Consider the following 72,089-nt stretch of genomic DNA (forward strand, 5'->3'; position numbering starts at 1 on the left):
GACAAGTTGGCAGGCAAGGCCAGGCTATGGCAGCGCAGAGATCCACTCATCCCCGCAGGCCAGACCGAGGGACCCCACTGGTGTATGAATCTGTGCACCTGGCCTCTAGTTTGCTATAAGCCTCCAAGTGCTAAGATCTTATTTGAATCCCATCTCCAACTCAATACTGGTTGCAATTTTCAGGTCTTCTATTCATTTTTCAGACTTTGATTTATTTAAATAAAATTCAAAATGGAGACCAGACTTGAGAATTTCTTGAGCAGACAAACCATTTAAGCCATGTAAGAAAAACTAAATATAGCTTACTTCATGAACATAAGCTAAACTTAACTTAGGCTATTTCTTGTAAATGTATATAAAAATCATAAAATAAATCTAATTTATCTTCTTAAAATGATATAAGGGAATCACTTTTAACCAATCTCCTGCCATCTAGACACTCTCTTAAAAAACTCCCTCATTTTCACTTTATAAGCCATCCTGTAAGGTCATGCTCTGGATCTTCATATCAGTTTTAAATACGAAAGCCCAGTTCACAAACTGTTCTTATATGCACAATACTCTCTTACTAAATCATTTTATTGATTTGGTGTTTTAATTTGCTATTTCTGAATTTTTGACACCTTTAATTAGAACATTATTTTCTACAGACTTTTTTCCAGGTTTTTGCTTCTTTCTTTGCAGATAAAACTCAAATATAATGGAATTATATATAAGGGTCTTATGTGTAGGTCCCTTATCTCTCTCTATAAAACCCTAATATGCAAATAGACCAAATGGCAGAAAACTGAACAACCGGTCTCTATGATGTGCCCTGACCACCAGGGGGCTTGCGTGGAACATGGCGGGAGTAGGCAGCAGGTGGCAGAGCGCGGAACATGGTGGGAGTCAGCAACGGTGGGATGGTGGAGCAGGTGAGAGGGGGCTCCAGACCAAGTCAGGGCACCAGTCACCATCATTGGGGCAAGCCTCTGGTGGTTACTGAAATTCTTTGTTCCTGTGTACCGCAGTCCCACCTGGCATTCCCACCTGTTGCTGGTGCCGGCCCTGCTCACACCCGTTGCTGACACCGGAGCCACCACTTGCACCTGCTGCTGGCACCCAGTGCCGGCCCTGATCACTTGGTGCTGTCAGTGGGTGGGAGTGGTAGCAGCTGGCCCTGATTGACCCTCAGGGCTTCTCCACCTCCCCCTGCTTCTGAGGGATGATTGGGGCCTGCAGCTGGCTCTTGCATCCACTGCCAATGACAGCCCCACTCACACCCACTGTCAGCACTGGCCCTAATTACTCCGTTCCATCAGAGGGTGTGAGCAGGACCAGCGCCATAAGCATGTAGGAGCAGCGGCAGGAGTGGGGCTGCCGGCAGTCAGGGGACCAGGGGCCGCAGTGGGAAGGGCCAGGTGGGGGTGCAGGGGATAGGCCAAGACCTGCCCCTGTGCCCACTGCAGCCTCGCAGCCCACAGTTCCTTTCAAGGTGCACAAATTTGTGCACTAGGCCCCTAGTATCTATATATAAGGAAAATTTATATAAGGGATCTATCTACAAGAAACTCATGTTGACCCCTCCAATAACAAAGAATTTGTCATATTTTCCCATTGCCTTTCCCCTCTTTATTTCAATGCACCAGCTCAATTCTTATCTTGCAGTCCTAAAAGGAGTCTGCTTGGTTTTTAATATGGTGAGGCCACTGAAAGGGCACCAAGTTAAATGTCAAATAAATTTGAATTGAGTTCAAGCTCTGCCATGAACTAGCTTGTGGACTTACCCAAATCATATAATTTTTGTAAAATAGTTTATCCTTATAATGAAACTATATAAATATATACCATGATATGATATATTGTGTCACATTATATTTTTGTTATGTTATATATTTAAGTTACTAAAAAATATTTAAAAAGTAAACACACTTATTTATCTAATGCTCCCTTAACAAGTGTGGACATTGGAAATACTATTTAATACAGTAATAAGTAATATAAAAATCAAAATCTGTGTTCTGCTACCATAGAAAAATAATGTAAGAATGTCTAGTCATTCCTTGTTCCAGAAGAATGTATGATGTATGTTACAATGCACAATCCAATCCAGAATGTATAGTCTATAAATTTCAAGCTAAAAGCATGTGTAAACTATATTGCAACAAAGGATTTATTAGTAAAATGGTCTTATTTTGTATGAGTTCTTGAGGGAGAGACTACACTTGCTACAATATCAGACTCTGATTATGATTGATAGAGCCCTCGCTGTGCTAAGTAATAAGGTTATAGAAAGGAACCTGCTATGCTATCCACTAGATTCTAAAGTGCTTTCTTTACTTTCCACCTCATCCTCCCACTTCCATAATTCAATGAAATCTGCTTCTATGATCATATATTCAGCTTCCTTTGTTTTAATATATATTCATAATATAGAAAATGAATACTATTCATAATATATAGAATTAATTAAAGTTTAATTGGAAATCTTTCAAAATTCTACATTATTATTAATATAATTATTGATAACTGTTTATGATCCTGATTTCTACTAGATATTATATGTTACTATTGCTGTGCTATTATTTGTTTTTAATTCATAGTTACAGGTTTTAACTAATCTGCATTTAACTAAACTTCATTTCAGAAAATGATGAAAATAGTGATATTCTATACCCTGACACTAAGATATATTTGACAAGATGATTCTGTTTTTAAAACATAGTTCAACATCATTAAAATAATTTCCTATAATATAACACCACTAGAGGCCTGGTGCACAAAATTCGTGCATGGGTAGGGCCCCTAGGCCTGGCCGGCAATCAGGGCCGATTGGGGCCTTCCGGCTGCTGGCCAGGGCCTCCCTTCTCAGGCTGCCAGCTGCCCGCTGGGGCCTTTCTTCATTCCATGCCACACCCTGGTGGTCAGCACATGTCATAGTGAGTGATCAAACTCCCGTCCTCCTAGTTGAACTCCTGAGGGGACACTTTGCATATTAACCTTTTAGATAGATAGATAGATAGATAGATAGATAGATAGATGATAGATAGATACACCACCAAGATCAAATCAATCATGTCAAATAAAGCTAGAACTTTAAAATACATAGCTGAATTCTGTATGTTTACTATTTTTATTTTGACAATATGGCAAAGACTTAATTTTTAAAATTGAAGAAACTTCCTTTCTAAATTAGTGTAATCCCTGAATTGCAGATTTTTTATAAAAATACAGTTTTACTTAATATTATCATTTTGATCCTGTATATTTGGGAAAGAGTCCTTACTTAGTACAGTCCCTGTGGAGAATTGTTTTACTACTTAGATAAGAACTAATATTTCAATTATTTGACAGCAAATGGAAGCTTCAAAAGTTCCTTAAGAGCTCTAAAGCACTGATTATCTTAAGCAGTTTGAAATAGTCTTTCATTTTATGTATACTGTTAATTTGGTTAACAAAACCTTTCCTTAAGAGATCATAGAGCTAACCATCAGACTACAACAGGCTGAAAGTGCTGCAAATTATGAATTAGAACAACGAAAATTTTTAAATTAAATTTACTAGAGGCCTAGTGCATGAAATTCGTGCACTGGTGTGGGGGGGGAGGGTGTCCCTCAGCCACAATCTGGGACCCCTCCGGGGAGTCAGACATCCCTCTCACAATCCGAGACTGCTGGCTCCAAACCTCTTGCCTGCCTCCCTGTCTGCCTGATTGACCTAACTGCTTCTGCCTGCCAACCTGATCAACCCTTAACCACTCCCCTGATAGCCTGATTGATGCCTAACTGTTCCCCTGCAGGCTCAATCGCCCCCAACTGCCCTCCCTTGCCAGCCTGATCACCCACAACTGCCCTCCCCTGCAGGCCTGGTCCCCCCCAACTGCCCTTCCCTGCCTGCCCAATTGCCCCCAACTGCCCTCCCCTGCCGGACATCTTGTGGTGGCCATCTTGTGACCACATCGGGCGGCCACCTTTGTGCAAGGTCATGATGGTCATTTTGCATATCACCGCTTTATTATATAAGATTGGGATGACATTGGTTAATAGGATCATATAGGTTTCAGGTGTGGATTTCTATGTTACAAGATCTGTATGTTGTACTGTGTGCCAACCACCAAAAATCAAATCATCTTCTGTCACCTCTCCTGGGTATATACTGCAAAAACTTGAAAACATGTATTCTCAAAGATATATGCACCCTTATGTTCAGTGCAGCATTATTCACCATGGTGCTAGCCAAGACACAGAGACAACCAAGGTGCCCTTTGGTAGAGGATTGGATAAAGAAGGTGTGGTACACATACACAGGAATACTACTCAGCCATAAAAAAAGACCAATGCAACTTAAGCAGACCTTACTGTCATTCTTTACTAAACCCATATGGGAATGTTCAAACTCTTATCACATTGTGTTATTCTGAGAGTGGTATGGGGTAAATGCAAGCTTATTTTACGTATATGCAGTGTATTTCTTCAGTGTTTCTTTAATATTTGTATAATAAAATAAGGGATTTATATATATATAATTGAGTAATATTACTGCAGATCTAAGTAAGGAAGATAAAAAGAAAATAGTTATTTAGCAGAAAATTGACACCATAGAAAATCTAATGTTTTCACTTTGAAATACAAGAAAAGGCAAAATCCATATATTTCAAGTGAAACTACATAATTTTATGTTTATGTACCAGATTTCAAAATTATAAATCACATTTTCAACATAACACAGTGGGATAGTGGTATCATAGAAAAACATTAACATCCCTCTAGAAACAAGTCATGCTTATGGAGTCATATTTGTTGACTGGCACACCCAATTTCCATGATAATAAAATTAAGGATATGACTCTCCCCCAAAAGAATCTTGGATTGGTCTGATTTCAGCAGATTCATGCAGCATGTCAGAAGAGTGAGACTTTCTTATCCCAGGGTTTCCCCAAGCAGCCCTATTAACCAATTTGTAGAACAGGTAAGGCAATGAGGATACAGATCTAAAATATTTACTAACTACCCAGAACTTAGAGAGTCAGCAGGAGAAGTAACTTATTAGCAGAAGTAACAAGTCTTTAGATGTCTAGGTGATCTTGAACTAGAGTGCTTAGCTAGCCATATATATATATATATATTCTTTTGTTTCCCCTTTTGACTCATCCAGGTTTCTATTCTGTTCTAAAGTCTGGGTGAAATGTGTACCATCCAGCATTGTTTTACTGTGCTGGTTATTTTAATGTCCAATTTATACCTAAATATTCACTTCCTTGTATTACTGAGGTACTTCCTTAGTAATAAAACCTAACTACTTATTTCTTAAATAGTATTTAGACCAGAACATGATAATATATTTTCCTAATTTTATTTCTCATTTTATACACCATCGGTTTTGGTATGCTTATTGAATTTTGAGAGGTATCACTGGACTCTCATTTCATCTGAATCTGTACACTAATGTTCTGTGTTATTAACAGATGACTCAGTAATCTTTCTCACGCAGAAGAGGCTGCTGTTGTGATTAACCTAGACACTGGCACTGTTCCATAGGCTCTGACTTTCTTCATGTGAAATTGCTGAGGTCTTTAAACTCTGAATGGTAAAAACTGAGTGAATTACCTCTGACTTAACATTAGGTATGTGACAGTTGATTTCAGCTTCTTCCTTCAGGAGAAGAGATCTCTCATAAGTGATGCCATGTGGCTTTTACATTTAAGTAGATATGTTATGGATTAAGTGTGATTACACAGTTTTTAAAAATCATAAATTTTCCTATTAAATGAAAAAAGATTTTTTAAAAATTTAGATGCTCTTAAGTTGCATATAGTACTAGTAGTTGTACCACTGATTAGTGTTACTATTTTCCTAAATAGTTTTACAAGTCTAGGGCAATGAGATTTTAAGAAAGAAAAAATAGGACTTTATTAAATCAAACTTTGGTAAAATTCTTTTAAATTGAAACCTTCAATGATAATGGTTCAAATGGAAGAAACAAACCAACAACAAAGTTAACTTATAGGCAGCAATTTTTTTTTTAATTTTTTCTATCTCATTAGAGGATAGTGGTGGAGACACAGAAGAAATGCTGGTGTCATGAGCAGTATTCTGACTGCCTGAGGTGAGGTTCCACCACGTCATGGGAAGCAGTCGGTTAAGACTTAGCTAGAGTCTTCTATCTCCAAACTAGGTGCCCCTGTAAGTTCAGCTACACAAGACAAGATTCAAGGAGATGAAAGCTGCTGCTTGAGATTATACAGCTATTGGGAAAACCAATCCTCATGTTATTTCCATTAATCATTTTCCTTCCCAGCTTCAATGCTCTTAGCTATGATTTTGTCCTACAGTGCCACAAATATATATCCCAGTTTAATAAAGAAAATTCAGTAAACTCTATATTGCATGTCATCTTTGATCCACAGAACGGTCACAGTGCCCCATGGCTTTAGAGATTATAGTAAGGATTCCTTCGAGCATGCACAGAGAGGTTGGACTACAAAAGAGAGAAGCAGAAAGTTGACTTGTATAAGAGAATTTTTGAGTTAAGAAGGTAGTTAATTATCAGAGTTGGCCTGGAATTTTAGCTTTCTAAATCTTTTGTGCTATCTACAAAAACTATTTTAACTTTGTTCATAAAACACATCTAATTTAACTAAGAGTCAGAGATACTTCCAGGGAAAATGTGCACCTTCTCCAAATAATCTTTTGAACCAGAAGTCTCCCTCCTATGAAACTGCAGACACATCTTCCAGCTGTCTTTTTAGTAATTTAGAACCCTAAAAGAGCTGCTCTTCTCCGTCACCACTCCAACACTACCATGTCCCATTGTCCAATTTCCCATACTTATGATTTGGTTTTAAGAGAAATTGAAGTGATAGCAATTTTACTCCATATTAGCATATCTGATTTTTATGCTATTTGTTGGTAGATCATATCATTGTTATTTTTTGAGGTATTTACATATGTTAAAACACAAATCTTAAGCATAGAATTCTAAAATTTTTGTTGAACATACACCAACAATATCCAAACCTCAGTCAAGATATAAAATATTTTCCTTATCCTAGAAAATTTTTTTCTGCTTCCATTTTTAGACAGATGCTGTCACCCCAGAAGTAAACACTGTTCTGGTTTCTAGCACCATAAATTTGTTTATTTGTATAGTATCACCAACATCAGATAAAAATCAGTATTCTTAAATTTAACAATTTTAATGTTTATGAAATATAATCTTATTATCTTAGTTTTCAACTTCCTCATGACTATTAGTAATAAACCCTAATGTAGACAACATATTATCCTAGATGTGCTCCCAGATGCTTTGTAGCTTTAGTTTTTATGTTTAAGTTTATAATCTTAGCTTAAGATAATTTTTGGGTAGGGTAAGATAGAGGTCAGTGTTAATATTTCTTTATGTGATTACTAGAGGCCCAATGCATGAAAATTCGTGCAAGAGTAGGCCTTCTTTCCCCTAGCTGCCGGGACTGACTTCCCTCTGACACCTGGGACCCGGGCTTCCCTCACAGCTCTGGCTTCGATCGGAAGGTTGTCTGGAAGGATGTTTGGTGTAATTAGCATATTGCGCTTTTATAATTATGGATACAATTGTCTCAGTATCCTAATAGAGAAAGTTTTTATTTCCCATAAAATGCTTTGGGGAAATTGTGGAACTTCATCTGACTGAGTACGTGGATATATTTCTAGACTCTATCCTTGTCAGTTGATCTATAATCATTAGCCAGTATAATAAGGCAAGAAAAAGGAAATAAGAGTCATGCAGATTAGAAATAAATAAATAAAACTATCCCTATTTGCAGATGTCCTGATTGTATTCATAAAAAAAATAACAAGTTAATATTCAATGAAAAAAATCTAAGAACTAATAAGTGAGAATTTTGGGTTTTCAGAATAAAAAATCACAAAAATCAAACATACTTCTATATATTGGTAGCAAATATGTGGAAACTGAAATTAAAAATATAATGCCATTAGCAATTGCTCTGAAAAAAATGAAATACTCAGGTATGAATATAAAATGTACATGTAAATGAAGCTTTTTCAGGAAACTATAAGACAGGTCAAATTATGACAATGCTGCAGAAGTAGAAATTTATGAAGAACTTCAAATATAATCTGCTCCCTCCAGTGGCTTCACAGTTGTTGCTTATCACAGCTACACCATGGTTACAAGTCTGCTGCCTTTCATTTTAATTTTTTTTATTCTTTATTATTGAAAGTATTACATATGTCTCCTTTCCCCCCCATTGACCTCTCCCAGCCTGCCTTTGCCCCACAAACCTACCAAAAAGCTGAGAATACAGATCAAGTTAAAGCACCACAATTTCTGTTATTCTTATTGAGGTTCAATTACCATTTTCTGGAATAAATGAGTCTCAGAATGCTGTAATACTTTGGTTAATTTCCAAAGTTTTATAAAAGTTAGCTTTTCTACTTTTGCTGGCAACTTTTTGCCAATCCTTTGCCCCCATCCCCACCTCACTTCTATTATGTAGAAGTGGATTTACAAAATCCTTGCTCACAATTCTAGAAACCCTGTATCTATTTGTTTGTTTGTTTGCTTTGCAGCTTCTGTTGTGCCTATAATTATTTTAAAATAAAAAGATAAGCCCTCGCCAGTTTGGCTCAGTGGATAGAGCATCAGCCTGTAGACCAAAGGGTCCTGGGTTTGATTCTGGTCAACAGCACATCCCTCGGTTACAGGCACCTCCCCAGCCCAGGCCCTGGTCAGGGCATGTGCAGGAGGTAACCAATCAATGTGTTTCTCCCACATCAGTGTTTCTCTTTGTCTTTCCATCTCTCTTCCACTCTCTCTGAAAATCAATGGAAAATTATCCTCTGGTGAGGATTAACAACAACAACAACAAAAAAAAAAGGTAAAAAAAATACCAGATGATTCAAAACAAAATCATTTTGGAATCATGGAAGAATTGGTGAGATATAACACATAATATAAATATAAGTGAAGGTAGAAATTCAGAGATAAGTGGAAGATTGTTTTTGCTTGAAAATATTTTCCAAACTATTGGAAATAAGCTCTAATTTCAATGATTTAATAAAATCTCTCTCTCTATCCTATCTAATAAAAGAGAAACATGGTAATTAGCCGTACATCCGCTACCCTTCCCATTGGCTAATCACTGAGATATGCAAATTAACTGCCAACCAAGATGGCGGCTGGCAGCCATGCACTGAAGCGAACAGCCATGCACTTGCTTGCTCCAGTGACTGCGGACTCCAACGTTCCCCGCCTGACTTGCCGGCCTCTCAGCTGCAACTCTAAGCAACTATGTTGTAAATATAGAAGCTAAACAAAACACCAGAAACCGGCTTTCAGTTAGCCTGGGCTTCAGCCAGCCAGACCGCAACATTGTATCAATGTTTTCAGCAGCAAGGCCTCAGAGCTAAAGCTGGCCCAGAATAAAAAAACAAAAGAAAAAGAAAAAAAGGAGCAGTTGGGAGCTTCAGTCACCCGCCAGCCTGAAAACGGCCCTCAGCCCCTCAGCCAGACTGGCCAGGCACCCCAGTGGGGATCCCCACCCTGATCCAGGACACCCTTCAGGGCAAACCAGCCAGCCCCCACCCATGCACCTGGCTCTATTCTATATAGTAAAAGGGTAATATGCCTCCTGGCACCAGGATCAGTGTGACAGGGGCAGCGCCCAAACCCCTGATCTCCCTGCAGCTCTGTGTGTGACAGGGGGCGGGGCCACAACCCCCTAATGAGCCCTGCACTGTGCCTGATAGGGGGGAGCTCCCCAATCCCCTGATCGCCCTGCAGCTCTGTGTGTGACAGGGTATGGCGCCCCCAAACCCCCCGCCCCCCAACGGACCCTGCTCTGTGTGTGACCGGGTAGAGCCATAACCTCTCCATCAGCCCTGCCCTGAGTGTAACAGTGGCGGCGCCCCAACCCCCTGATCGGCCCTGCTCTGTGGGTGATAGAGTGTGGCGCCCCAACCCCCCTCCACGGGCCTTGCTCTGTGTGTGACGGGGGAGAGCCATAACCTCCCCATTGGCCCTGCCCTGAGTGTGACAGGGTGCAGCGCCCCAAACTCCTGATCCACCCTGCTCTGTGTGTGACAGGGGGCGGTGCCCCAACTCCCCTATTGGCCCTACTCTGTGAGTGACAGGGGGGAGCTCCTCAACCCCCTGATCGGCACTGCTCTGTGCATGACAGGGGCGAGCTCCTCAACCCCCTGATGGGCCCTGCTCTGTACATGACAGGGGGAGGGCTCCCCAACCCCCTGATAGACCTGCTCTGTGTGTGACAGGGTACGGAGCCCCAACCCCCCTGATGGGCCCTGCTCTGTGAGTGACAGGGGGCAGCACCCTAACTCCCTGATTGGCCCTGCTCTGTGCATGACAGGGGGTGGCGCCGCAACCTCCCCATTGACCCTGCCTTGAGTGTGACAGGGGGCGGTGCCCCAACCCCCCAATCGACCCTACCCTGAGTGTGACTGAGGTTGGCATTGCAACCTCCCAATCTGCCCTGCTATGTGCATGACAGGGGGCGGCGCCCCAACTCCCCAATCGGCCCTGCTCTTAGCCTGACCAGGGGCTGCACCTAGGGATTGGGCGTGCCCTCTGCCACCCGGGAGCAGGCCTAAGCTAGCAGGTTGTTATCTCCCGAGGGGTCCCAGACTGCGAGAGTGCATAGGCCGGGCTGGGGGACCTCTCCTCCCTCCCCCCCCCCCCCCAGTGCACAAATTTTTGTGCACCTGGCCTCTAGTATATATATAAAAGGCTAATATGCTAAGAGTTCCTCCCACCGTCTGACCAATCACTATGACCCACACTGATCACCAGGGGGCAGACACTCAATGCAGGAGCTGCTGTGACATGCACTTGCCATTTGCAGAGAAAACAGCAGCTCGAACCTGGTGGCGACAAACAAACACTCCACTTCCCGCATGTGACACACAGGCCCCGCCACCAACCCTAAGCAACAGCCCACCAAATCACAGCCAATGCTGCCAAGACCCCATGGTGCAAAATGTGACCCACAGCCCAGTCCAGCCCAGAAACAGTTGCTGTGGGCTCCAGGTAATGATATCACATATCAATGCCCCGCTTCCCATCCCTAGCGACGACTAGCCTCCTTGAAGCTTCTTTAGCCCAGGAACATGACTTGCTTTATAGCCAGGTGGAAACATTTTACACTGTAACCAAATGTCTGTGAAGCGTTTTCCCATGCCTCATCTCATTTGGTCCTCAAAGAGTTCTGGAGTAGGTAGATAGGAGACTCAGTGGAATCCTATTTTCTTTCCATTAGTCAGAAAACGGATATTTAGAAAGCTTAAAAACTTGAGCCAACTGAAAATAAATAAGAAATGGTGGACCTTGAAAGTGACTTCAGGTTTTCTCACTGCACAGAATATAGTTGAACACTGCTGGAGTTAAATATTTTACCCTTTGTTCTCCCTTCATGATCTACAATAATAATCTGCTTCATGTTGATATTTACTGCTGTGCTGCTGACAATTACCTGAAAGAGAAGTTGGGGTGCTTCACTAGCCTGGAAAAATTTAGCTAAATCAGAAAGCAGGTATAATTAAGTAAGTTTATTCTATATGTACTAGAGTGCACAAATTTGTGCACTGGGGGGAGGGACCATGGGAGGTTGGCTGCTCAGCCCCCCTGAGAAAGGGACCTTATACACCACCACCCCCAGTTCCCCATCCCAGCCCAGACCCGTGTGCAGGCGGGAGGGCAGCCCCCAGGGAAGGAAGAGGACTGGAGTGAGACAAACTCTTGTGTTGAGGGCTGACATTCAATAGATTGCAGCAAGGGAGCTGCTCTGCTATGTATGAAACCCTGTCATTAGGTTGTAATGGTCATTTAGGCTTTTAAATATATAGATTAGAGGCCCAATGCACAAAATTTGTGCAAGGGGCTCAGCCCCCACCGCCGCAGTGGCCACCTCTGCCTTGGCCCCCACCCGCCTTGGCCCCCACCACTGCAGCTTCGTACAGGTCATCCGGAAGGAGGTCCAATCTAATTAGCATATTATGCTTTTATTATCCTATATAATAAAAGGCTAAAATGCAAATCGACCAATGGCGGAACAACCGGTTGCTATGATGTGCACTGACCACTAGGGGGCAGACACTCAACACAGGAACTGCCCCCTGGTGGTCAGTGCACTCCCACAGGGGAAGTGCCACTCAGCCAGAAGCCAGACTTATGGCTGGCAAGAGCAGTGGTGGTGGTGGGAGCTTCTCCTGCCTTTGCGGCAGTGTTAAGGATATCCGACTGCCAGCTTAGGCCTGCTCCCCATGGGGTGTGGGCTTAAGTCATCAGTCGGACATCCCCTGAGGGCTCCTGGACTGTGAGAGGGTGCAGGCCAGGCTGAGGGACCCCCCCTTGAGTGCACGAATTTTGTGCACCAGTCCTCTAGTTATAGCTAAAAGGCTAAGTTGACTCACGCATGCACAATACATATAAAGCTCTCGCTGGTGCCAATCACACATGTGTGTTTCCATCTGTCATTGTCGATCGTGAATTTGGTTGACAATTCTATTATAGAGAAAGGGCGAATAGTGATATTAAAATATTTTTTCTAGTTAATTCCCTTTCAATGTGCATGAATTAGTGCACCAGGCCACTAGTGTAAGTATAATAAAGCAAATCCAAGGAGCAGACAAGAGAGGGAGCCTAATAATTGATCCCAAAGGACCACATTTACAGTCTAATGGTAAATAAGAATTATGTCCACCTCATATTCTATTTTTAAATGACTACAAGAAAACCTTCTTTTGTACAGAGCGCAGCAAGAAGAACAACTATGGCTGAGAGGTAAAATGACTAGCCAACCCTCAACTAAACTCACAACCTATTTTAAATATGCCCATAATTTATTTGATACTCTTGCTTTTAAATGAGAGAGCTTAATTTCTTTCCCATTGACAATGGGCTGAACTTAGTGACTTCTAATAAATAGAATAAAGTGTAAGTAATAGTGTGTGACTTCAAAGTCTAGGTAATAAAAGGTTCTTCTTTCCTCTCTCTTTTCTAGATTGCTCACTCTGAGGAGAAGTTAAATTCTATGTGAAGATCTGCCCCGAGGAGAAGTACCTGTGGCAGAGAAGCTCATTCTCCAGACAAAAGCAAAGTGAGGGAGCTTCTCATAAGCAGTTTCTCCACCACCAGTCAAGCTCTGGGAACACTGTGGTCCCAGACAACATCTTTTGTTTTCAAAAATGTATATCTTTATTGTTGAAAGTATTACAGAGGTACTATTTGTTTGTTTGTTTGTTTGTCCTTTTCCCATTGTCCCCCTCTACCCCACACCCACCCCTCCCAGGCCTTCACCACTCTATTGTCTGTGTCCATGGGCTATGCATAAATGCATATAAGTTCCCTGGTTAATCATTATCCACCCTCCCACCCCCACCCCACCTTCCCTTTGAGATTCTTCAGTCTGATCCATGCTTCTGTGTCTCTGGATCTTTTTTTTTAACTTTTTTTTTATTGTCTAAAGTTTTACATATGTCTCCTTTTTCCCCAATTGCCCCACCCCCAGCCACCCTGGGCAAGCCCCCACCACCCCAGTGTCTGTGTCCATTGGTTATGCTAATATGCATGCATACCAGTCCTTGGTTACTCTCTAACCACGACCACCACCGCCCCACCATCCCCATCCCCGCCCACCTATCCTGTCATTTGTCTCTGGATCTATTTTGTTCATTAGATTCCACATATGAGTGAGATCATGTGATACTTATCTTTCTCTGACTGGCTTATTTCCCTTAGCATAATGCTCTCCAGGACCATCCATGCTGTTGCAATGGTAGAATTCGTTGTTTTTTACAGCTATAACGTATTCCATTGTATAAATGTACTACAACTCTTTGATCTATTCATCTGCTGATTGGCACTTTGGCTGTTTCCAAACCTTAGCTATTGTAAATTGTGCTACAATGAACATAGGGGTCCATATATTCTTTCTGATTGGTGTTTCTGGTTTCATAAGATATATTCTGGGTGAAATGGGAGTTCCAGTTTACATTTTTTGAGGAAACTCCATACTATTTGCCACAGTGGCATTTCTACTGGAAGTGGACTAGGGTCCCCTTTTCTCCACATCCTCACCAATGCTTGTCATTTATTGATTTGTTGATGGTAGCCATTCTTATAGGTGTGAGGTGATACCTCATTGTCATCTTAATTTGCATCTATTGGATGATTAGTAACTTTGAGCATTTTTTTTAAATGCCTCTTGGTCTGTTTAGGTACTTTGCCCATTTTTTAATTGAATTGCTTGTCTTCCTTTTGTTAAGTTGTATGAGTTCCTTATATATTTTGGAAATTTACCTTTATTGGATGTATCATTGGCAAATATATTCTCCCATGCATTGGGCTCTCTTTTCATTTTGTTGATGGTTTCTTTGGCTGTGCAAAAGCTTTTTATTTTGATGTGTCTCTGCCCAATAGGCCTCTAGTTTTTTAATAAAAATGAGAAAAATTCACACACTTTCATTCTCATAGAATTCTTAAAGAATTCTCACAAAAATTATTTTAAAAGAAATGAAGAATTAAAATAAAATATTTCTATGCCACAAAGAAATAAGACACCTAAAATTAAAATGCATTTAAGATTGCAGTAACAGACCTATAGTGATTATTTTTACTGGGATTAACAGAACCACAGTATGGGAGGAGAGACAATTCTTGCTATATTCTAAAAACTTAAAAAGCAACTTGAAAAAGCTGAGGAAAACTTTAAGTAATGACAAAGCAAGTTTGGAAAACACACACACAGATATTACAAAAATAAATATATGTACTAATAGAAAAAAATCCAAAGAGTAGATTAAAAGTAGACTAGACATAACCAGAGAGATACAGTTGGATTCAAATGTAGATCAGAAGTTTTTTACAACTCAGTATAGAGAAAAGAAAGAAAAATTGTATATTATGTTAGAGAGAGACTAAGAGATAACAGTACATAGATTGAATTGAATATATTCAAGGTTGAATATATATTGTTGCATACAATATGTATTTAAGGTATCTAAAGGTTGAATGCGTATTTCTTGGGGAAATAAAATTAAAACTAATTTGCAAACCCAGAAAACTTTTCTATAAAAGAAAAAAATAATTTTTGTTGTTGTTTTATTGAGCAAGCATTAAAAAAAGTTATGTACTTAATAGACAATTTGCTGAAGATTACAAGATAGAAAGGAATCTTATGTTTTCATGTAGCCAATCAGAAGCAGTCCATTATATACATGCTCTCCAAATAAACCACAAACTATCCTCAAGTTCAGAGACAGACACACATGAAGGGAAGATAATGTAATGACATTCAGAGAGAAAATGGTTGTCTACAAGCAAATAGTTCTGGAATGGATCCTTCCCTCAGAGCCCTCAGAAAAAAACAATCCTGCAGACACTTTGATTTCAAACTTCTAGCTTCCAAATCTTTGTAAGAAATTTCTGTTCTTCGAGCCATCTAGTTAGTGGTATGTTGTTATAAGAGCCCTGAAAAAACTAATATAAAGGGTAAAATAAAGATATTTTCAGAAAAATCTGTGAAATTTCCCACATGCAACTCTTATTGAAAGAAAATCTGAATAATAGGTAAGGAAAGTGATCTAAGAAAGAAGATCTAAGATACAAAAAGGAATAAATTGCAAATAAGAATGCAGCTAAATGCATTCCAATATTCGCTTTCTGAACCAAAAGTAGCATATTATTGACTTAAAAGGCAATTAAATTAAATAGCATCCTATATAATAAAAGGCTAATATGCAAATTGTCCCCTCTGGCCATTATTCGACTGGGCATTCGACTGCTCACTAAGACATGTGCTGACCACCAGGAGGCAGTGCAGAGCATGGTGGGTGTCAGCGAAGTGGTGCTGACAGCGGGTGGCAGTGGAGGTGCTGCGGGACACAATGGGCCTTGATGAGAATGGGATCGCAGTGGGATGGTGGAGCAGGTGAGCAGGCAATGCCAGTCCAAGGCAGGTGAGAGTGGGGGCCGATTGCCTTGCCGATCGCCCCACAGACAGCCACCAGCATCAGTAGTGGGGGACGGGGTCGCCACCCAACTCCCAGGTGCTAAGGGAGCCAGGTTGGGGGCTCAGCCTGAATCGATTGCCCCACAGGTGGGATGGTGGAGCAGGTGAGGGGGTGGGGTCAAGCCAAGGCAGGGTGCCAGGCAGAGCTGCGGGGCTGCAAGGCTGGGGGCTTGAGTCCGGGCTGTGAGGCTGGGGGCGCGAGCTGAGGCCCGATCTCCACAGGCTACCCCGAGGGACCCACCCATGCAGGAATTCATGCACTGGGCCTCTAGTATGATACAATGTGGGCTAAATGTAGTTACTGCTTAAAATTTCTTGTATAGGTGAAGGAAAATTATAATGATAAACTTTAAAAATTCAAGCCCGGCTTGTGTAGCTCAGGTGGTTGAGTGTTGTCCCAGGCACCAAGAGGTCACTGGTTTGATTCCCAGTAGGGCACATGCCAGGGTTGTGGGCTTGATCCCTAGTAGGGGACATGCAGAAAGCAGCTGATGGATGTTTCTCTCATAGATGTTTCTATATCTCTCTCCCTTTCCCTTCCTCTGCCTCTAAAATCAATAAAAACATATTTTAAAAACTAATTATAAAAATAAAAAATCTAGCATGTAAATTATGTTCTCTAGAGTAACCATGAAAAAAATATGAAAACTACTTGGTATACCTAATAGGAGTGCTGAGTACAACAAACTAGTTAAGGAAAAGGTGGAATGATAAAATTAATTAACAAATACTAAATAACACAAGAAAAGAGAGAAAAAAAATCAGTGACATCAGAACAAATAAAATGCACAATTAATGGTGATAGCTATACATTCAAATGTATCAGTGTTTATAATAAATATAAATGGATAAAATAATCCAAAGGCAATGGTATTAACGTTTGCTTTTTTAAAAAACCCAACTATGTATTTCACATAAGGAATAACTAAAACATAAAGAAATGTTGAAAATAAATTGGAAAGTATGCATTTTTGACAAAGATGATTGCTGAAAACAAGCATATATAGTTATGGTAATGTATGCCAGATTTTTCTATAAGCCCAGGCATTCTCAGACTAGAAGAGAGTTTTTGGGTAGTGTTTTCAGTTTCCCAAAAGGAAGTATTTAAATGTGTAGGCAATTGATAATAAAATTCTCAAAATATATAAAGACAAATTTACATACAGAAGTTGTAATTATTGTTAACAAAGACTGTAATTGATGCAAATTATTTTCCCTGCTCTTATTATGCAATTGAAGCATTCTCTATAATTGCATTTTATAATTACTGCTTGGGGACTCTTTCAGTGCTCACTCTGAGACCTAAATCTCTTATTGATAATTAAATATATTAGTGTTGGACACCATTTTGGCCAGCCCCTCATTTTTATAATGAAGGAAGTGAGATCCAAGGACATAAGAAAAGTCTGTATATAATGTAATGAAAGAGCCAGAGATAAGTCTTCACACTTTGCATCCAAAGGTCTTGGCACTATTTCACAATGTCTGCAGTTAAAATCATTTCTGCAATTAAAAAAAACGAGGCAACATAACCTTTCATTCTCTTAAAATTATCATTTCAATGCAATTATTTATATTTGGCTCCAAGGTCTAAATGAACTTTCATGCACTGGAAACTGGCTCTCATGAAATAGCTTACATTGCCTTCTCCATACAGGCCTTGCATATGTGATTGTGTGCATGTGTGTGGCACAGTAAATAGGATGGGAAAGACTAATAATGTGGTAACTGTACAGGAAATATAACAAAGAAATGGCATTTTGGCCAACAAATTATCCCTGCTAGAAACATATTTGTAATGGGAACCTTACTAATGGATCTGAGATTATATTAAAGGAGTTAAAATATTTAAAATCAATTTCTTTTCCTCCTCAGGAGGAAAGAAAAATGCTTGTTTTGAAAATGAAATTATAAGATAGAAATTTAATTAGAGAAATCTATTGTATGTACTTCATTTTTTAAAACATATAATACCTCAGATTAAACTTTATTTATGTTTTTGTGGGAATCTGTGCAAGTTAGCTTATTTGGCAAATAAAGGATATAATTGAACTAACATTTGGGTGGCTATGAGGAACAAACAACTGTACTAATAAATGTAAAGTGTTTAAACAGTATTTTCATCTACTTGTGCCTATGTTTTAGGCATATTTATTATTTAACAAAATAGCTAAATAGCATGTTTCAGAATAATTAATAGAGAGAAATTAGATATTGGTTCCCAGCAAAGGACAAAAATAGAAAACATACTATGCATTACTGGATAGGAGATTTCCACCAAGAATCTCCCTGAAACCAATGTGTAATGATTGGATCTCGGTTCGCTGTCTCACAAAATCAAAGAATGAGTTCATGGACAAAGAATGGTAAGCCAAAGCAAAGTTCACTGAGAGATAGACAGACTTCCTGCACAGGAGGGAGGGGGCCCAAAGCGGGTTGCAGCAGAAGCTTCTCTCAGTGGTTCTCAACCTTCCTAATACCGCGACCCTTTAACACAGTTCCTCATGTTGTGGTGACCCCCACCATAAAATTATTTTCATTACTACTTCATAATTGTAATTTTGCTACTGTTATGAATCATAACGTAAATATCTGATATGCAGGATGTATTTTCATTGTTTGCGACCCACAGGTTGAGAACCGCTGGCTCTAGGGAGATATTTATGTCTAGCTCCTGATGGGTCCTTTCAAAGAATTCTACCTTAGAAACATCCATACATTTTAAGCCTTAGGTCTCCAGTCAGTCCAGTCCTCCCTGCCCAGTCAGGTTACCTTAGCAACTCCCACCTAGCTGGGTTCAGCTCTAGGTCACTGTTTTTCTCTTCACCATTATTTCACAAGATTCTGTTACTCTTGGACTTCCCTGTGCTACTCCCCCTCTTGTGGTTCCTCCCTGACTACCTAACCAACTTTTATCTCCGCATCCCCTTGTCCTCCATATAGTCCAATCACTCTGATATATTTTCAGTACTTTGGAGATATATAATTTCCAGTGTCATCGTTTTGGCCATGCTTCTCTCTCTACCTAAAAAGTCCTATTACTAGGTAATGCCTGCTTATTACTCACTTATCAACATCAGGGCCATGTCTTCAGAAATGTTTTTCCTAATAAGCAGCAATCTATTTTAGTTGTCTTTACCAGTCAGGCTTAGTTACAGGAATAAAAACAAAACAAAACAAAAAACCACCACCACAACAGTTGAATATTTTAATCAGAAATAGATTTATTAGAGAAACTTTAGAAGGTGTAAAGGAGTAGACACTCAGATAGATACTCCCAGAATGAGAGCAGCTAGCTGCCCCACCGGAACAGTCACTGACTCTGAAAGGAGTTTTAGGGATGAAGTTGGCAGGTTTAGGAAGTTTCAGGAATGAAGATGCCAGGGTGTTTATCTTACTTATACGGAGGATAGAGAAATGCCACAGGCAGATAGGAATACTTCTGGCCTGAGCAATTAAAACAGCCATAAACTGAGGACAGACGGGGGTAACTCTGGCCTGAGCAATTAAAGTGACCGTAAGTTAGACCAAAAGCAGCCCTGACCTGAGCAGCTGGGAGGGATATAAGATAAGGCTTTCTCTGCCAGCACAACTGGGAGAAAACCATAAGATAAATCAAAAGTGACTCCAACCTAAACAGATAAGTTGACCAAATGAGGAAAAGTGTGGATGTGGGGGTCCTGGGAGTTGATTACAGGGCTAAGGTCCACAGTAGAAAAGGTGGGTCTCCAGCCTATTTAATGCCTCACGACAAGTAAAGCAGCGCTCACCTTTCTTAGGTGCCCCTCTCTCTGTCCAGGAGGGACAGAGCCTTAGGATTAGCAACTTATAGGGTACCTTTCTTAGGTGGCCCCTCTGAGCCAAGAGGGACAGAGTTTTAGGCTTAGAATTTAGAATTAGGGTTTTAGAGGTAATGTTTGCTTGCAGTAAGGTTTCTGTACTTTTCACCTGTCACCTTTTGTCCGTGGCTTCATTCTTCAAATCCATCTGGACAAAGAAATCGCCCTGCTCAATAAAACAACCCAAATAAACTCTGCCACAATTAAGAAGATAGGGGATTACAAGACCATTACTAGAACTATTGACTTCAAGAATATACTGCTGTAATCATGACATCAATGAGCAAAATGTACTTCCAATCAGCTACCATAATCCCTCACTTCCTACGAAAAATGTGACTAGGTTTTGGAATTATAATGCAAAACAAAAACAAAATCAACCTCTCTACAGTTAAGTTTTACAGCAGCAATAGCCCAAGAAGTTTCACTTTGTCTGCAACATCTTACTTTGGAGCTTCTAACTTGTGGAATCTAGTTTGCATCCAAACCCTGTCTACAAGTTTTCTATCCCCCATAAAACAAAAGAAATACAAAAATATGTTTCAAAAATACATGCTGAGAGCCAGTCAGTATATCCACAATGGGCTCCATTTGTATTATTATAGCATGATCTTCTTACCATGATTTTACTTGCTACTATATACAATAGACTTCATTTGCTGGTTTGTTTTCTATTGTATTATCTGTCTGCCCCATTAATGTTTAAGCTTCATATAAACATTTACCAGTTTTGGTTACTCTTACTCATCTCCTGACCTACAGAAAACTTTTGCTGAGGGAATTAATTAAAAGCATCAGGCCTCATTTCTAAGTGGTTTCAAAACTAAACTCATTCTGACTGACATTTTTCTTAGCATAATATTTTCAAGGTCCATCCATGTTGTCATAAATGGCAGTATTTCATTCTTATGGCTGAGTAGTATTCCATTATATATCTATTAGAGGCCCAGTGCACAAAATTCGTACACTCGGGGAAGGGTGGCGGTCCCTCAGCTTGGCCTGCACCCTCTCGCAGTCTGGGAGTCCTCGGGGGATATCTGACTGATATTTTAGACCTGCTCCCTGGTGGAAGCAGGCCTAAGCCGGCAGTAGGACATTCTTAGCACTGCAGCAGAGGTGGGAGAAGCTCCTACCACTGCTGTTGCCCTTGCCAGCCATGAGCCTGGCTTCTGGCTGAGTGGTGCTTCCCCTGTGGGATCAGGCCAAAACCAGCTCTCTGACATCCCCCAAGGGGACCCGGATTGCAGGAGGACACAGGCCAGGCCAAGGGATCCCACTGGTGCACAATCGGGGCTGGGGAGAGATGTGGGAGGTTGGCCAGCCAGGGAGGGACCATGGGAGGGCTCCAGGGCATGTCCAGTCCATCTTGCTCAGCCGGCCCATCTGGCTCATCCGACTCGACCCCAGCAGCAAGCTAACCTACTGGTCAGAGTGTCTGCCCCCTGGTGGTTGTGCACGTCATAGCGACAGGTCAACGAGTTGACTGTCTGCCCCCTGGTGGTCAGTGCATGTCATAGCAAGTGGTTTGGCGGCCTTAACATATCATTAGCATATTATGCTTCGATTGGTTGAAAGGCCGGCTGGTCGACCAGACACTTAGCGTATTAGGCTTTTATTATATAGGATATATTACATCTTCTTTATTTAACCCTCTGCCAAAGGACACTCAGTTATTTCCTCTTGGACACTGTCAATAATGCTGGAATAAACATAGGGGTGCATATAATTTGTGAATAAATGTTTTCAAGGTTTTTGAATACTCAGAAGAGAAATTGCTGGGTCATATGTAACTCTATTTTTAATTGTTTGAGGAACTGCCATACTGTTTTCCATAGTAGCTGTATGAGTCTACATACCCACCAGCAGTGAATAAGGGCTCCCTTTTCTCCACAACCTCTCCAAAAGTTGCAATTACCTGTCTTGTTGATAATAGCCATTCTAACAGGCATGAGGTGGTATCTCATAGTTTTGATTTACATTTTCTTAATTGCTGTGAAGTTAAACTCTTTTCCTATATCTGAAGGCCATTTTGTATGCTTTTTTGGGAGAGGTGTCTGTTGAGGTCCTCTGCCCATTTAAAAAAAAAAATAATCCCTGGGTATGTTTTTAATTGATCCTAGAGAGAGAGAGGAAGGGAGAGGGGGAGTGATGTGAGGGAGAAACATGGATTGTCAGCCTCATTCAGGCAGGCACCCTGACCAGGGATGGAACCCATAACCCAGGCATGTGCCCTGATGGGGAATTGAGTCCTCAACCCTTCAGTGCATGGGACAATACTGTAACTACTGCAACAATAGCCAGGGCTCCTCTGCCCACTTTTTAACTGTTTTTTTTGTGTTTGGTGTTGAGTTGTATGAGTTCTTCAAATATTTTGTATATTAACCCCTTGTCTGAGCTGTTGTTTGAAATAACATCTCCCATTTGGTTGGTTGCCTTTTTGTTTTGTTGTTGGTTTCTTTTGCTGTTCAGAAGCTTCTGAGAGACACAGACAGACAAACACTATGGTGTTTACCAGAAGGAATGTGGATGGGGGCTTAGTAAAGTGTAAAGGAAGTCAAATATATGGTGATGGAAGATGATTTGACTTTGGGTGGTGGACACACAATGCAATATACAGATCATGTATCATAATAATGTACACTTGAAACCTATATGACTCTATCAACCAATGTCACCCCAGTAAATTTAATAAAATATATATAAAAACTAAACTCATTCACTAATTTGTTAGACAAATGTAGAAACTTCTCAAACCATGTGGGGTTCACTGACTTACCCACAAATCAATCTAATTACAACTCGTGAAAAACACTAATCCCCTTCTGTTCTATGTCAACCAGCATATGTTATGTACAAGGCCTAAACTTTATGTCATGGGGCAAACAAAATCTTGCTCATTGTAGTGGGCAAACAGCTAGCCTCTGGGAGGTTTGATATGACATATATCAAATATATGTCAACATATATCCATTGTCACTCTCAGGTTCTTACTGCTCAGGCACTCCTTATCCTGAGACACCACAGGGAGCACAGGACTCCCAACTTCATTTCAGGCAGAACTGTATCCTGAGATTCATATACCATAGCCCTAGGGATGCATGTGATGGAAGAAATTCATTGATTTCTCTTGCCATTCCTGGACCAAGGACAAGTTCATACTCATGCAGTAGAATTCATCCCACCATAACCTATTGTACAAGCTCTCCTTCTGCTAAAGACCCATCCCTAGCAGTCTTTTCTTCAAGTCCTCAAAGGAATTGCCATAGTGGAGTGTTTATGTGGGGTGTTGGTGTGTGGTTTGTTAGGAGTGAGAGGTTGGGGAGCAGGTAGCGAAGGGCAATAGCAGCTAGATGCATCCTATTTTGTCTATCCAGATGGGAAACTAACTCAGCATCAGTTACATATTGGGCCAAAGATTTTCAGGCTCAGCTCATGCTGCTATCTTAGAACTTAGGACAGATTTCTACCATTTAGACTCCTGTCTTCCTGACATACATTTCCAGATTTTTGGTGATTTCAAAATTGTCTGTGAGAAACCAAGCTGTGCTTCAGAAAATAATTAGAGGCACTACCAAAACGGAGAACGTTGGGGGCAAGAGAAAGATAGAGCATTTTCTATCCTCAAAAAACACTGTGGTTTGGAATGAGGATGGAAGTTACTATCATTTATGTGATCACATCTCTATTAGAGCCTTATAGGAGAACCTTTATTAATGTTTATCTTCTGAAGTTAATGGCTCACTAAAAAACAAATCCCTATGCTATAAAACCTTGATCATGTATTCATGCCTCCCTTTCCAGCATCATTAATCTTAATATCCCTCTAGTTCAGCTTCACTGCTGTCTTATATATTGATGCCCATGTAGTGCTTTAAACATTGTTTTTATCATGTCACTCTCTTTTCAAAACCCTTCAAAGACTATTTCTTTCAACAGCTTCCATTTTCTAAGGCCTTCTGTATTTTAACTCCCTCCTATTAATTCACCTGTATTTTATCATTTCTCCCAAATATAGTCTCCACTTTATTAAAGCCAGTGTTTACAGCAATGCAAACTGGCTGTATTCACTCTAGTTGGCAAATGATAGGCATTCAATACATAGTTGAAAAATAGAGGCACGCAAGTTCATTCCTGCTGCCAGAAATTTAGGTTACTTCTCACATTTGAGCTGGCATTGTCTCATTCCTTAGGTTAGCACAATATTAGCTCTTTTTGTGCCTAATTTTAAATGTATTTCCTTTATGAAACCTTTTTTTAATATTCAAGTCTTAATCTATACCCTTCTATTTTAATATTTTAGTGAACATTGGATATAGCAAACTATTTTTTACCAGTCAGTCTTCAGTTGTAGGTAAAAAGTAAATACATAAAAATAAAAATAAAAAAATAAAAAATTACAAACTGACATCTTCAAGCAGAGAAAGAGAAATAGACTGAATAATGGAAAATATGTGCTTACTAAATTGTTAGGAGATAGGAAGAAAAGACTTTCCACTGTTTGGAATCCAGGTATGCTGTGTCAGGAGATAAAACTAAACTAGAAGGCTAGAGAAGCTAACTGTGCCATAATTAAAGGGAACCAATGTACATGCTGACCACTAGAATACCTTAGGCATGAGGAAGATCCTACCACAATTATTGGCTCTAGATTTGGACTCTGTATGATCCAAACAAAATTGAAGTCAGCATCTTAATACACAGGGATGGATACAAAGAGAATGGCTAATGCTTCCAGAGAAAAACCCAAGGCTTCCATGATGCAGCTTGCAAAATTACATCATTTGACTTATTTTCAACTTCCAAAACATGCAGGAGTTCATGCAATTGGCTGAGCTTTAAAAACATATGTGGGGAAAAGATTAAAAATGGTGGCAGAGTAAGAGGATGCTGCACAGACATGCTCCCAGGAACAAGCTGAAATTACAACTGAAATACAGAAAGGCTTCCTGAATAATCAACAGAAAACTCACAGAGAGAACCCTGATACCCAAGGGCCAAAGTAGAGACCACATAGAGACTGGTAGGAGGGGCGGAGGCACGAAAGGGCTGGCTGGGCACCCACAGACGGCAACTGAAGTCCCGGAGAGATATCTCAGCTGTTGGGGGATACCACTGAGAACTTGGGGATCTAACCCTGAAGCAGAGAGCACCAAACTGAGAAGGGTACCCACATAACATCTAGCTGTGAAAAGCAGTGGGTGCTGTCTGCTAGGGAGTGGCAGCTAAAAGTTCGGGCAGCCTCTTAAAGGACCAATGCACAAAAATTCCCTGTGGAGCCTGAAAGGGCGAGGACTATGCCCTCCATCTTGCCCCGAATCCTCCATTTTGGGCAGCAGCCATGTGCTCGGCAAGGCTTCTTCCCGGAAGCCCAAGCCTCTGCTAGCCACACCCAGGACTTCTTTAAACTAACCAATGACAATCAAGGGAAGTGCGCACCATAGATATGACCACATCCTGTGTAACAAGACACTGACTTGTGCCTGGCCAATCGGCAGGGCCCACAGTCCTTTCTCCTCCCCTTACTCCAACCCCCTATAAAACCCCTCTTCCCACAGGGCTAGCTCTCTCTCTGCCACTTGCTGCTGTGTCAGTAAGGAGGGTAGGGGAGCCAAGCCCGGGCTTGAATAAAGACTCTTATGCTTTTGCATCAGACACGGCTGGCTCCCTGGTGTGGTTTCTTGGGGATCCTGAAATCTGGGCATAACAGAGCCACCCACCTTGTGCTCTGGCAGAGGGAGGATGAAGTGGGCTGAAGCTGTGAGAGCAGAATCCAAAACTGGAGTCTCAAGGGATAGAGCTCAGAATGAAGACACCCCAAGTTTCCTGGGCTGAGTCATTCCCTCACACAGCAAAGGACATCTTTCCCACACAGACATTTGCCTTGCCTGGGGGGAAGATAGTCGATACACCCTATTGAAAAATACCTTGCCTTGAGACCACTTAAGAGGTTAAAAGTAACAATTAGCCTCCAGGCAGAAGCAACTGTCCCACCCTGTTGAAGAAAACCTCTCGCCACACCTGAGGACAATTGCCTGGGGGCCATTGCCAGCAGCAGATGTGAGCAGCGGCTGCCAGCCCCGATCTCCCCTCCAGAGCAGGGGGAGGTGGAGAAGCCCTGAGGGACAATTGGGGCTGGCAGGCGTGGCTCACACCCTCTGGCAGCACCGAGCGATCGGGGCCAGCGCTGGGCACCAGCAGTGGGGGTGAGCAGCAGCTCTGGCACTGGCAGCAGGTGTGAGCGAGGCCAGGGCCAGCAGCAGGTGCAAGAACCAGGCGGGACCGTGGCACACGGGAGCAAAGAATTTTCAGTAACAACCAGAGGCTCGCCCCGATGACAATGACTGGCGCCGTGCTTTGGGCTGGCACCCCCGCTCACCTGCTCCACCATCCCACCGCAGCTGATGCCCGTCATGTCCATGCAGGCCCCCTGGTGGTCAGCACACATCATAGAAACTGGTTGTTTGGTTGTTCTGGTTGTTCCGCCGTTCGGTCTATTTGCATATTAGCCTTTTATTATATAGGATCATTTTTCCTGAATAATTGGTGTTTATTGCATGTAACATTATCATATTTAAAACCATTTTTCTTGAGATTTTGATTATTGCATGTAACATTATTATATTTAAGATTGCTTTTCTTGAAATATTAAGATTTATTGCATGTAACATTAAAAAAAACAGATGTAATGTTAATTGCAAAAAATTCTGAAGAATTTTTTAATCTTCAGTCTAACCAGTATTGCAAGAGGAGAAATGAATATTGGGTATTAATTCACTATATATTAAACAAGTGGATTTTACTTCCATACTTTGTTATTATTTGATTCATGCTAACTATATATTCCCAAATGTATATTTACTTAATAAATGGATAATTGGAGTGGCATCATAGGAGAACAATATGCTAAATTAAAAAAATATATTTGTTTCTAGTTATATGTTTGTTTATCTTTGGCCTGCCATTTTTATTTGTTTAATCATGCAAGTAGTCACTGAACTTTTTTAGGTCATATTTAATTTTAATAGATTTTACAAAGGATATTTTGAGTACCTTCCTAATTTACTAGTCTATGATTCCATAATTGACTAGATTATAATCTATTCAAGTAGACAGACCATCTGTTTGATGGGAGAAAAATGTGTTTGAGTATTAATCGCGGGCTGTGTGTTTTACCTTAAACTATACCAGAGGAGAAATTTGAGAGTCACACAACATTGACATTTTTCTTTTTCTCTGAAGAGGGAAAGGGAGAGGGAGAGAGAGATGGGAAATCAATGATAAGAGAATCATTGATTGACTGCATCCTGCACAACCCTCACTGGGGGTGGAGCCCACAACCGAGACGTGTCTTGACCAGGAATTGAACTGTGACCTCCTGGTTCATACGTCAATGCTCAACCACTGAGCCACATTGGCTTTGCCTTTCTTTTTAATGATACGTAGAGACTTAAAGTGCCTTGTCTTACTGCTGTTTAAAAGACTTTAACAAGTTCCATGGAGCACTCAATAAAAACTGTCTCCCTAAATCCAATTCTAAATGACTTAGAGAAGGTCAATACTGTTCTGATTTTTCCTCAATACAAAATAACACACTCTTGTTTTTTTTACAGTATGCTCTCAGCCATTGATCCCCCACTTAGAATGATGGATTTTCCCTATCTTTTGTTATCACTGGCAGCCAGTCCTTAAACAGATGGGACTCCCACCCCTCCCTTTAGATGGTCTCCCTAGATAACTACCTGTGGCTGAGTGTAACTAGATTTGCCTATATTATTGGTTAAGAAGATAGTTTAACTTGAGCTCTACAGTAATTCTAAGCACAAACTTGACAATACAAAGTGCCACATTTAAAACCTCAGTTTCTATTATGCAGAATTTCTGTTTCATCTGGAATGGTGTAATTGGGAATTTTTCTTATATCAAATTTGATTAACTCCACTCTAAAAAAATAAGCAGGGATTCTCTACTGCAGATAATTCTCTCCTTAAACCATAGAACTGTAAATACATGATACTTAAAATAAAATCTTCCCACCCAATCTTACAAAAATACAAATTTGAATGTAGATTCTTGTCAACATTCTCATTTATACACAAAACCTTTCTCTTTTGAAACCATGAATGAATAAATGTAATTAGTAAGTTTCTCATTGATCACAAACTCAGTCAGATATCTTGGCTCATCAAATTATATTGCAGAGAATAAAAAAATTGAAAATATGATAAAGAATCATAAGGATATAATGTCAGGGAGAATATTACTAAACTAGAGGCCCGGTGCACAAAAATTTGTGCACTCGGGGGGGGGGGGATCCCCCAGCCCGGCCTGTGCCCTCTCACAGTCTGGGACCCCTCGGGAGATGACCTGCTGGCTTAGGCCTGCTCCCGGGTGGCAGAGGGCAGGCCCAATCCCTAAGTGCAGCCCCTGGTCAGGCTCAGAGCAGGGCCGATTGGGGAGTTGGGGTGCCACCCCGTCATGCACAGAGCAGGGAGGATCGGGAGGTTGCAATGCCACCCTCAGTCACGCTCAGGGTAGACTGATTGGGGGGTTGGGGCACCGCCCCCTGTTACACTCAAGGCAGGGTCAATGGGGAGGTTGTGGCGCCACCCCCTGTCACACACAGAGCAGGGCGGATCAGGGGGTTGGGGTGCTGCCCTTGTCACTCACAGAGCAGGGCCGATCAGGGGGTTAGGGCGCTGATCCCTGTCACTCACAGAGCAGGGCCCATCAGGGGGTTGAGGAGCTCCCCGCTGTCACTCACAGAGTAGGGCCGATAGGGGAGCTGGGCACCGCCCCCTGTCACACACGGAGCAGGGCGGATCAGGGGGTTAGGGTGCTGCCCCCTGTCACTCACAGAGCAGGGCCCATCAGGGGGTTGAGGAGCTCCCCGCTGTCACTCACAGAGTAGGGCCGATAGGGGAGCTGGGCACCGCCCCCTGTCACACACAGAGCAGGGCGGATCAGGGGGTTGGGGTGCTGCCCCCTGTCACTCACAGAGCAGGGCTGATCAGGGGGTTAGGGCGCTTCCCCCTGTCACTCACAGAGCAGGGCCCATCAGGGGGTTGAGGAGCTCCCCGCTGTCACTCACAGAGTAGGGCCGATAGGGGAGCTGGGCACCGCCCCCTGTCACACACAGAGCAGGGCGGATCAGGGGGTTGGGGCGCTGCCCCCTGTCACTCACAGAGCAGGGCCCATCAGTGGGTTGAGGAGCTCCCTGCTGTCACTCACAGAGTAGGGCCGATAGGGGAGCTGGGGCACTGCCTCCTGTCACACACAGAGCAGGGCGGATCAAGGGGTTGGTGCACTGCACCCTGTCACACACAGAGCCCCAGGGCAATCGGGGGATTGGGGAGCTCCCCCCTATCAAGCACAGAGCAGGGCTGATCAGGAGGTTTGGGCGCTGCCCCCTGTCACGCTGATCCCGGTGCCGGGAGCCTCGCTGCTTCTCTGATCCCGGTGCCGGGAGGCATATTACCCTTTTACTATATAGAATAGAGACCTGGTGCATGGGTGGGGGCTGGCTGGTTTGCCCTGAAGGGTGTCCTGGATCAGGGTGGGGGTCCCCACTGGGATGCCTGGCCAGTCTGGCTGAGGGGCTGAGGGCTGTTTTCCCACTGGCAGTTGACTAAAAGCTCCCAACCGCTCCTTGTTTTCTTTTTTTTTTTTTTAATTCTGGGCCAGCTTTAGCTCTGAGGCCTCGCTGCTGAAAACATGGATACAGTGTTGCGGTCCGGGGCTGACTGAAAGCCAGTTTTGTTCAGCTTCTTATTTGCAACATAGTAATAGTTGCTTAGAGTTGCAGTTGAGAGTCCGGCAAGTGAGGCGGGGAACGTTGGAGTCTGCAGTTCCTGGAGGAAGCAAGCCTCCCTGCTCGCTTCAGTGCATGGCTGCCGGCCGCCATCTTGGCTGACAGTTAATTTGCATAAGGATACGCTGATTAGCCAATGGGAAGGTTAGCGGTCGCACGCCAATTACCATGTTTCTCTTTTATTAGTGTAGATATTTAATGTTCAAACAAGAATATTAAATCTATAATCCAGTTGATAAAATAATCTTTTTTTCTCTTTTTAAAAAATTTTTTTTTGATTGGTTGATTCTTTTTAAAAAATATATATATATTTCTTTATTGATTTAAGAGAGGAAGGGAGAGGGAGGAAGAGATAGAAACATCAATGATGAGAGAGTCATTGATTGGCTGCCTTCTGCAAGGCCCCCACTGGGGACCAAGCCTGCAGCCAGGGCATGTGCCCTTGGCCGGAATCAAACCCGGGACCTTTCAGTCCGCAGGCCGACGCTCTATCCACTGCATCAAACTGGCTAGGGCGATAAGATAATCTAATAATAATTCCATTGCAAGGTTTTAAGACAAGGTATTAAAAATTTGTGAATTTCTTATGAAAATCAGTGTTCAAAAATGACTCATTAAAATACAATCATGGAATCATTTTTTTTTTTTTTGGACAAAGCTTGTTTATTCTGGGCTTGAGAGATTGAGCTGATGAAAATCACCTTTTAGAGGTTGTGCATCAAACCACGTTCTATTTACAGAATAAGAAGAGGATTCCACAAGTTGTGTTATCAATTATATTTAGCTTTATTCCCACGACAAGCACCACCCGGAAAAATTCATTCCCTTTTTCAGCAAATTCTTTAATATAGATGATATTTGCTTTTACAGGAAGATAACTTTGTTTCTTATTTAGACTGTTTAGGAAGTATCTTACTGTTTAACACTTAAGACTAACATCTCATTTTTTGTAGTATCTCAAGATTGGTTTTTCAGATAATTGAATTCTAAAGACATATTTAATACGGTTTTCTAGTAAATGGCTATTTGTCAGTTGAATTAAGTTTAGTGGCAAGGAACAGTGTATCAAAGTAAAAATGAGTTAAGGGGTAAGAGCATACAATTGTCTCTCAGAAGAAGTCTTTTAGTAAAGCTCTTTTATGTTTCTGCTTCCACATCCTTAGTTGTCATTTCCAGACATCACATATACACAACACCATATCCAACCAAAGATGCCTGTCATTCCCCTTAGCATCTCTTTTCTTAGAAAATAACCTTCTCAGAGCTTGTTATTTTAATTTCATTTTTCAAGTATCATTGATCAAAAAATGGGTCAATACTAATACCCTAGCTCAAAGAGTTCATGGAATGCTAAGTGCTTTGTATTTTTAGTTTCTAAAGTAAGAGTCAGAGATCACCAGAAATTAAAAAAAAAAAAAAAAAAAAAAAAAAAAAAAACACCACAAAAGTGGAAATGGAATGACTGAGGGACAATTGCATCCATTTCAAGTGGCTGGTATAACAAATCACCAACAATTTAGAGATTTAAAACAACACATATGTGTTATTTAGAGTTCTGGAGTTCAGAAATTGGAAATGGATCTCACTGGGCTAAAATCAAGATGTCCACCTGGTTACACGTCTCTCTGGAGGTTCTAGATGAGAATCTGCTTTCTTGCCTTTCCAGCTTCCAGAGACTGCCCACACCCCTTGGGCTGTGAACCCCTTGTATGGAAGTTGGCAATGGCCAATCAAGTCTTCATTATATTACATCACTCTGACACTGAATCTTCTTCTTCCCTGTTCCACTTTAAGGACATTTGTGATTACATTGTGCCCACCAGATAATCTAGGATAATATCCCTTTTTAAGATTAGTTAATTCTATTTATAAATTCAGTTCTCCGTTGTCTAACATATCATATTCACAGGTTCTGAGGAATATGATGAAGACATATTTGGGAAGCCATTATTCTGCCTAACAGTAAACCACCAATATATATAGTATTAGAGTTTTATCATATTATGAAGGTCATAACAGTGGTAAATTGATCTACATTTATTGAGCACCTACTATATGCCACTTTATGAATGCTGGTTGTTTCACTATTTCACTATTTTTTTATTAATTTATGTTATTATATTTGCATATGTATGCACTTAATTTGTACTCCAGCCATCCATTGGGAGATGCCTATGCAATCTTTATTTCTTCACTGCTACAATCTGCAAAATTAATTTGAGTCTTTAATACCCCATAGATTCCCTAATATTCTATTCCTCTTTGTAACTCCTTTTTACCCAGACTACAGTTGTGGATGCTTCTTGAGTCAAGCTCTGTCCAACCTGATACTGAAAAATCCCCTGATATCAGGATTTTGTGATTTCGTGTACTTCTGCACGATTGAATATCCTGGTTCTTTCAATGAGTGAAAAATGGTAGATTTTTCTAAACTTTTGAACTCAGAGCCTTGCAGTGATCATCTAACTGTTGAGTCTAACTTCTTCTTCTTTTAATGCATGGAATATCTATGTTTCTAAGTCACTTGTATTCCAAGTTTTGTGTTGCTGAGATTCTCTATCTGGAAAATAATGATTTTCTGACCTTCAGGTTTATAACAAAAATGGTAGGGACATAGATATTCTCTCTCTCTCTCTCTCTCTCTCTCTCTCTCTCTCTCTCTCTCTCACACACACACACACACACTCAAACACAGCCTTGGGAGAGGGACAAGTAGCTAGTTATCCTTGTACCTCAAAAAATAACCTCAAAAGCTCTTATAATATTCATAAGGTGAAATTGATATTAATGGTAATTAGAATTGACCATGACATTATTGTTTCTATTATAAATTATGTTAAAATTAGTATTATGAGAATACATATTTATATGAATTATATCTACTATAAAAATAATTTAACATGAGATTATGATTACCATAAAAAAATTTAATAAGAACTAAATGTTGAGTTTTCTATGTTCCTCGAAAGCCTCTCACAAAATACTTCTTCTAAGTAGTAATATGACTTTTGAAGCAAAACATTATTTTTCCATAATTTAAAAATATTACCACAGGTGAAAATATACATAAATTAATACTTCAGGTGAATAATGTGAAAAGAGGTCACCAAAATATCCTATACTTTTGACAAATATTTTAACAAGAGGAGAAGTAATACAAATTAAATTTATTCTCACTTTGAAGATATAAATTTATACTGAAATCTTGACGCCTTTTTCAGCAATGCCTAAGACTATTAATTTTAGTGTTGACTCTTTTTTCCTCTCAAATTAAATTTTTAAATTTAAAATAGAAAAATAGTCAAGAAAAAATTTTGTATTCCATGTTAAAATTATATTTGTTGAATCATTGTTTTGCTTTACTATAAAGATTATATTGCCCTATTACATATATACATATATATGTGTGAATATGTGTATATATATGTGTGTATATATATAAATTTTAAATATAATTTATGAAAATAAAACTGCATTGATTGAAATTCTGGGGGCAAATTCGAACTGAATTTAGTGAGAATCTGTGTGCCTCATCAGGAATTTTTATGTAATGCTGTCAATGGCAGAATTATAGTGACTCCTAAGGATACTAAAGTTAGCATTGAACAATTCTGATAAGCACTTGCGAATTTCATCTAAGCACTGACATTCTCTACAAAGAGTTCATATATAAATAGTATAAGAGTGAGATACCTAGTTTATTTTTACATAGATGAAAGATCATTGCTTGTCTCTTGCAGCCTTAATTCCTCCATTCTTGTCACATGTGATGGTAAATTAAAAAAGCTTTTCTTAGGAACCCTAGTACACTGCTGGTGGGAATGCAGACTGGTGCAGCCATTATGGAAAACAGTATGGAATTTTCTCAAAATATTAAACATGGGACTGCCATTTGACCCACTGAAACCTGAAACACCAATCAGAAAGAATATATGTACCCCTATGTTCTTAGAAACTCAGTTTACAATAGCTAAAATCAGAAGAGAAACAGCCCAAGTGCCTATCAGTAGATGAATGGATATAATAGCTGTGGTACCTTTACACCATGGAATACTATGCAGCAGTAAAAAAGAAGGATCTCTTCCTCTTTGAGGTAGTATGGAGAGACTTTTCTAGATGAAGTAAGCCAGACAAAGGAAGACAAATATCACGTTATCTCTCTTATATGTGGAATCTAATGAACAAAATAAACTAATGAACAAAATGGATACAGAGACATAAAAACAGAATAGACTGATGAATCTCAGAGAGAAAGCAGGGGTGGGTGGGAAAAGATTCACCAAAGAACATATAGGCATATATGTGCAACCAATGGACACAGATAATAGTGTGGTGAAGGCCTGGGGCTGAGGATGGGGGCAGGTTAGAAGGAGTCAATGGGGATAAAAAGGGAACATCTGTAATACTTTCAACAATAAAGTTAAATTTAAGAAAAGCCTTTATTTCTTTTCACATAACTAAGAAACAGAAAATAACAGAATAAAAATAAACATGTTATAATGAAAGTTTATTTAGAAAATATACATAATTTCAAAACAAGCTAGTAAAATTTGGCTTCAAATGATATTTAAAAAGGCAAAAAATTCTTAAGGATTTGAAAGAATTCTAACTGAAACTTAATAAAAATGCTTTTCAATATGCAGACTTTTTTTAAAATAATGAGAACAATTACTGTAGCAAACACTATTTCTTCTATTCTTGGCTTATATGCATAGTTATGGAGACTTATTCAGACTGGTCCTCTTCATTAAAACAGTGGAAAAAATCTACATAACTCACCATTTGCCTTCTTTACATAATTTCATCCTAAGTTACATAATTTCATCCTTTATGTTCTTACAGAATTTTTAAAATTTAATTTATTTAAACTTAATATAGTCTTCACATTCCTTTTAACCTAAAAATATACATGATTATTGAGCCAGGCAATTGCAAAATAAACACAAAATGTATCACATCTTTCTGGATTTCTGGTGTCCTGGGAATAATTTCCAGTTCAAAATATCTGTGAATATTATTGGAATATTTCACACAAGGTTTTAGTTCACACTGTATATATACATAACCCATTGACAAAAATTAGTGTGGGGAAGGCCTGGGGAGGGGGTAGGAGTGGGGTTGGATTAATGGGGGAAAAATGGGAGCATTTGTAATACTTGGAACAATAAAGTTTAAAGAAAAGCATTGTCCAAAGGAAGTATAATCTGAGCAACATATATTCTTTTAAAATTACTTTGAGTACATTATATTACGTACATTATTTTGAAGGTTTAAAATAACTAAAGTAATAATTTCTTAATCATTTCTCCATCTAAAAACATGTATATATTTTTTAAATATATTTTTATTGATTTTTTACAAAGAGAAAGGGAGAGGGATAGAGAGTCAGAAACATCGATGTGAGAGAAACATTGATCAGCTGCCTCCTGCACACCCCCTACTGGGGATGTGCCCACAACCAAGGTATATGCTCTTGACCAGAATTGAACCTGGGACCTTTCAGTCCACATGCCGACACTCTATCCACTGAGCAACCGGTTAGGGCGAACCCAATGTATTAAAAATATTTCTACCTCAGGTAAAGGGGGGGAAATGGGAGACATCTATAATACTATCAACAATTATCCTATATAGTAAAGAGGCAATATGCAAATTGACCATCACTCCAACACACAAGATGGCCACCCCCATGTGAACACAAGATGGCAGGCTGGGAAGTGCAGTTGGGGGGCCCAGGCCTGCAGGGGAGGGCAGTTGGGGGCAATTGGGCCAGAAGGGGAGCAGTTAGGCATTGATCAGGCTGGCAGGGGAGTGGTTAGGGGGTGATCAGGCTGGCAGGCAGAAGCAGTTAGGGGCAATCAGGCAGGCAGCCAGACAAACAGTTGGTAGCCAGCAGCCCTGGATTTTGAGAGGGGTCCCAGATTGGAGAGGGCAGAGGCTGGGCTGAGGGATACCCCCTCCCTCTGCATGAATTTTGTGCACCAGGCCTCAAGTATATAGATATAGATATATAGATATATAGATATATAGATATATAGATATAGATATAGATATAGATATAGATATAGATATAGATATAGATATAGATATAGATATAGATATAGATATAGTTATAGATATAGATATAGATATAGATATAGATATAGATATAGATATAGATATATACAGATATATATAGATAGAAATAGATAGATATAAATAGGTATATAGATATATAATATTTCTACTACAAGAAGTAAAACATAAAATGCTTTTAAAGTACCAAGTCTTTGAAATCCATTTTAATGTGCACTTTAATAAAAATGCCAAATTTTCATTGATATATTTGATCTATATTTAGATTTCACAAATTTACATTTAAAAAAGTAACTTTACGTACCCAGGCTGTCCCAAACATATTTAAATTTTGCAATAACTGAATCAGTGCCAAAGAATCATTTTGCTTTAAATTTATATCCACACAAAATGATTTCATCTATTTTTATGTTTTTTTTACTTTAAAACAAAAGCATGTTAGTTTCAAAAATATTTCTTACATAGTTAAATCAGTTCACTAACTTTTGTATCAGCTCATAGCATTATCAAATTCAAATGGATTTGTAACAAATTAAAATCAACTCTAAGTTTATCAATATCAGTAAATCATTCTAAATTTTCCTGAAAAGTAGTTTTGCAGCCAATTTACATAATAGTGTGAATTATAATGAACATATGCTGCATATTTTAGAAAAATATCTTTCATTATTATAGAATTGTATTGTAAAAAAGTTTAATTTCTACACATGTTTTGGTATCTACCTATAGTGGGTTACAAATTGATAGGGAAAATGAGACATTTTGGGGGTCTAGCAATCTGAACCTGTGCCATTAACCTAATACACATTCTTATTAGCCTAGAGTCTAGTCTCTGCCCCTTTAATTGCCTGGTCCTGCAAGACCTGTTTACTCCCATTTTAGAGAAGCCATAAACTATGCCCCAGACAGAGTTGTCAGTGCTGGCACCAGGCCAGGCCTTGAGATATGGTCTCATGGCCCCTTTCCAGCACACAGGCTTTCTTTCTCAGAAGGTCCGGAAGTCTCATTCCAAATTTGGAGACAAAGAACTGGAAAAAGTATAAATAGGGAAAGCTTTCTCCATGTTTTTGCTCAGAATTTGAAAGACATTATTCTCTGGGCCGGCACATAATAACAATAAAGTGTAACTCCATTTCTCTAAGTGTTGCTTGGTTTTTCTCCAGTCTTCTGTAACAAAATAAGACTGTTTCTTACCATGGAAGCTTCACATTACTTCATTTATGTACATTGTGATATTGGTTAGAAAGCATAAATCAATCATATTTGGTCTTAAGTAATTGAATATTGCCAAACTTTCCTCTAACAAAACCTTTAATTGGACATTGCAGTAGGATAAATCTGTGTGAAACTCGTTGCAACTCAAACAACAATTATTCGCAATAAATACAAGATAATTAAATTAATTGTCTATTTCTTTCAAAATTTTCACAAACTGGTGTTGATACATACGTTTGCATGCATATACTAAAAGATTTTAACAACTGAACAATATCTATGACACTTTTCATTAGGTTTTCTTTAGAAAATTGAGCACAAAATTTTCAATGTGTTTCTAAGAGTGGAATAAAGCAAACAGGGGAACTCATTTACTTGTTTCAAAATTCCAATAAACTGAGAATTTTGTCTGACATAGCTGCGACACAACCAATGATGATAGAAAATAATATTTCAGATTATTTTGACATATGTTAAAGATTCAAATATGTCTATGATTTAAGTTCAATAATGTAGGCAATTTGACAGCATTTTCATATAATACTGGAAATAAAACATAAAGTATTATTTAAGAACTATTATCTCAGGTCTCACTAGTGGTTAAAAATACTTACATTTTCTTCAAAGAGTTAATCAATTAATTGTTGCTATTATTAAAAATCTTGTATTCTGCAAATGTTTCATAGCTCAATTGAGATCATCCATTTTTGTAAAATACCTTTTTTGGTCTTTTCATGATAGTTTTATGAAAAGTTTACAATAACTAAAGTAATAATTTCTTAATCATTTCTCCATCTAAAAGTAAATTTTAAAATTTTATTCAATATTCATGCCGTTTTATAGCTGATCAAACTCACTAGACACTATTCTGTTAAACTCATTTTAAAACTGTCTACAAGTCATTTAGTTCTAACTTTAAGCAAATAATTTTATCTATTCTTTTTGAATGGTGAGAAAAAATTTCTTATTTAATTCATTATATATTTGCTGAAAATGTCCCTTTACATTGTATATTTTACTTCAATTGATTTTTAACCCAACTAATAAAATACCTTTTTATCATTTTGCCTACCACCACAAATTAATGCAATTTTCATTAATCATGAAATTTGAAAATATCTTCTAGTATCTTTCTGCTTTAATGCTCTAATTGTGTAGTACTAGCTTCTGTATTCCTACTTAATTCTGTATCAAAAGTAAAGTTTGTTTGAAGCTTATAATTCTGACCATATTTACTTACATGAGAAAAATAACTCCATTGTAATTAAGTATAATAAATTCTTGTAAATAATAAGTACTTATAATATTAAAGTGTAACAATTTACTAAGTATCCCTCTAACCTGTAAAGTCTACATAAAATATTCAAATAAACATATTACAATATTAGATATGTATATTAAAAAATAATAATTCAAATTGAGGTAATACAGTGATAATTACTAGAACAGTGATGTGCTTATATGGAATATTAAAAACTACACAGGCCCCAGATACAACACTATAATACAACCATATTATCATACAATGCAATAGTTATGGTGATGTGCTGAAAGGAGTTTTAGAGGGTAAAATAGGTAGGTTTAGGGAGTTTTAGAAATAAAGAGGGTCCATGTGGAAGGAAGACTTGGAGCCCATAAGTGGGGGCTTGGAGCTGCTAAAGGCATATGTTCACAGAGAACAAAAGATGCCACAGGATAAGGGGAAAGGAAGACATCCATTCATAGAAGATAAGAAAGAGCCACACGGGATGGGAAGAAAGAGGAAAAAGAACTTTCACAGAGGATAGAGAGATGCTGACAAGTGGGAGAAAGAGGAAACAGATTTTCACAGGAGATAGAGAATGTACCACTGAAGGGGGAGAAAGAGAGGGGGCACCGTGTGGGTTTTGGGATTTTTTTTCTTTAAGAAAATCACTTTCTATGATTAAGGAATTGCATAGGTGTCCTTATTGCCCCATTGTCCCCCCATCCCCCCACTGGTTTTGAGCTTTGAAGCTAATATTCTACCAATTGGAAAACAGCATTAAGAAACAAAGAACTGCCCTAACCGGTTTTCTCAGTGGATAGAGCATAGGCCTGCAGACTGAAAGGCCCCAGGTTTGATTCCGGTCAAGGGCATGTACCTTGATTGCAGGCCCATCCCCAATAGAAGGTGGGCAGGAGGCAGCTGATCGATGTTTCTTTCTCATCGATGTTTCTAACTCTCTATCCCTCTCCCTTTCTCTCTGTAAAAAATCAATAAAATATATTTTTAAAAAAGGAACAAAGAACTGCAGCCTTTATAAAACCTTAGAAAAAGGAGCTTAGTGGGTTACCCCCTTTGGTACCCCCTTTCTATGTGGGAGTCTGTACTTGTTCCCAATAGATTTCCATCTTTTCATATACCCCTTTTGCTTGTGGCTTCATTCTTCAAATCCACCTGGACGGAAAACCACAGTACTCATTATCACACAATGCAATGGGTAAGGTGATGTGCAGTCATACCAAAACTATAAAGTTGTTTTGATTGCAAAAACTATGTGATACAACTTTAGCATCAAATTAAACTAAATAAATTAACATAAGCTAACATTGAAAATTCCTTTCTTTGAGCACTAACTACATTTCAAGTGTTCCAGACAACATATTTATAGAGTAATGCATGTATACAAATAGGTTTACAAGACATTATTTTAAGAATTAAAGAAAATTTAAAGAATTAACAATTTACATTGCTCTACTTACTAAGTCACTCTTCTAATTCATATTTTATTTTGTTTCATATTCAAAGATTATTATTTTCAGGCTAGAGGCCCAATGCACGAAGATTCGTGCAAGAATGGGCCTTCCTTCCCCTGGCTGCCGGCACTGCCTTTGCTCTGGTCGGAGCCGCCTTTCTGCCTTCCCATGCTGCCCAGAGGCCCAGAGCAGCTGGGGTGGTGCAGAACACCCCTGGCCGCTTGGCGCCTTCATATGCAAATTAACCTGCCATCTTTGTTGGGTTAATTTGCATACTTACTACTGATTGGCTGGTGGGTGTCACGAAGGTATGTTCAATTTACATCTTTCTCTTTTATTAGTGTAGATGTCTGATATGGGGATATCTTTGCTTTGCATAGTCATTTTCAAGATCTAAAGTACACATTGCCATTGAATTCTAAAAAATTCAATGACAAGAAACATTAAAATTTAGAAAAACTTTATGAAGACCTGCTCACATTAAAACTGGTTTATTACTTTGGAAAATTCAGTCACATTTGAAGTTAAATATGTGAGTAATGTAAGGTGGTGAGTACCTCATAACTGGTGAATAGGTCTACAATGGTGTGAAAGAGACTTAAACCTAGACACAGTATGAAATCATTGTGAACTCTTAAATAAAAAATTGTCGAGGATGACACTGGATAAATAAGCAACTCAGATACAACAGGAAACAAGAATGTGAAACAAGAATATTGACTATGCTGTTCAATTGTGTAAATAAAAATTATGTAAGGCTTCATAATCCCAATGAAGAGGAGAAGCAGTAAAACTAACATAACATACATAAGAGTAATTGGGTTGTAAAATATGTTAATTTTAGTGACTTTCAATACAATATTGGTTTTTAAAAGTTTATTTATAAATATGCATGATACATAAAATACTTTAAAATAGTATTATGGAGGAATTCTTACCATTTGCAGCAGCATGGATGGATCTGGAGAGCATTATGCTAAGTGAAATAAGCCAGTTAGAGAGAGACAAATATCACATGATCTCACTCATTTATGGAATATAATGAACAACATAAACTAATTAACAAAAACAGATCCAGAGACAGAGAAGCATAGATCAGACTGTCAAACCCCAGAGGGAAAGTAGAGGAGGGTTGGGGTAAGGGGCAAAGATCAACCAAAGGACTTGTATGCATGCATATAAGCCTAACCAATGGACATAGACAACAGAGGATTGAGGGCATGAGTTGGGGAGGTCGGGGGGATTATGGTGGGATAAGGACACATATGTAGTACCTTAATAAAAGATAAATAAAAATAAAGTACACAAAAAATTAAAAAAAATAAAATAGTATTATGCATTTTAATCAAAATTATGAAAAGCAGCAGACTTAGTTTAGGATACATATCAGAACTATTCAAGTTAAGTATGGGTGTATCTTTACTACTTAGTAAGTGCATCATATTTGATGCATATTGTTAACATTAAGGAATTACCTAGGAAGTAACTATTTTAAAAAGACAATACATTTGGAGACCATTTAAAAAATTTATAGCACAATTGACTACATTTATTTTAATTATGAGGTGTTGTTATTTAAAATACTATAAAATGTCATTTTTATTTAGAAGCCGTACAGATAAAATTGAAAGAAAAAAGTTAGTGCCTGTGACACTGAATTAAATAACTGAGGCTTTAAACAGAACTGATCGGCATCTGGAAGAAAATGACCAATTATTAGAATGAAATGCATTTTGTTTGCAAGAGAAATAGAAATCATGCCAAAAATTTGTCAAAATGTCAAAGTGTCTTTGAGAAAATAACTGTAGGATTAAAAGAAACTGCATGCATTTTAAAATTAAATGTAGTTAACACAATTTTTCTGCTTTGTATTCATTGACATGAGTGGCATGAGTGATAGTTAATGGATTAATCATAAACTTAAATTAGAACAAAATCAAATCTAATTGGAAAGCTGACTTACCCATGTATTTCAATTTCAAAACTTCCTGCCTAGGAAAATCCAAAATGACAGTTAATTTTGTTGTACAATTTAAAGATGATGTGCATTTTGATATTTACTAGTACATTTTTCTATAGATAGTAATAAATAATATGTAATTCTTTAGATAAATTATAATAATTATTCTGTAGTTAAAATGTAATTATCATTCTGTAGGTGAGAGAGAGAGAGAGAGAGAGAGAGAGAGAGAGAGAGAGAATAGAGGTCCATCTACCTATAGAGAGACTGATGCGTATGAAATGGTTAGCTATCTAGCTTAATTAGGCAGGTTTAGGGAGCCATAGAAATAAGAGTGTTCTATGGGGGAAGGACTACATAATGGAGAATTGAAAACAACAGGGTGTTTATCTTACTTGTACAGAGAATAAAGAAATTGCACAGGCAAATAGAAATATATCTGGCCTGTGCAATTAAGACAGCCATAAACAGGGGCACCTCGGGCCTGAGCAATTAAAGTGACCATAAGTTAGGCCAAAAGCAGCCCTGACCTGAGTAGCTGGGAGGGCCATCAGATAGGGCCTTCTTTTCCAACACAACTGGGGGAGCTATAAGATAAATCAAAAGGGACTAACCAACAAGATAAGGGGGAGAGAAGATGGGGGACACCACATGGGCTTTGAGCTTTGAGAACTAGTTCTATGCAGCAGAATGACCAATAAGAAGGGGTCAGGTTCAGACAAAGAACTGCAACCTATTTAATGCCTCAAGGCAAACAAAGCATGGTCACCCTTCTCAGGGGCCCCTCTGTCCACCCAGGAGGGACAGAGTCTTAGGCATAGAATTTAGAATTAGGTTATAGAGGTAGTGTCTGCTTGTAATAAAGTTTCTGTACTTTTCACCTATCATCTTTTGTCTGTGGCTTCATTCTTTGCATACATCAGGACAAGTACCCAGAAATTCACCTTTGCATTCCAGTTCAATCTTTGCTTCTCACTTATTAAAAACATGATATGCTTTCTCTTTTTTCCACAGTAAATAATCCACTCTTACTGATTCTAATTCATTCTCCATACTGTTGACTGGGATCTATGAATAGTGTAAGTCTGAGTATATCTTTTCTATCAATTATATCACACTGCTTTTATGATAAAATCAAAATGTCCATATACATTTTACACAGTTTACCATTTTAGGTTAAAAAATTACTTCCAGTTATTTACACTTTTTTTCAGTTATGATACTAGAAAGTTGTGGAGCTGAAAGCTGCACCCAAACCACTTGATTAGGCTCTATTGTCTTCCTCAGTGTTGTACCAATATTTCAAAATATAACATAACTTGATAAATGCTAAAGGGAAAATGGTTTTGTGACAATAGTGAATATAAGTCATCATTTCTTTCTTGAAAGAAAATTAATTCTGTTTTTGCATTTAAATATATTTCTGTTCTGCAGTTTTATTTTAATTCCATTAAAAGTTGATAGCTGAGTATAAGTATGCAGAAAATTGTGGTTATTTATGTAAAATCAGTGGATTTTGCATAACTAGTGAGAAGGAAAGATTTATTTTTGTTTGTGTTATTAATTTGATTCCACATTGATGCTAATTTAGAAGAACAAGATATGCTGCCAGCCATGTTATTATTTATGACAGCAATTCACATTCCTACCTTTGAGAAACTTAAAGGTTTGAATTTTACATCACTGTCTCTACCTTTAACTACATTTTTCCCCTACTCCATCCTGTTCCCATGGCAGTCTAGTGTCTTCAGCATTTAGCTAAGCATCGCAAGCCCCAGGGAGAACTAGTCACGCAATGACTTTAGATCTAGTATGTGCCTTTTTTATAGGGACAGTCTTTGTGTTTCTCCTTGAGTTGTGCTGACAGAAATATTAAGGCTGCTTGATTTATTCACAAATGATTTATGTGAACTCTACCTTGTAACTGAGAGATCACATTAGATGTAATAAGCCTTGTCCATATATTTTTATTTTAAAAAATTCTTCAGAAACCTGTATGTATTTACCTAGAAGAATTGTATACATCTCATTTCCTTGAGATTTTTCAAGAATAAATTCATATTTGGTTTTTATAGGAGATAAGTCTCTAATGAGATGTATTCAAAAGGTCAGTTTCAGCTACACTGTTCCATAAACATTTTACTAGAAAACAGAATTTATGAAAATAAGTTCTAAAAAACTGCCTGAAGATACCAGAACATATAAAAGTGTACCAACGATAACTTTCAGATACAACTAGCAATGGTAATCTTTCTATATATTAGTAAGTTAATCAGATCTAAGGCAATCAGTTTATGTCAAGGGAACTTGGATCAATAATTTTGAGAGTATTTTTAATATTTTTGTATTTCATTGTATTAATGTAATAGGATTTGCAGAACATGTTAATTGGTTCAAGTTTTAGCTGTAATGTACATTAGATAATATGCAAAAACATTATAATTTGTAGGTGTCTCTCCTGTGGAGGATCTGTTAAATGTTTAAGTCATCAACAGCTATTCATATACAAGTTTGCTCTTACTTTAGTTGCTGCTCCTTTAAGAAATCATCTGTCGCCAGGGAGGGTTGGGGGACAGGAGGGAGGGGAGTAAGAGATCAACCGAAGGACTTGTATGTATCCATATAACCATAACTAATGGACATAAGACACTGGGGGGTAAGGGAGGGGAGGGGCTTGTCAAGGGTGGGGGGGAAAAAAAGGACACTTATGTAATACCCTTTGTAATACTTTTAACGAAAAAGAAAAAAAAGAAAAAAAAAAAAGAAAGAGATTAGGAAAAACTAAAAAAAAAAAAAAAAAAAAAAAAGAAATCATCTGTCAAAAACAACTTTAAAAATCTAAAGTTAGCCCTAACCTGTTTGGATCAGTGGATAGAGCATTGGCCTTCGGACTGAAGGGTTCCAGGTTCGATTCTGGTCAAGGACATGTACCTTGGTTGTGGGCATATCCCCAGGAGGGGGTGTACAGGAAGCAGCTGGTAGATATTTCTCTCTCATCGATGTTTCTAACTCTCTATCCCTCTCCCTTCCTCTATGTAAAAAATCAATAAAATATATTAAAAAATAAAATAAAAATCTAAAGTTAAATCTAAACAACTGAAAGCTGATTTTAAATTTTTCCAGTTGTAAAAGAATAAACACTTTCTGACCCATAGATAAATAACAGCAAAATGGTTGACAAATTATTATTATAAATCCATTTTTACATACATTTATACATTTTTAAAAAAATGTATTTTCATTGATTTCAGAGAGGAAGGGAGAGGGAGAGAGAGATAGAAACATCAGTGATGAGAGAGCATCACTGATCAGCTTCCTCCTGCACTCCCCCCACTGAGGATCTAGGCTGCAACCCAGGAATCGAACCAGGACGTCTGGTTCATAGGTTGATGCTCAACCACTGAGCCACACCAGGCGGGTAAATTTGTACATTTCAAAGCAATGCTGTTTCTAGTTCAGGAATTACATACTATACATCAAGGAAAACTATCTTTTGTTTCTGAAGAAGCCCATTTAGATATAACATGGCAACTCAGAGAATTCATTTAGTTATGTGAACCCAGGACCTCAATTTTCACAGGTAAATAGTAAAGCAGCGTGACTAATTTTCTAAAGCCAAATCCACTTATATTTGACATGACAATACTTGTTAGGAAACATGTCATGGGCAAAACTCTGGATAGCAGAGCTATTTGTGTTTTCCCTTCCAGTGGAATGTAAAACTAGCATTGTTAAATATCCCAAGACTGATTTTAAATGAGAGAACAAATATATACATTTAAAAGCACAATTATAAAGAATCAGTCTTATAATCTGTTAGAGAACAGGATGCATTCTTATGTGTACCTAAAAGATAATTAAGAGCCGCAGAATTAATTATCCTTTCTCTGTAAAACTCTCCCATGTGTAGAAGTACAAGAAGATTATAATTAAACCTGTAAGAAGTTGTTGAATGCAGCTACATTAAAAGCATTCAGGAAGGAGGACTCCAAAAGACTTTCTTAGCTGTGATGATTTCAGCCAATAAACAGATAAAACAATTTTGTACTTTTCCTTTTCTTTATTGTATATAATAGCATGTTTGGCAACATCTTTGCTAACACTGTCATGTATACATTGATATTATATGAAGCAAATGGCTTGGATTAAAGTGAAAATTCTCCTTTCATTCTCTGCTGAAAATAACCCATCTGGCTTTAAAATCATATCAATTTCAGGTAGAAATATTTAAAAAATAGAGTTTATAAAGTGTAAACTTTAAATATTTTAAAGTGTATTGAAATGCTAGTTCTTTTAAAAAGTTAGTGGGAGAGAAATATGTTTAAGAATTTACCTTTAAAAGTAAGTCTCTAGTCCTGGCTGTTGTGGGTCAGTGGTTAAAGTTCCTGCCCTAGCACTGAAGTGTCCCTGGTTTGATTCCTGGTCAAGGGCACATACCTGAGATGCAGTTGGCTTCCTGCCCTCAGTTAAGTCACATGCCAGTGGCAACCAGTCAATATGTCTCTCTCACACTGATGTTTCTCTCTCTCTCTCTCTCTCTCTCTCTCTCTCTCATTTCTCTCCGTTCCTCCTTTCCACTGTCTCTGAAAAGTATTGGGAAAAATATCCTCAAGTGAGGATTAAAAAACAAACAAACAAAAAAAGTATCTAGTTGGTGTTTTAACTCCTGTGCTTTTAAAATGGTTAAAAGTTACTTTTGAAAAGATTGGTTATTCAATTTTATATTAAAGAAATAAAAATGTGTATTAAATAAATAAAATGTATCTTCATATAAATATATATTGAAATATTTTAAAATTTCATAAAATACTGTTAGAGTTTTATAGCCCAAACTACTGTCATAATGACTGACATGCAGAAGATTTTTTCACATAAAGGTTGTCAATGAATAAATGTTTTAGCCTTTATTACTAAATCTAGATATACTCCATACCTTGCTGCATATAAAATTTGATTTGACAGGTGGTCTAATAAAAAATGTAAAAAGGAAAGTATAGTATTTTATAATGGGATTTTGCAGCATTTTCAATAAAATTATCTGGCAAGCCATGCTACCATTTTAATATTCTTTTTTATCATAGCATATTTGTTAAGATATGTATATTTAAAAAGTTATAGTAGCATTTATAAACAAAAGAGAATTTTCACAATCAATTTTTTTAAAGAATATCAATGTCTCTAGGTCTCAGCTGAATGTTAGAGTAAGGTAACATGAAGAAAATATTCTTATTTTATTTTATTACTATTATTACTATTATTTTTATTTATAGCAATTGTGTAATTGGGGGGAAAAGATATAGGATTTCTAGAAAGAAATTACATACTCATACCTTGTAATTACTCATATTACATGTTATAATACCTTGGGACTGGGAGGAACCTGCAACTACACAGAGGCTGTCTTGAGTAGCAGGAGAAAAATGGAAGAAGTCAAAGAGGGGAAATTAAGTGTTCACTTAGGTGGGTCCCCATACAGAAGGGTTTCATTTAAATATAAACTCTCATTTAAAAATAGTCTTAAAGAAACCCTCATTCAAAGTACACTAATTAAAATAATTAAGCTTATTCTTTTAAGAATAAAAGTGTTATTGTTATTTACAACAAATCCACAAAAAAGCATTTGTTTCTAAAATGTATATATTCCACAGAGTTGAACATTTCCCACAATCTCAGCTTGTAGTGTTCTAGTTTGTTCTTTTCAGCTCCAAAGTATATATATGTGATTCTCCCCAAATGCTATATGCCCAGGGATCCTTTTCTTTTGTCGTTATTTTGGGAAGATGCAGAAACCACTGGGTATGTGAATGTTGGCAGTTAGACAGTAGCATCTTCCATTTCCATAGTATCAAAGTCAAATGGTGAAGTCTTTGTGAAATTCGCTTCAACAGGAAGTGGGATGTTTAGTAGACAAGGACTCCCAGCAGTGTAACAACTCTTGATTTACCATCTCAATGTCATGCTCTACACATTTATCCTCCTCCCTAACCCTGAACCTTGAAAGTTAAACTAAGTAACTCCATCTAATACAACAAAGTAAAGGACAAAATATAACATAAGGTTTTGCATGAAAGTATGTTCAGGGGTCATTTCCTGTTAGCTATAAAGTGTTTTCATTTCCTTGTTTTCTTGTGTATAATATTTCCAAATGCTAAGCATACTTGAAAAACTCCTTATTTCTTGATCATATCAAATAATATCAATGAGATTATTTTTCATTTTGCTTATTAAATTTTTTTTCTGTACTCTTTGTCAAACCAATATCCAGCATTACTCTACAAAAGAAAACATTATGACTAATATGATATTAGGTAATTAAATGTTAAAGTTTGCCAAGGGTTCAGATTGCTACACTATTAGTTTTCCTAGATGTGGAGATTAATTTAATAAACCTGAAAATAATGTTATAAATATTAGGTAAATTCTAAAAAGTGGTGAATTTTTAGAAAAAAAATCAATGAGCATATCAAATTTTAAAATAAACTATAAAATATTTTAAAACAGAATTATTGACCAAATATCAGTAAGTTGTCTAGATATTTTCAGATATTTCATTTAAAGTATGGCTTAAAAGAGTCCTAGTAAGTTTTTCTGACCATTTTTCTTATATATAACTTGGAAAATACTAAGCAAATTTATACATTGGTAATTGCTAAGCTTTCAAAAAATTAATGAAAAATTATTGTATGTATGCCTATGCTAGGCACTATGTAAAGAATTTATTTTGTATTGTTTATAATATTTTTGAATGGCTTAGAAATTAGTTTAAAATAGCCATTGAAAAGATCAGAGTTTGTAATTCCAAGTAATGGATATCTGTTCACTCTTGGAAAGCATCTTCACACCGTCCCAAAGACCTAACCTAAAAATATGAGTCTGTCAATTTAGAGTCTTTGTTTCTCTCATCTAAAAACAATTGATTGGGCATCTGCCCATAACGCAAATCTACTCTAAATGAAGTTTGTAGAAATAGAAGGAAACATAAAATGATCATGTCGATAACATGATTGCCAGGAAGGCCAGAGAACCAAATTAGAATAAAAATAGAAATCAGTAAAGGCTAACTATCATGGAAACACAGTCATGCCAGTCCTAGGATGGCTGTTAGGATAGGCACAGGATTTTCCATGTACACTTTGCTGTTGCACAGCTAAACTCTCAATTCTGATGCCACTATTATGCATTATTTTAACTGTCTGACATCAGGATGACTTTTCCTGTTTTTAATCACCACATCCATATTCCAGGAAAGAGGGAGGACCAAGAACATATATGCTATCATTTTACAATGTTAAATTGATGCTGCACCTCTGTCAATTAAAAGGTATAATCATTTTCTCCATCCTCAATCTTGGACTCAGATGGGCATACATTATGAGAAAGAAACAGGTCATCATGAACGTACCCAGGTACCAAAGGGATATACAGGCTGCAGTTCATTTAGTACACATGTTTTATGAAATAGTATAGGAAAAAATGAAAAAGTGCAAAAAGAGGGGTGAAAAATACAATGAAGGTAAAGAGGAAAGAAATGCCAAGGGAAAACAAAGATGGGAATAGTCCTAATCCTACTGCATAATATAATTGAAATAGCCAAGTATTCTGAAGAATAAATCCCTTGGATATTATATTGGTTTAATATTTTTCTGGATTTAAAAAATTATCAAATTCTTAAAACCTGAGGGAAATATATATATATATAAAGACAATATGCTAAGTGTCCCTCCAACCATCTGACCGGTTGCTACGATGCGCACTGACGACCAGGGTGCAGATGCTCAATGCAGGAGCTGCTGTGATGTGTACTGGCCATTTACAAAGAAACAGCATCAGAGACCTGGTGAGGACAAACCAACACTCGGCTTCCCCAAAGTGGGAAACAGGCCCTGCCACCACCCCGGAGTGACAGCCCACCAAATTGCAGCCAACGCTGCCGAGACCCCATGGTGCAAAATGTGGCTCACAGCCCAGCCCAACCCAGAAACGGTGGCTATGGGCACCAGGTATTGATGTCACATAGCAGTGCCCGGCTTCCTCTCCCTAGCAACTAGCCTCCTTTGAGTTTCTTCAGCCCAGGAACATGATTTGCTTTATAGCCAGGTGCAAACATTTTGCACTTTAACAAATGACTGTACAGTGTTTTCAAGTGCCTCATCTGATCCTCACGGAAGTCCTGGAGTAGGTAGATAGGAGACTTGGTAGAATCCTATTTTCTTTTCATTAGCAGAAAAATGGAGATTTAGAAAGTTTAGAAACTTGACCTGACTGGAAAGAAGTAAGAAATGGTGGACCTTGAAAAGGACTTCAGGTTTTCTCACTGCACAGAATATAGTCAAACATTGCTGCAGTTAAATATTTTACCCTTTGTTCTCCCTGCATGATCTACAATAATAATCTGCTTTGTGTTAATATTTACTGCTGTGTTGCTGACAATTACCTGAAAAAGACATTGGGGGGCTTCACTGGTCTGGGAAAAGTTTAGCTAAATCAGAAAGCAGGTCTAATTAAACAAGTTTATCTCCCTATATAAAGCTGTTGCTGGTGCCAATCACTCACGTGTGTTTCCATCTGTCATTGCTGATCATAAATTTGGTTGACACTTCTATTATAGAGAAAGGGTGAATAGTGATATTAAAATATTTCTTCTAATTAATTTCCTTTCAACGTGCATGAATTTGTGCACTGGGCCTCTAGTGTGAAAATAAACCTTCTTTTGGATAAAAATTTACTAGAGTGTTGATTGCTAATAGCAAAACTATATGACAAGACACAAAGTGCCATGGACAGAAGTAATTCAACAACTTTGTTAGAGCAAGAACATTGAGTTAACCTGTTCCATAATCTGATTAATAGCTTTTCTAGAGATTTCAATTTATTTTCCTCATACCTAATCATTATGCTCTCATTAAAGTCAGCTTTGAAACACTAAGAGAATTTTAACATTTGTTTTCTAATTAGGATGATCATTTTCAATTAACCTCCATTTAAAGGCTTTTAAATAAAATATAGTTGCTGATACTCTCAGAACTATTATTAACCAGAAATATGTGGGCCTTTTATTGCTTCCCTTTACATTCAGCTTTCTAGATTACTCATAATATTGCCTTCGCCTGTGGGACATTTTATAAATTCTGCCCACATACCAAAACTATAAGCAGGGAATAAAAGGCCTTTATCACTTCTTAGGGAGATCCTTTTCCAGTTAAACTGTTCCTTGCAGCCAATCAATTTGTCAGATCAGAGGCCTATCTTTTGTGAGTTTCTCTGAACTAAAGCTGACAGGGTTAGGCCAGGGTCACTTGTCTGATAAATCAACAGAAAAGACAATTTAAAGCACTAGAGTAGAGAGGTTTAGGGATTAGCACAGATGACATTATCTGGGAGTTGACATTGATAAAAAACATATTTTTAAGAGTTAGCTTAGAAGGATTAAAAAAAACAAAAACACCCTCTCTCATTCCATGCCCTCTCAAAATGACATTTTGATTAATTAGGAAAGTTAGAAAAGAATGGGACTCCTAAGCCATTTATCTACCAAGTGGTAAGATTTTAAAAAATTAAATCTTGATGGTCTTCAATAAAGAAGCTTAACAGAGATTAAGGGTTATCAATCTTTGCTCTAAGCTATCAAAACTGAATGACCTTAAATTGTACAGAAGCGAGATGCAGTAACATGACAGGTGCTTTATTGAAGCTATATGTGCCAATATTAAGAAAAATTAGATATGTATTTACTTAAAGTTTGAAAATTTTATAATTAAAATACAGTAACTTTTAAAAAAATCAATATTTTTCATAGGCAACTTATTCCTGTAAGATATTATTTATAATTACATCTGAACTTATTTATTTTATAGAGACAATCTTGCTGTTTTTAAGTCTGATAAATACTAATGTTAAAGTCAGTGAATTAAGGAAAATTATGTTTCAGAATCTATCATAAAAGAGTTCTCAATTTATGAGTAATTTATATGCATGAGATAATATGTAATACATCTTATGGATGGGCCATGATGTCCCTAAATGACAAACACAATGGTTGAGTAACACTGAGTCTAACAGTGAAATATCACAATCATTATATATAGAGAATTAATGGTATTCAGATTATCTAGATAATCATCAAAAACATTAGAAACAAAGAAGACTGTATTACTGCCTGGGAGTCTGAAAAATAATAAATAACCCTTTATAATAAAAGCCTAGTATGCAAATCGACCAAATGGTGGACCTACCAGTGGAACTACCAGTCGCTATGACACACACTGACCACCATGGGACAGATTCTCAATGCAGGAGCTGCCTCCAGCTCACAGGCCCCAGGCCAGCCAAGGCGGGTGCCAGCAGCAGCCCCCCCGCCCCCATCGCCCCAATGGTCGCCCTGCAGAGGGAGGCAACGAGAAACGGTGGCGGGGGGAAGGGCTGACGAGCAGGTGGCTCCAGGCTGGCCAAGGCGGGTGCCAGCAGGGCCCCCCGATTGCCCTGCTGGTTGCACCACAGATTGGCCCTGATCATCGACCAGGCTTCAGATCCTGCTTGTGCACAGATTTCATGCACTGGGCCTCTAGTTTTTTTAATAAGCAAAAAGCCCCTTTTCTTCTTCCACATTCATACTATACAAAAGCCAATGGAAATTTTTTTCCAATAATACAAAAACGTTTGGAATTAAGAAAGCTAATTTAGCAAATAATGAATATTTATCTTCAGAAATAAAAATTAATTTAGCCCAGTCGGCATGGCTCAGTGGTTGAGCATTGACCTATGAACCCAGGAGGTCATGGTTAAATTCCCGGTCAAGTCATATGCCCTGGTTATGAGCTCAATCCCCATTGTGGGGATTGCAGAAAGCAGTGATCAATGATTTTCTCTCATGGTTGATGTTTCTATCTCTCTCTCCCTCTCATTTCCTGTCTGTAATCAATGAAAATATATTTTTAAAAAATAATTTAGTATTTATTCCACCGACTCTGACTCAATTAGGCAAATTTTATTTTACATGTAACACTGTATAAAAGTATTCTGTAATATTGTATAAGTTTATAATTACTACATAAGAAGGAAAGACAATGCCATAGGGAAGGGAAAAAGTAAAATGAGAAAAATTGAGTAAAATTAAAAAATATGATATATTTAAAAGTATTTTGTAAGTGATAAAAGTTTTATTTTTTTTCAGAATTTGAAATAAAAATTGAATAAATGCTACAAACATGTTTATTACATTTGACTTGTTATAAATTATTATTTTAACAGAATCTAAGAAATATTATTTCAGGTAAATTTAAGAAAATATAGGATTAAACATTAATTATAATATTTTTATCTAATAATCCATTGTATGAAGTCATATTTTTAACCCATGAGGCTCCACATCTAAAGCAATATTTTAAAGAAATGATTAAATAATTAAAGCTTTTAGATAAAAATTACTGAGTGTTCATTCTTAAGTTATTTATATTTTAAAATTTTGCATGTTCATATGATTTATGTCTAAGAATCTATATAAAATTATTTCTTGATAAATTTCACAGGGACTTTTAAAAAATGACATAGCACAGAGGAGCTCTTTTAGGTATTTATAATCTATACTAGAGGCCCAGTGCACAAATTAGCGCACAGTTGGGGTCCCTCCTGACAGATCAGGGCTCTCTTGCCCAGTCCCGATTGAGACCAATTGGCTGGGGGAGGGACTGCGGTAGGTAGGCCGGCTGAGTGAGGTAGGCTGTGGGAGCACACTGACAACCAGTGGCCAGCTCCTACATTGAGTCTGTCCCCTGGTGGTCAGTGCATGGCATAAATACCAGGTGGTCATCTGATTGTTCAGTCATAAAAGTCACTTAGGCTTATATATATATAAACTACTGGCCTAAGGTACAAAATTCATGGGGAGGAGTGTCCCTCAGCCCGGCCTGCACCCTCTACAATCTGGGACCCCTCGGGGGATGTCTGACTGTTAGATGTCTAAATCAGCAGTTGGATATCCCTCTCGGAATCTGGGACTGCTGGCTCCTAACTGCTCACCTGCCTGATCGCCCCTAACCTCTCTGCCTGCCTGCCTGATCACCCCAACTGCACCCCCCTTCTGGCCTGATCACCCCTAACTGCTCCCCCTGCTGCACTGCTGGGCCTCAATTGCCCCCCCCCCCCCCACTGACCTGCTCGCCACCACCTACCCCCCCTGCCAGCCTGCTCTCCCCCAACTACCCCTTCCTGAAGGCCTGCTTGCCCCCAACTGCCCCCCCTGTTGGCCTGATCGCCCCTAACTGCCTCTGCTTCAGCCCCACCATCATGGCTTTGTCCAGAAGGACATCTGGATGGTCTCCTGGAAGGTCTCCTGGTCTAATTAGCACATTACCCTTATATTAGTATAGATAATAAAAGCCTAAGTGGTTGATATGACGGAACAATTGTAACCACCAGCCAGTAGTCAGGATGCTCACTGACCACCAGGGGCAGATGCTCAATGCAGGAGTTGCCCCCTGGTGGTCAGTGCGCTCCCACAGGGAGAGTGGCCACTCAGCCAGAAGCTGGGCTCATGGCTGGTGAGCACAGTGGCGGTGGCGGGTGACTGTCATGCCTCTGCAGCAGCACTAGGAAGAGCAAGCCGAGTGGTAAGGAGCCTGCTGCTAATGAGCAGTGAGCCAAGTGGTAAGGAACGAGGGATCCTGGATTGAGAGACGGATGTCTGCTGAGGGATCCCAGACTGTGAGGGGGTGCAGGCCTAGCTTAGGGGACACCCCCCCACCAGTGCACAAATTTCATGTACCAGGCCACTAGTTGAAATATAAAATAGAAAGACTGTTAGTAAATTATCCTATGATCTGATTTTGAACCCCTCTTCCTCCTCCTTCTCCTTCTTTGGCATAACGTTATAATGTAAGAATTAGGGAAAAATTATATTTTTATGACAAGTAAAATAATTCAATCTCTGTAATTGGTAAATTAACTAGAAATAAAACCATGAGGTATTTTGTTTTAGACACAAAAATAACCTCAGGTATGTATTCTTTAAACAATGCTTTGCATTGTGACAGAAAAGCCTATTTTTGTTTTCTAACTTTTATAGTTTATTTGGCTCAAAATATACAGCTTCAGGGGGAAAAAAGAGAAGTTGAAAAGAAATAATGGCTTCACTAATCAAAGCAAAATGCATTGAAAACAATAAGTGCACAAAATTATTTGTCTAAATTCAATGTTCCATGGGACCTGATGCTCCTTCAGGCTAGAAGTCTCAGCAGGTACCTGTAAGAACAAAGTCCGTGAGGGCAGAGATAATAGGCAGGCATTTACTCCCATGCTTATATGATATCCAGGAACTTGGAGTTGTTCCACAGAAACAGAGAAAGAAGTTTCAAAATATTTCGTAGGCCCTAGCTGGTTTGGCTCAGTGGCTAGAGTGTCAGTCTGCAGACAGAAGAGTCCCAGGTTTGATTTCCATCAAGGGCACATGCCCAGGTTGTGGGCTCAATCCCCAATAGCAGAAGGCAGCCAATCAATGATTCTCTCTCATCATTGGTGTTTCTATCTCTCTCCCTCTCCCTTCCTCTCTGAAATCAATAAAAATATATTTTTTAAATAAATAAATAAAATTATTTAAAAATATTTCTTAGACTGAAAAGTGCAGGGGAAATATATTCATGTACATATTCAATCCATTTATATATAAATGGGTATATTTATATGTTCTGGGAAAGAGGAAACGAAATATAATAAAGACTTTTCCACAAAGATACCAAACAGAATAATATGGTTGTCCAGACAGTAAAGCTATGAAAAGTGGAGAACAATCCATGGTAAATATAAGCCATGGTTCTTTGACTCAGGAAAGAATAAGCACCTCATATCTGACCATAATTATTGAGAGGTAAGATATTCCAACAGTAACACCAGTTGGGTTTAAAAAGACATTAAGATGGTTGTCCATCAGTGAAATATTTCCCAATGTCCTATAAGGTCAGAGAGATATTCCAGAGGCAGAGATTCTAGACATTATTTATATTATTAAAGTGGAAGAGAAAAACATCACAGCGTTGACTTACATCACTGGATCTATCCATGGGTAGGGCCAAAAAGCAGCATCATAGAAACTATTAATCAAAAATGTACCACCAAAGCTTAAAAAAGGAAAATGTTTTACTAAACAATTAAAGTATCTCTACAGGAATGTAGAAAGGAAGGAGTGGGTTCATGTACTATGATTACATTACTCCTTGGCATTGTTCTCAATTATGAGTAAAATAAATAAACATCACAATCTATTACATTAATGATATGGAATAGAATGCTCCAGAATATGTACCCCCCCAAAAAGAATATTATTTGTCATTACTCATTAGTGAGGCTTCCCCCCAAATCTAGAAAAGTTGCAGTGCTCTTTTTCAAAATATAATTTCTCCTTTACAACAAAGGAAAGTCCTTATCCAATATCCAGATACCTTCTGAGCACATATCTTAGAATAAAACATTGGAGTTAGCTTGAGCTTTGATAAATGATGGCATGGCTATTCAAAGTAAGTTAACCAAGAAAGGCATCATGACAATATCCATCAAAGAAGTATCAAAATGTCACAGATCAATGGCAACTATGGCTCCATATGCCTCCAGATAGTTCTTAAGAAGCAGAGTAAGCCTCCTAGACTTTCCTGACCAGTTCTTCACCTACCTTTTCAATTAAAAATAGTGTCATATCACAGTTGTGCTCATCTCCAATAAAGATCACAGTCCCAAGGAACCACTTTGCATAGAATTCAAGATCTATATGTCACAAAGACACAAAACAAAATTAGTTTTCACAGTTACATCAGATTTCACTGGATTAGGTGAAAATCCATTTACAGTTTTCACATATATTCCAAAAGTTATAAACCTTATGGTTATATATCTACTAGAGGCCTGATGCACGAAGATTAGTGCAAGAATAGGCTTTCCTTCCCCTGGCTGCCTGCACCGACTTCCCTCCAGCAACCGGGAACCAGGCTGCTATGCTCGAGCCACTGCCAGGCATCTGGGACTGGGGCTGATTCACTCTGGCTGCTGCTGCCACCCACCAGGGGCATTCGCTGAGCCACGCCATGGCTGCTCAGAGCAAGCCCCCACCCCTGGTGTGTGTCCCCTGGGGTTGGGGGTGGCACACAGTCCCCTCCCACCCATCTGCACGTGCAGCTCATCCTGAACAGTCATGATGCATGGCTAATTTGCATATTACCTGTTTATATATATAGACTAGAGGCCCGGTGCACAAAAATTTGTGCACTCGGGGGGAAAGGGGGTTCCTCAGCCCATCCTGTGCCCTCTCCCAGTCTAGAACCCCTCGGGAGATAATGACCTGCTGGCTTAGGCCTGCTCCCGGGTGGCAGAGGGCAGGCCCAATCCCTGGATGCAACCCCTGGTGGGGCTCAGAGCAGGGCTGATTGGGGAGTTGGGGCGCCCCCCCCTGACACGCACAGAGCAGGGCCCATCAGGGGGGTTGGGGCTCCATACCCTGTCACACACAGGGCAGGGCCCAACAGGGGGTTGAGGAGCTCCCCCCTCTCACTCACAGAGTAGGGCCGATAGGGGAGTTGGGGCACCGCCCCCTGTCACACACAGAGCAGGGCTGATCAGAGGGTTAGGGCGCTGCCCCCTGTCATGCACAGAGCAGGGCCCATCAGGGGGGTTGGGGCTCCATACCCTGTCACCCACAGAGCAGGGCCCATCAGGGGGTTGGGGAGCTCCCCCCTGTCACTCACAGAGTAGGGCCGATAGGGGAGTTGGGGCACCACCCCCTGTCACACACAGAGTAGGGCGGATCAGGGGGTTGGGACGCCGCCCTCTATCACCCACAGAGCAGGGCCGATCAGGGGGTTGGGGCGCCGCCACTGTCACACTCAGGGCAGGGCCGATGGGGAGGTTATGGTTCTACCCTGTCACACACAGAGCAGGGCCCATGCGGTGAGGGGGGTGGTGGGGAGTTGGGGCGCCGCACCCTGTCACACACAGAGCAGGGCCGATCAGGGGGTTGGGGAGCAGCCACTGTCACACTCAGGGCAGGGCCGATGGGGAGGTTATGGCTCTACCCTGTCACACACAGAGCAGGGCCCGTGGGGGGGGGGGGGGGGTTGGGGGGCCGCACCCTGTCACACACAGAGCAGGGCAGATCAGGGGGTTTGGGCGCTGCCCCCTGTCACGCTGATCTGGTGCCAGGAGGCCTCCTGGCTCCGCTGATCCCGGTGCTGGGAGGTATATTACCCTTTTACTATATAGGATAGAGGCCTGGGGGCCAGCTAGTTTGCCCTGAAGGGTGTCCTGGATCAGGGTGCGGGTCCCCACTGGGGTGCCTGGCCAGCCTGGATGAGGGGATGATGGCTGTTTGCAGCTGGTCACACACCCTTCAGGGTGGGGGTCCCCACTGGGGTGCCTGGCCAGTCTGGGTGAGGGGCTGAGGGCTGCTTTCAGGCTGGTCACACACCCTTCATGGTGGGGGTCCCCACTGGGGTGCCTGGCCAGTCTGGGTGAGGGGCTGAGGGCTTCTTTCAGGCTGGTGGTTGTTGATTGAAGCTCCCAACGGCTCCTTTTTTTTATTTTATTCTGGGCCAGCTTTAGCTCTGGCTCTAGCTCTGAGAGCAGGTATCTGGTTTGTTTCAGTTCTATAATCGAAACAATGTATAACTTCAGCTCTGAGATCCTGGCCTATATTTGTTAGAATGTTTCAAACTGCCAGCTCAGAGGCTGGCAAGTCAGGCGGGGAACGTTGCAGTCTGCAGTCCCTGGAGCAAGCAAGCCTCATGTTCGCTTCCAGCTGCCTGGCTGCCGGCTGCCATCTTGGCTGACAGTTAATTTGCATAAGGATATGCTGATTAGCCAATGGGAAGGATAGCGGTCGTACGCCAATTACCATGTTTCTCTTTTATTAGTGTAGATAGATTACCAGACAAAGATAGATTTCTATAAATTTCATGGAAGATATGCTAAAAGAGGTTACTAGAACACTTATTTAAATGGTGGAACTAAGGCCAGAAATGAACGTCAATTTTTTTTTCAAAATACATCCATTGCTACCAGACTATGTAGAAGTCTGAAATGAAAGTTAGCTCATGAAGCAAATCCTAACAGTGACAGATACGATGATTCAAGAGACATAGAGAATGTGCATTTTAAAGTGTTCATGAAATGGAAATGAACTCTAGGAGAGAGCTGAATTTCTTTTCTGCCTAGAAGTCCCAACTGACCAGTATGCATGCTCTCCTGACCATGACACACATCGTTTCGAGTACATTTAGGAAAATGCTATCATTGGATTCCTCGGGAACGGAGTGCAGGGCTTCCCAATATTCAGATGGGGGCCTTCAGCTGCATCAGGGTGTGAGTTCACTAAGGAGGCGGAGAGGGTTATTTAGCAGAGATATAGATTTGCTCTCTCCAAACACCCAAATCAGGAAAAATAATCCATTTGCCTCTTTTTTCATTATTTCTGGTTTCATAATAAATACTAAGAACAAAGTGAAATAAGAACAAAAGGAGTGAGAAGGACTCCATTCTTAAATGTTTTTACTTTATTCTTTCAGAGGGAAGGGAGACGTTTTTCATCATTTAGAAATTCTTCTCCAACCACTTATTTTTGAATATATTATTTAGATAGAGGTTCCTTACATCATATGATCTGAATGTTTTCCATCTCTAGGAACACTTTGTTCTTTTTCTGATTTCAATGCAATCTTAATCCTTTATAAGGAACTATAACAATTAACTAGTTTCCATAGCACTAAATGTTTCATACATACTATATGTTGATATTTTTAACAAATGTATTTTTATTATCTACTAATTATATTAATAGTATATTTTTCTTTTCTGTATTGTGCTGAAGTAACTAAGAATAGAAAATTATACTTTGAGATGTGTAGAATTATAGTTAATACAGCTTCTGATACTTTAAAATATTCAGGTAACATACCATTGATCTTTTTATTTATTTTTATCATTTTTATTTTAAATCATGTTTTTTACTTTTAATTACAGTTGCTATTCATTATTATATGTTTCCAATGTACATCCCAGTGATTAGACATTACATAACTTATGAAGTGATCAGCCTGATAAATCTCACACCTATGTTATTAGAATATTATTGACTATATTCCTTATGCTGTACTTTACACCCCCATGACTGTTCTGTAACTACCATCACCACCAAACCAATATTATATGAAATGTTAAAGGGTCTTCTTTAAGAAGAACAAGAAACATGACCAATAAAATGGCAATAAATACATATCTATCAACAATTGAATATATAAGCAAGCAGAGCAGAAACAGACTCATAGATACAGAGACGATTTTGACAGATGCCAGATGAAAGGAGAGCTGGGGGGTGAGTGAAAAAGGTAAAGGGATTAAGAACTACAAATTGGTAATTATAGGCCATTGATCTTCACACAAAGTTAAAAAGATAGCCCAGCACATTGTTTTACAGTCTTTGGTTGAAAAAAAAATCACATTCACTGTGACTGCAAAACTTACTGGCTTTTATTAACACTAGAGGCCTGATGCACAAATTCCTGCACAGGGGAGGGTCCCTCAGCCTGGCCTGCACCCTCCTCAATTTGGGACCCCTTGAGGGATGTCCGACTGCCACAGGGATCAGGCCTAACCGGCAGTCGGACATCCCTCTTGCAATCCGGGACCATTGGCTTCTGCCTGCCAGCCTGATCACCCCCTAACTGGACCCCTGCCGGCCCGGTTGCTCCTAATTGCCTCTGCCTCAGCCCATGCCACCATGGCTTTGTCCGGAAGGACGTCCGGAAGATGTACGGTCTAATTAGCATATTACCCTGTTATTAGTATAGATTTTATAGTACACCGGATGAGTTACCTGTGCTCTTTTCTTCACATTAGGGCAATGACCAACCTCTACTGACAACATGGGCAATTGAGCAAACAAATGTTTACTATTGTTCCATTCTCTAAATGATTGTTTCTTCCTCAAGTATAAAATGATCTACACTTTTTTTTATCTATTGCTGCATTGAAATTTTGGCATTTTGGGATTTTGTTTGTTTTTCTTTAATGTATGTTATGGGGATTTCTTCCATACTGGTGTTGAGCAAGATACTAATCAGTAAAAGTGAATGGCATTGAAAATAACATTTTTTAAACTTAACTCAACACAACAATAACCTCTTGTCTACTTCATTTAGCCTTACAAAAATAAAGCTCTATTTTGACCCAGACAAGTAGTGTTATAATTTGAAATTTAAAAAAAAAAAACATCTTTTTTTCCACATCATTGATTTGGCTAGGCTTTTACACCAGCCTTAGCTTTTAACCCATCACAACATAATGCTAAGAATGTGACACTCACCTACTCTGCATTCCAATCCTCACAAAGGAAGCTCTTCATCACTGTCACCACCTGCATAGGTGTTCTTTCTCTCCTCCCTCTCTCTCAGATAAAGATATAGATAAATATAGATATAGATATAGATATAGATATAGATATAGATATAGATATATAGATATAGATATATAGATGTAGAGACCTAGAGACATAGAGACCTAGAGATATACTGATATATACACATATAGATATGTATGAATAGATATGTACATGCTTATGTATATGTATATATATGTATATGCATAATATGCATAGGTATTATGACCCTCATCCTCTACTTGTTTTCTTCTGAAGATCTATAGAAACAATATCCTTTGTATTTTTTCACATGGATAATAACAGATTGCCTGTGCTCTTTACCTTTGAGAGACAATTGTGCAGAATATAAAATACTAAGCTTAGACATTCTCTCCTAAAATGACAAATATATTATTTATTCCATTATTATCCCTATACTGCTTTCCACAGTGACTACACAAATTTGCATTCCCACCAACAGTATACAAGAGTTGCTCTTTCTCCACATCCTCACCAGCAGTTGTTGTTTGTTCATTTATTGATGATAGCCATTGTGACAGGTATGAAGTGATAGTTCATTATGACTTTAATTTGCATTTCTCTTATGACTAGTGACATTAAGTATTTTTTCATATGTTTATTTGGAAAAGTGTCGATTCAGGTCCTTTGTCCATTTTTTAATTAGAATGTTTATTTTCTTGGTGTTGAGTTTTATAAGTTCCTTATACATTTTGGATATTAACCCCTTACAGGCCATTGATCTTCACACAAAGTTAAAATCAGAAATGAAAGAGGAGAAGTAACAACTGACACCAAAGAAATACAAAGGATTGTAAGAAAGTATTATGAACAACTAAATGCCAAAAATCTGGACAATCTATACAAAAAGGATAAATTCCTAGAAAGATACAATCTTTGAAACTAAATCAGAAATAATCTGAGAATCTGAATAGATAGTGAAATTGAAGTGAAATTGAAGCAGTAATAAAAAAATAATAAAATAAAAACTCCCAGAAAGCAAAAGCCATGGACCAAAAGGCTTCATATGTGAATTTTATCAAACATTCAGAGAAGTAACACATATCCTTCTCAAACTATTCCAAAAATTTCAAGAGGAGGGAAGACTCCAAAGCTCATTTTCCAAGACCAGCATTATCCTAAATTCAAAGCCAGATAAAGACACCACAAAGAACCAAGTTACAGGTCAATATCCCTGATGAACATAGATGCTAAAGTCTTTAACAAAATATTGACAAACCAAATCCAGCAATACATTGGAATTTATTCTGGGGATGCAAGATTGGTACAATATCCACAAATTAGTAAACATGGTACACCACATAAACATAATGAAGAATAAATATAACATGATCATATCCATAGATGCAGAAAAAGCATTTGATAAAATCCAGCACCCATTTATGAAAAAACTTTCAGAAAAATGAGAATAGAGGGAACTTACCTCAACATAATACATGCCATATATGCTAAACCCACAGCCAATAGCATACTCAATGGGCAAAAACTAGAAGCATTCCCCTTAGGATCAGGAACAAGTTAGGAATGGCCGCTTTCACCACTCTTATTCAACATAGTCCTGGAGGTCCTAACCATGGCAATCAGACAAGAAAGGGGAATAAAAGGCATCCAAATTGGAAAGGAAGAAGTAAAACTGTCATTATCTGCAGATGACATGATACTGTATATTCATAACCCTAAAGATTACACTAAAAACTTGTAGAACTGATGAATAAATTCAATAAATTCACAAGATGAAAAATAAATATCCAGAAATCAGGTTCATTTTACACCAATAATGAACTATCAGAAAGGGAAACTAAGAAAGCAATCCTATTCAGAATTGCTTCAAAAAGAATAAAATACCTAGGAATAAATTTAGCCAAGAAAGTAAAAGACCTGTACTCAGAAAATTGTAAGAAACCGAAGAAATAAATTGAAGATACAAATAAGTAGAATCATATACCATGTTCATGATTAGGAAGAATTACCATCATTAATATGTCCCTAATACCCAAAGCAGATTCAATGCAATTCCTATTAAGATGCCAATGGTGTATTTCACAAAACCAGAACAAATATTCCAAAAATTTATATGGAACCACAAAGGACCCCAAATAGAGACAGTGACCTTGAGAAAGAAGTACAAAGTTGGTGGAATTGTGCTCCCTATTATCAAACTGTATGTAAGGCCACAGTTATCAAAGTAGCATGGTACTGGCATAGAAACAGACATAGTTCAACAGAACAGAATATAGAGACCAGAAATAAACCCATGTCTTTTGACAAATATTGCAAAAACATACAATGGGCTAAAGATAGGCTATTCAATAAATGATGCTGGGAAAAATGGACAGATAACGCGCAAAAACTTGAAACTAGACCACCTTCTTACAGCACACACAAAAAATTGTGATCTAAGATCAACAAACTATGGATGATCCCAGATGGAATCCAATCCACTGTCTATCTGGGTACACTGCCTGAAATATCTAGTGTCTGGCCCTGCATAAAAAAAGCTTGACAACTCCTGCTCTAGACACTCAAAAGATTTTTTTATTCTTTTTGATAAAATACCAGTAATTTTATAAGAGTATATTTTGTTGTTAGTCATTCTTTTTACGATGATGGTAAGCTATTTCAACAAGTAGTTTCATTTCTTTACACTTCAGGAAAATTTGCTTGAAGTATTGCTCTTGATGTTTCTGTTTACTTCCTTTGATTTTCTTATTCAGTTACCTAATATCGGTGCGTTGATGTTCTTTACCAACCTTCAATGTTTCTTTTACTTAAATCCCTTTTATTTCTTTTTAGCTTTTAAATCGTTCCTGGTTATCTCCTCTTATTTTTCCTATGAAATTATATGTTGCATGTAAAAACTCTTGTGTTTATTGCAGCTTAATCTTCAACTCTGAATTGATTTTTTTTTCTTTTATCATTAATAGTTTCTGGAGTTCTGTAATCTCATTTGTGTTTTCTAATTCTGTTGTTTCATTTATAAGATCTGAATTTTGGCTAATTTGAGTAGTAGTGTGCTGGGTTTCATATCTGACGCTTCGGCCAGGTGGGGCACACTGTGCTCTCTGTTCCTAGAACACATAGATAGGAATGTGCTGGCACTTCAGCCAGGCGGGGCATGCTGTGCTCTCTGTTCCTAGAACACATAGATAGGAAGGTGGTCACTGTACTGATACAGTACTGTGTCGGGAACAAATTCTGTAAACAAGGCTTTGTAACTAACTTTGTGGTTTTTGCAAATAAAAACGCTGTAACTTCTGTAGTCAGCACTGCAGTTCAGCCTTTGCTTCGGCAGGGTGCTGTAACTGTAGTCCCTGGCCAGGTTAATAAAGGCTCCTAAATCTTGATCTGAGTCCCTGGTGGTCATCTCCGCAGGTCGCCCCATTACAGTAGAATATAGTTTTATGATTATGATATCTTTTGAGTACATATTTTACTTTATGCTGCAACTCTATTATTCCTGGTGGGTCAGTTTTGAGTGTTCATTGGAAACAGACTATTCAAATCTCTCTGGGTTTATGGCTGATCATTTAGTCTCCTGCAACTAGTTTGAAAAATACCCTCCCACATTACAGATGCTACGCTCAAATTTATTTCCTCTTCTAATGTCCATCAGACACACTCATTTCTTTCCCCTATATTCTCCCAAAGAGATGGTAATACTTTGAAAGCCATATGCCTATTGAAGGTTTTTCTCATCCTCTTGTGTTCTTGTCTATGATTTTTACAAATGTTGCTCATTTTTATTTATGAGTAACATTTGGCTGCAGAATAGTAAATTGAAGGCAGTCTTTTTATTTTTATTTTTTGAAGGCAGTCTTTTAATGCTAATTCAACCAATTCATTGGACAGATAAAAATTAATGCTCTCTACTGTGACTTTTGTGTAGACATAATCAAACACATAATTTGGTCTTTCTAAAATTAAGAGTATCATGTATTTTAATACAAATATACAAAGATGTAAATTAAATAAATACAAAATAAAGAAAATTCTGACATACCTGGTGGTACACAGAAAGAAACATTAAAATGTTTTAAGAGTAGAAGCCTTATGGTATGTTTCATTTCTCTTTATGGGGTTTATTAGAGGACCCTTCATTTGGGGGCCATGTAATCACTGATATTATATTCTGATTTTGGAAGTTTTGGTTCTCTTGATAATTTATTTACAATAAAATTAAACCACATTTAGTTCAATAGATTTGTTTGTATTTTTGTGTAAGTTTCTATAAAATGTCTGGCTCTAAATATGACAAATAAGTGCCAATTGCCATGCCATTTCTGATATATTCTGATATCATTTTGCCATAATAGATTAAGTCTATTTTTAGTTAGTTCACCTTATCAAAACAAGTTAAATTCTCAAAAATTATCAAATAAATTAATAAATAAATATTTCTACCATGATCAGTTTATACATATTTGCCTTTCTAATTTAATAAAGAATTTAAAAAGATGAATTAGGTGTTGAAATAATACTTTTTAAAATTCTCTATCTCCAAAATGATATATAGTTTTTTACCTTTCTACCCATTGTACAAATAAGCAATTTATAATGTTATGTAATATATTGTAAAGGAAAATAGAAACACAAATTTTATTCATTCATGGAGCATCTTAATCTCTTCATTTCTCTAACATTTTTAATGAAATCCTAGCACCATTCTTATAACAAAGTAGGATGTAAAGGGTTATAGAAACAGAATGCCCTGCTTACGTTTACAAAAACCATTAGTGATACAATTGATGGAATACCAACAGCTTCTTTAAATTTGCTCACATTACATATCTGCTCCTTCAAACCAGTCTCCCTGAGGAGACAGAACGAAGCTAGGTAGATAGGGGTGGGACTACGGGAAGGGAAATAGAACCGGGAACCCAACTAGGCAGAGTAACTAAGACAACTCAACTGGGCAGGGATGGAAGGGTTCCTGTGAGAGAAGCGAGCTTTAAAATGTGTGAATGTTGCTAAGACAGACAGCTTGCAGACAACAAATCATAAGACAATGAGGCATATAAACCAATCCCAAGAATGTTACTAAGGAAGAATTCTTTGAAAGATCCAATAAAAAATGAGCAAGCATGTACACTCACAAAAAAAGCACATGCTCCTCTCTCCCCTCTCTCCCGGAGCTAGATTTTTGGGTTTATAGCAGGAGACATGCTCCCCTGCACCTATGTGGCTCATGGCCATGTGGGACTCTGCACATGGACTAATAGACTGCAACACCTGCCCGTAACATGGAAAGGAAGCTCTGGACACTGACCTGCTCCCGGAACACCAGCTACACCTTTTGTAGGACTGGCTTCTCTCAATAAACCCTGTTCCCGCTAACTGGAATTGTACCTGACTTCATGCTTCGATTTCTCGAGACAACGAACTCAGACTCAAACACCCCACATTTTGGTATCATCCCTACACTCACTTAATTTTATTAAAATGTTTATTCTTAAAACTAGAGACCCGGTACATGAAAATTCATGCATTTGAGGGGGGGTGGTCCTTCAGGGGTGGAAGGAGACCCAACAATCAAGGGAAGACGATGCCCCCATCACACCTCTGCTGCTGCCGGCAGCGCAAGCCTCGGCCGGCCCTGGTTACCTGCACCTCAGGCCGGCCCAGGGTGGCTGGGAGGTTAAAGGGACTGGGGGACTCGAGGCAGGCGTGTGGAGTGGCTGTGCCCACCTGGGGCAGGCAGGGCTGAGAGGACTGGGTGCCGCCATCTTGTGGCTGTGAGTGCGGCCATCTTTGAGGGTGGGGCAGTCAATTAGCATATTCTCTCCTTATTGGCTGTGGGCACCACCATCGTTGGGGGCATAGCAGTCAATTAGCATATTCCCTCCTTATTGGCTGTGGGTGCCACCATCTTTGAGGGCATGGCAATCAATTAGCATATTCCCTCCTTATTAGATAGCATGTCTTTAACAAGTAATAAAACAACAACTGACAACATTGAGACATAGTCCCTTTTACTAAAGTCCTGCTTGTTTTCTCTCTTCAATTTTATTTTTTAATTCTGTGGTCAGCAATCTATGAGCTATGACCAAAATCCACCCAACAGTCTGCTTTTACACAGCACAGAAGCAAATAATAGTTTTATATCTACACTAATAAAAGAGAAACATGGTAATTAGCGTATGACTGCTACCTTTCCCATTGGCTAATCAGCATATCCTTATGCAAATTAACTGTCAGCCAAGATGGCAGCCGGCAGCCATGCACTGAAGCGAACAGGGAGGCTTGCTTACTCCAGTGACGGCTGACTCTAACGTTCCCCGCCTGAGTTGCCAGCCTCTCAGCTGCAACTCTAAGCAACTATGTACTATGTTGCAAATAAGAAGCTAAACAAAACCCCAGAAACCGGCATTCAGTCAGCCAGGTTCAGCCAGCCGGACTGCAACATTGTATCAAATACAGAAGGAAAAACAAAGGCCAGAAACCGACTTTCAGCAGCCAAGGCCTCAGAGCTAAACCTGGCCCAGAATAAAAAAAAAAAAAAAAGAAAAAAAGGAGCTGTTGGGAGCTTCAGTCACCTGCCATCCAGAAAATGACCCTCAGCCCCTCACCCAGACTTGCCAGGCACTCCAGTGGAGACCCCCACCCTGATCCAGGACACCCTTCAGGGCAAACCAGCCGGCCTCCACCCGTGCACCAGGCCTCTATTCTATATAGTAAAAGGGTAATATGCCTCCCGGCACCGGGATCAGCGGAGCCACGAGGCCTCCCGGCACTGGGATCAGTGTGACAGGGGGCAGCGCCCAAACCCCCTGATTGCCTTGCGGCTCTGTGTGTGACAGGGGACAGGGCCACAACCTCCCTATCCGCCCTGCTCTGATCATGACAGAGGAAGGCGCCCCAACCCCCTGATCAGCACTGCTCTGTGCCTGATAGGGGGGAGCTCCCCAATCCCCTGATCCCCCCTGATCGCCCTGCGGCTCTGTGTGTGACAGGGTGCAGTGCCACAACCCCCCCCCCCCCCAATGGGACCTGCTGTGTGTGTGACAGGGTAGAGCCATAATCTCTCCATCGGCCCTGCCCTGAGTGTGACAGTGGCGGCGCCCCAACCCCCTGATCAGCCCTGCTCTGTGGGTGATAGAGGGTGGCGCCCCAACCCCCCTCCACGGGCCTTGCTCTGTGTGTGATAGGGTAGAGCCATAACCTCCCCATTGGCCCTGCTCTGAGTGTGACAGGGTGCAGTGCCCCAACCCCCTGATCTGCCCTACTCTGTGAGTGACAGGGGGAGCTCCTCAACCCCCTGATCGGCCCTGCTCTGTGTATGACAGGGGGGAGCTCCCCAACCCCCGATGGGCCCTGCTCTGTGAGTGACAGGGGGCAGCGCCCCAACCCCTGTATCGGCCCTACTCTGTGAGTGATAGGGGGTGGCGCCGCAACCTCCCCATCGACCCTGCCTTGAGTGTGACAGGGAGCGGTGCCCCAACCCCCCAATCGGCCCTACCCTGAGCGTGACTGAGGGTGGCATCACAACCTCCCTATCCATCCTGCTCTGTGCATGACAGGGCGGCGCCCCAACTCCCCAATCAGCCCTGCTCTGAGCCCCACCAGGGGCTGCACCTAGGGATTGGGCCTGCCTTCTGCCACCCGGGAGCAGGCCTAAGCCAGCAGGTCATTATCTCCCGAGGGGTCCCAGACTGTGAGAGGGCACAGGCCGGGCTGGGGGACCCCTCTCCCCTCCCGAGTGCACAAATTTTTGTGCACCGGGCCTCTAGTTTCTTAATAATTAAAAATCAAAAGAAAGATAATATTTTAAGATACATGAAAATTATACAAACCTAAATGTCAGTGTCCATAAATAAAATTTTGTTGGAACAGAGCTATAATCAAACATTTATACTTTGTCTCTGTTTGTGTGCTATGACACGGAGGATGGAGTGGTTATGAAAGCAAGTAGGCAGTCCTCAAGCATAAAATATTGACTCTCTAACCCTTTACATAAACAGTTTTATGAGCCCTATTCAAACCTATCCTGCCTCATGTAGATAAACAGAATATAAGACTGACTAATCTCATAAATAAAAAAAAGATGAAAGCAGTTCAATGGTTTTTAAGTGGGAGCAACAAAAAGCCAATCAGAAAAAAAGTTTCCATTAGATGAATCATTTAGTTCTATTGAGCACAATTTGTTCTGCTGTGTTGAATTACTATAGGGTGATCATGTATTTGCTCATAGTTAATTGAGTAACCCAGACCATTGCGCTGTGGAACTAGAAAAGCCAAAGATCAAGCACTTTTTATTTATAGGTTTTGGTCTCTTCTTCTTATGTGTAAAAAAAAAGCATAAATATCAGAATTTTATAAGTAATACTCAATTTAGCATCATATTGGACCATGCAGAAATCTATATATATATAAAAGGCTAATATGCACATTGTCCCCTCGGGAGTTTGACCGGGAGACTAGAAGTTCAATTGCTCGCTATGATATGTAATGACCATCAGGGGATGGTGAGGAACGAAGGAAGGCCCTGGCCGGCAGCCGGCAGCCGGGGAAGGGAGGCCCTGATCGGCTTTGATCACCAGCCAGGCCTAGGGACCCCACCCGTGCATGAATTTAGTGCACTGGGACTCTAGTAGAATATAATTTTCAATCAATGCTATGCCTATTGTTATGCTTTTCTTGGGATCATACACTATGTGTTGCTTTTGGGTAATGGCCATAAGATTTCTAAATATGCTGAGAAATCTCAAGGACACTTCTAAAAAGCAAGGTAAATTAGAATGAGACTGAATACACTTGGAGCTTATATGTGTGTGGCAGGGTAAACACATTCCTCTATATTGCTTTGGTAATGGCATTGAGAAGCTCTTCTCTTACATCTTCACTGTCAATCAGTATGATGGCCCAGCATCCAATTAGTGGAGTCATTGCACTCCTTAAGCATGAGACAAAAATTACATGGAATAGCTACACCTAGTGTGGATTCTCCTCATATTGGCAGAGTGATAAAAGATAAAGAAGGAGGAAACTTTTTCTCTTCTATTTAATAGTATTGTGACTTTGGAAATTTATTTTTGGCGTTTTGTGGTCTATATCTTTAAAATGTGGAAAACATTCAGCAGGATCAGGAAAGGGAGTTATATCTAATATCCCCAGTACATAATTCTGTGGCCATTTCTATTATATAACTGATGTACTAGAAATGTAACAAAATAAAAATCTATATCTACATTTATATGAAAAAAGTTTGATCACATTGCAGTATAACTTATTTTTGTTATTGACTTTGACATAAATAAGTATGCAACATAAAAGTGAGCATAAGCTCTGTCAGATTCCCTATGTTGAAATCCTCTTTTAACACTTTCTAGCTCTATAAAATTGGACAAGTTCTTTCATACAACTGAGCTTCATTTTTTTTTTGCTCTTATAAAGTTCAGTAAGTATTCCATAAATAGGAGCTATATTCATATAAAAGTAGCAACACATTTCAAAACTTTGTCAGATAAAATTAGATTTAGATTCTTGTTAAGTGTTAACTACTTACAGTGCTAACAATTTATTAAGAAAAATTCTGGCTTACTGAAAGCATACAGGCATTCATCAAGTACTTGATTTTCTAATCTTGCATCAATATTGTTGGCATGTGCAAGTCCCAGTAGAAAAGATCATGATCCTTCGCAGAACTTAAAAGGTCACTTCCAGGCATTATCATCTTTGCAGTTCTGAGATTCACCATTTAAAATGTGACACTGATCCAAAAGCCTTCTGCACAGAACTGTCTTACAATCAAGGTGGATGGGCTACTTATGGCTATTGTCTCACTGCACCTTGGCTTTCTGAGCAGTGAACCACTTCCTTGCTTCTGTTTTGTTTGGCACTTGAACTTGATGGTATTTTGGTAATTTTATCAACTAGAAAGTCTGTCTACCAATTTTTCCAATGCCTTTCTCAGTAAGTAAAAAGAGGTCCAGACTTACATTCTATTCCTAGGATTTACTAAGCATGTAAATCATATGGCTAATTACGCTTTCATATGACATACAGCTTATGATTTATCTCCACACTAGAGTACTTCACCAGACTTGAGTTTGTATTTGGCTAAGTTTCTTTGTAAATACACTTCCTATTATAAAAGTAATAAAGGCTCCAAAAGATTAAAGGGCATATATTATACATATTGATTAGTGGACATTCAGTTCTGTCTAAAATGTCCATAGAGACATTTGGTTTGGTCCATGATTCATTAAATAATAAAACACTTTACTTCATTAAAATTGTATTAATTTTATTGTAACTCATGATGAATTTTTTAATATACATTTTTGTTGACTTCAGAGAGGAAAGGAGAAGGAGAGAGAGATAGAAACATCAATGATGAGAGAGAATCATTGATTGGCTGCCTCCTGCACGCCCCCTACTGGGGATCGAGCCCGAAACCAGGCATGTGCCCTAGATGGAATCAAACCCTAGAGTCCCAGTGGTTCTCAACCTTCCTAATGCCGCGACCCTTTAATACAGTTCCTCATGTTGTGGTGACCCCCAACCATAAAATTATTTTCGTTGCTACTTCATCAATGTAATTTTTCTACTGCTATGAATCGTAATGTAAATAATATCTGATATGCAGGATGTATTTTTATTGTTTCCGACCCACAGGTTGAGAACCCCCTTCAGTCTGCAGGTCGACGCTCTATCACTGAGCCAAACCGGCCAGGGCCTTGATGAACTTTTATAGGACCAAATATCAAGGACCACTTGGCATGGACCAGAACTGCTCATGGACATTTTGGACAGGACCAAATATCCTGCAAGTTACTTACCACAGTACATACATACACATTCAGTAGATTAAAATGAGGAATTAGTCAAAATATTAGCAATAAAATGTACTTATGCTTGGGGAAAGCTATATTAATATTTGGAAAATAAAGAAATTATAACAGAATTCAAAATACATTTATAACTGTCACCAAAAACACAACATATAATTTTTAAAATGCAGCTAAAGCAATAATTTAGGTAATATTGACTAGAGTGAATACATTACAAAATAAATATAATTTGTTCCACTAATTCTCTCACAT

This window comes from Myotis yumanensis, unplaced genomic scaffold, assembly GCF_028538775.1.
Source record: "Myotis yumanensis isolate MYYU_CA2020_CCGP unplaced genomic scaffold, mMyoYum1.0.hap1 SCAF_2, whole genome shotgun sequence".
Lineage (NCBI taxonomy): Eukaryota > Metazoa > Chordata > Mammalia > Chiroptera > Vespertilionidae > Myotis > Myotis yumanensis.